At 35.1% G+C, this 72,089-nt stretch overlaps 3 protein-coding genes and 1 long non-coding RNA gene across 7 annotated transcripts; 2 read left to right on the forward strand and 2 right to left on the reverse strand.

Moving 5' to 3' along the window:
- The first annotated feature begins 20,719 nt into the window (after window positions 1-20,719).
- On the forward strand, window positions 20,720-23,583 carry LOC145557380 (receptor-like protein EIX2). The gene is made up of 2 exons (XM_081618560.1): window positions 20,720-22,190; window positions 22,349-23,583. The coding sequence occupies exons 1-2, from the start codon at window positions 20,720-20,722 to the stop codon at window positions 23,581-23,583; spliced, it is 2,706 nt and encodes a 901-aa protein (XP_081474686.1).
- Window positions 23,584-39,500: 15,917 nt separating this feature from the next.
- LOC145558329 (pheophorbide a oxygenase, chloroplastic-like) lies at window positions 39,501-46,451 on the forward strand. Its single transcript, XM_081619541.1, has 7 exons — window positions 39,501-40,214; window positions 40,406-40,641; window positions 40,898-41,024; window positions 41,891-42,027; window positions 42,527-42,686; window positions 43,627-43,905; window positions 46,097-46,451. Exons 1-7 carry the CDS (start codon window positions 39,783-39,785, stop codon window positions 46,349-46,351), a joined length of 1,626 nt encoding a protein of 541 aa, XP_081475667.1. The 5' UTR covers window positions 39,501-39,782; the 3' UTR covers window positions 46,352-46,451.
- A 173-nt stretch (window positions 46,452-46,624) lies between these two features.
- Window positions 46,625-48,589, reverse strand: LOC145557381 (uncharacterized). Its single transcript, XM_081618562.1, has one exon. The coding sequence runs from the start codon at window positions 48,587-48,589 to the stop codon at window positions 46,625-46,627; it is 1,965 nt and encodes a 654-aa protein (XP_081474688.1).
- A 14,640-nt stretch (window positions 48,590-63,229) lies between these two features.
- On the reverse strand, window positions 63,230-65,642 carry LOC145559485 (uncharacterized). Of its 4 annotated transcripts, XR_014092730.1 has the most exons (6): window positions 65,364-65,608; window positions 65,209-65,246; window positions 65,022-65,123; window positions 64,769-64,852; window positions 63,654-63,712; window positions 63,230-63,545 (listed from the first exon to the last, which is right to left on the reverse strand). It is a non-coding gene; the product is annotated as an uncharacterized LOC145559485 (long non-coding RNA). The 4 variants fall into 4 exon arrangements; XR_014092729.1 differs by having other exon boundaries at window positions 63,654-64,852; window positions 65,364-65,642; XR_014092728.1 differs by having other exon boundaries at window positions 63,230-63,712; window positions 65,364-65,595.
- Between the last annotated feature and the right edge of the window lie 6,447 nt (window positions 65,643-72,089).

Raw genomic sequence — 72,089 nt, forward strand, 5'->3', positions numbered from 1 at the left:
AACGACCCCTCAATTTACAAGGGAAATCCTTACCTTTGTAGAGACCCACTTCCCAAAAAATGCAAGGACTCCCCAAATAATGGTTCAGGAGGTAAAGGAAACCAAGATGAAGATAGTGAGGACAAGCGTGAGACGATGTGGTTCTAGCTGGTTGTGATGTCGGGATTTGCAACTGGATTTTGGGGAGTTGTAGGTACTTTATTTCTGAAACCAAGTTGGAGGCATGCATTCTTTAGGCGTGGTGAAGATGTGCATGACTGGATGTATGTCGCAATTGCAGTTAGGATGGCTAAGTTAAGGAATGATCAAGACAATTAGTGTCTTATGTTCACCATATATAAGTGGCTATAGCATAGTAGTAGTAAGTCCAAGTTCGTATGACAAATGCATCAGATGTAAATAAGATGGTAGTAAGATCTTTTTAACCAACTTGATTTTCCTTTGTGGCTATTTTACACCAAGTATGGTACCTTTGTACTTTTAACTTTCTCTATTAATATAATTTACGGGGATGCAACACTCCGACATAAATTAGCTGCCAACACTTTTCTTCACAACTATAAGTTACAACTTCTCTGTTAGTAACTTAGTATGAGTGTATGACACTAAACAGAACTACTATTATTTTTCCTACAGTTGTCAAATGTCATTGTGCATGCTTCAATAGCTTCACAAAGTTGTACCAAATTTAAGTTTGTACCAGTCCATTAGAAATGTAAGATGAAATACTAGGAAAAAAAATGAAAGGATAAAATTTTTTTTTGTCTTTGACCTAGGTGGAATTACTTAAAAATGTAATTTAAATGTTTTTTTCCTCTCCTCTGCAAAGAAAATCTGTTAATCCAATCTCAAAATATGCAGGGATCATTTTCAGACAATGGAATTTTATCTGATGAGTGCTTATTTAAACATTCGGCAGTTTAAATTGCCCGAATGTTCATGGCTCTAAGAGCAACTCTAATAGTTGTAGCTAGGGACTACCTTGTAATTTCAATAATTCCCTAACTAATATCTTGACCATTGGAGCTAGAAAACTCAATTAGCTTCGCTAAGCAAATTTGTTTAGAAATTAATCTTCTAAAATAAAATGCTCATTGCATTAATTAAGTTCTTTCCACGTATTTTCTATCCAACTACTACTAAGCTTAATAGCTAGCCATTAGAGTAAAAAGTAGCTAAAATTATAATTAACTTAAAAGCTTATGTGGCATGACAAACTAATTGTCAAGTTAGCTTATCATTGGAGTTGCTCTAAGCATAATTACATAATTTGACAATGGACTTCACTAGAAATTAATTGATTTCATTCATTAGCTTATTCAGTTCCTAAAATTAAGAATTCCTTAGGAAAATTCTTGAAATCTATATTTCTATGATAATCTACATTTAATGTTATACTTGAGATTGAATGAGACGATATAAAATACTACGAAATTGATGATGTTGAAAATACATATGAATTTGAATTGAAACTGTGGTGAATTTGAAATTTACATACCAAATCAAGTTTGAAAGCAACTAAGTCTTCGCCGCAGCCGCTGATGCTGCTTGCCGGTGGCAGTTCTATGTTTTTGAGGATCGAAAAAATAGAAAAAACAAAAACGGCCTCCAAATTCAGTTAAGTATACAGGAAATTAAACTGGGTTATTGGTTATTTGCGCCTAGGTTTTATGCTTTTAATAATGGGCCCGTGAGGTATTTTTTCTCATTTGAATGATTATTGTTTACCTTCAATAATTAAATCTAATATACTTGAATCAATACTTGTCTAGTTGTCTATATCACAATTCGATTTTGCCGTAAAATTACTGTTTAAACAACACACATTACACCCTTGACATTCGATATAGTACCACTCCCTCAAGATATCGTATCATTAAAGTCCACTTCTTTTGATTTGAATAGGATTAAGGATAATTTGTGTATCGAAGTTAGTTATAAGCTTGAGCTAAGGCAAATGCGAATACTTTGGGAGCTTAAAAGCTATGGAGTGTGGGGATCATGGAAGAAGATTGTTGAGCTATGTGTTGAACAAGATAGTTTTGAAATTAGAGATATACATGACTTGGATTGTTTTGCTTCCAGTGTTTACAAGTAGAGTTATGAATTTATGATGTATATGTTGCAGTCTGCTGGTTGGTTTATCTAGCAAAGAAATGATGGGAGATAACAATATATTCCACTGTATAAACTTCATTGTGCCCGCCTCATATGCTCACATGTTAAAACTCTTATTTCTCAGCTAGAGTAATTACTGATCCGCTAGAATAAGTACTTTCTTTTGAATTTGTTCATTAAGAAGAATTTTGTTGATAGAGTTGCATCGTTCAACTATATTTATGTTATCTATACCGTGTAGCATCCTCTTTGTTAATATATTATTCCTACTTAATTTATAATTCTCTTGTACTTGTATAATGCATTTTTAAACTAGTTATTGGCCCGGGCGATGCCCCGGGTCATTATAAATTTATTACTTTAATTGAACTATATATATTTTGACTTGTTTGTCATTGAGAGCTTAAGAGCTTTTTTTTTTTTTTTTTTTAATATGATAGCTTAAGCAATTAATTAGTTGTTTGTATGAGGTGGTTTAACCCTCCATATAAGGTAAATGATAAATCAATCCAATGTGAAAAAAATATATAATTGATAAATCAAATATGTATAAATGTCAATATATATACTACGGAGTACTCCATAATGCACCCTAAAAACTTACTCTATAATTACAATTGTAATATATATAAATCAAAACTTTTACTTTATAATTACAATCTTATGAATTAATGCATAAATATATAGAGTAATTTTTAGTTTCTTACAAATTTTATTATTATGCAATTATTAAGGAGTTACATTCCAAGCTAGGGAAATTTAAATAGAGTGTTATGTGTATGAAGAGTTTTTCAATGAAACAAAACATTAATATATAGAGGTTATGCATATATCAAGTTTTCAATTATTAATGAATTTGTATGATGTTGTGTCACAATATATGCCAAATGGCAAAATTGGTGACACATGGCAAAATAGCATGTCTTGCCATGGGTTTTAATAATATATATTGATTGATTGATATATTGATTTGCTTGTTAATATATTCTCAATTGTCAATATATAATTTGCAGCACACCAAGTACAGACTACGAGGTTGTGGATGCTATGGCTAAGCAATGGGTTAATGTACGATGTACTCAGTAATCCAGTATCATTGCAACTTCAAGGCTAACTAAAGAAAAAAAAAAGACTGGGATAGTTAGATTTAGGGCATGTTCTCTTCAGCTTGTTCAGATTTACTGAACAGAATATTTTATGAGAGAAAGAAATTAAGAACTAAATTGAATTGAAAATAAGCCGAAGAGAACAGACCCTTAGAGAAGTTGCATAGTGAAGTACCTGGTTAACATGAAGGTTGTTAGTAAGAGTGATGCTCTAAATGCGGTTTAGGCAACTAAGCATCAAGCGCTATATACTTTGTATGAAAAGACATACCAATAATGACACATGCCATCTTATGACGTGTTCTTAAAGATTGTATGATTTTTTTAATTATGTAATAGAAGTTGCTACAAGAATGAAATGCTAATATCAAATCAACAAATGATATTATTAATTGTTGGTTAAAAAAAAAATGATACTATTAATTGTTATTTCCTTGAATAATTTATGATTAGAATTTCAATCAATTAATACTCTATGGATATTTCAATAATACTTGCTAAGAAGTAATAACGACACATGTTGATTATTCTTATTGTGACTTTTTCCTGTCATGTTTGTTGCTTTTCAACATTCAATTGGTATTAATATAACATACGAAAGTAAAAAAAAATAATATAGCATTAAATTTAAAATTAGTTATTGAAAATTACCGTGCATGACACAGAACCTAACCTAATGTAAAATTAAAACAATGCTCGAATTAAATTATTTTCAACTAGGCAAAAGCTAATGAGCGCCCCCGGGACATTAGATAAGAGAATTAAAGTGCAAATATTAGAGTAAAATTAACATTAATTACACCGAACGACGCGTGATTTTGTTATGAATTCCTAACTTAATACCATTTCAACAAATATAATTTATCCTTATCTAACGCCCCGAGGCGCTCGTTAGCAAGATCGTTTCCAGTTGTGGGGATTTCATTGCAGGTGGTGGGACTGAAAAACAGGTGTTTTCGGACACTAGTTTGATTTGATATTTGAAAGTTGTGTACCTGTGCTCCGGGAAATGATTTTGCACCTGTCCAAAACAAATGAAAAATATGTGGTTGTAATCCTCCATTGTCGTCTTCTCGAATTCCCTGCTCCTTTGGAACTTCTTCACGACTGTTCTACCTTTCTCATACTTGCACGCAAACTCCTTTTTCTATCTCTTTCTCCATAATTCTCAACTCAATCTCCACTTTCACAAAATGTTACTCAAACTTCATCTTCCATAACAGCTAAAACAACCCCAACAATGGCATTTTCTCTCTCTACCACAACACCCACTCCAACTCCAACTTCTCTTACTAAATTCTCACCTCTTCCCTTTCTCTCTCCTCACCATCGTAAAACCCAGATCATTTCTTCTTCTAGAAGGTTCTCCAATTTTCCAGTAATTCATTATCTTCTACTCCCTCCGTTCGTTTTTTACGTTTGGAATTATGCGCGGTTATTAAGAAATTGTGTAAAGTTGAGGTATATTGGAATATTTCAATGATTGAAAGTACAACTTTATTGAACAATACAATGTTGAGCATGTGGGGTGAAGAAAATAGAGGAGAGAGGAGAGAGGAGAGAGGAGAGAGAAAGTAATAATAAGTGTTGAAAAACTATTAAAATAGTACAAAAAGTACAATAGCACATGAAAAAATAAAGACTTTTGAGTAAAGAAAAATTGTAAAACAAGGGTAATTTTGTCCAAAATTTATGACCAAAATAGGAAAGATACTAAATGTAAAGAATAAAAAGGAACACCCTAAATGGAAACGTAAAAAACATTTAGGAACGGAGGGAGTAACAGATATATCTTTTTTACAATATTTGTTTTCTAAGTTTTCTAAAAAAATATTCTATGTATATACGGAATTATACTTCATAATTTATGTATATACAATAGGAAAAATACACTTTAATAATCCCAACTATGGACGATTTACTTTTAATAATCCCAACTAAGGTTTATTATCTAATAATCCTAACTATGGGGGTAGTTTGCCTAGAGTAGTCCCAACCGGTCAACAACAAGTCAACGACTTGTTATAAGAGGTTACCCTGACACGTGATTGGTCCAAAATAAAAAAAAAAAAAAAACAAAAAACAAAAAAAAAATAAAAAAAAAAAACAAAAAAAAAAATATCCCAGCCACCGTCAAAACCCTAACCCCCAACCCTAGCCGCGCCGGAAACCAGCCTACCACCCCTCTTACCCACCAAAACCGGACGACCAACCACCTTTGACCCATCCCCGACCTCCAAAACCACCAACCTAGCAATTTTGACCCTCAAAAACCACCTAAAGTCACCGCGCGTGTAGAGGTGATTTTTGGGATCAAGGTGGCTGGGTAGGTGGTTACGGGGGTCGAGGCTAGGTTAGTTAGCCTTCTAGAAGGTCGACCGACGAGTTTCAGTGGTCAAGGAGTGCGACCGACCAATTTAAATTATGTGGGGGTGGTTTCGTTGGAGTTAGGGTTTTGCGGTGGGGGTGGCGGTGGTTTTGTTGGAATTCGTTTCTGTTTTGGGGATCAGGGTGGCGTTTTTAGGGGTCGGGGCTAAGTCAGGTGGTGGTTTCGGTGGTCGGGGGTTGGGCTTGGAGGTTGTTTGGTGGTCGGAGTTAAGTCGGGTGGGGGTTTCGGTGGTCGGGGGTTGGGCTGGGAGGTTGTTTGGTGGTCGGGGGGTAAATTAGGTGGGGATTTCAATGGTTGGGGTTGGGCTGGGAGGTTGTCCGGTGGTTGGGGATAAGTCAGGTTGGGGGTTGGGCTGGTGGTCGGGGCTGACGGTGGTGGAGGGGGGTGGCTGACAAATTTTATTTTTTTTGAATTATGTTTTTTTAGGAAATGAATTATGTTTTTTTTTTCTTATTTTAAATTTTTTAATATTATGCAATGACGTGCTGACACGTGTCTTTTCAAAAAAAAAAAAAACCTTTCACCAGGTTACCGGTCATCGGGACTACTCTAGGCAAACTACCCCCATAGTTAGGATTATTAAATAATAAACCTTAGTTGGGATTATTAAAAGTAAATCGTTCATAGTTGGGATTATTAAAGTGTATTTTTCCAATACAATATTATACTTTGTAATATTTTATTAGTAATCCTGACCTAAACTAGTAAACAATAACTATGAGTTTCATATATTTTAAAATTAACCTTGTCGTATTTCATACATAGAATTTAGAAACCAATTGCCCTTAGAGCATAATTAACAACCTTGTTTTTTAATTTATTTTCTTTTTGTGTTTTTTTTTATTGCAAAGTAATTAAAATAGAAAATCCACACTACAACATAAACGAGCAAATGCAACCCCTAAAAACCGTTGCAATAGGGCAAAAAACCGTTGCAGTAGACCTTTTGCTACGGTTACTGGATCGTAGCATTTGTGGCCGTTGCATTAGATCTAATGCAACGGTTCTTTTACCTAATGCAACAACCATATACTATCTCTCATAGACCGTTGCATTAGGACCTAATGCAACGACCTTATGTGGCTAATGCAACGACCATTATAAAAATCTCATAGACCGTTACAGTAGAGCTGATACAATGCATATATAGATCAAATGCAACGTTTATAGCCTTTGATGGGACCGTTACATCAGCTCATCATCATTAGCATTATTTATTTATTTATTTATTATCATTATCATTATCATTTTCATTTTAGACAAACAAAATTGAATAACAATCATTTCATTTTGGGAGGCAAATTGGCAGGAATGATATATCAAAACCAACAACAAACTAAAAAAGCAGACTAATATAGGAACAAAAGCAGAAGAACGCAATTTTTTTTTTCATGTGTGGAGATTAGACATGTTCGTTGGGTTTAATTTATAGGTTCTTTGTTTCCTTTGGAGTTCATGTTCCTTCGTTTTAACCCTCGTACTCTTTTAGGGGTTCATGTTCTTTTATTTTAGCTCTTATGTGTTGGAAGTTCTTGATATAAAATAAGAGGGATGGGGAAAACAAGAGAGAGAGAAAAACAAATGAAAGGGGAAAATCCCACATTGGTTGGGGGGAAAGGTTTTTCCTTGTTTTTATATTGTAGTGTCTTAACACTACTTAGTTGAGTGAGTGGGAGTTAAGTGTTACTCCACACACACACACGCGCGCGCGTGCGCCGAGCTGGGTCGGGTCGGGTCGGGCTCGGGCCTCGGGACTTGGGACTTGGGACTTGGGTCTTGGGATGCGCGGGCGTGGGTCCTTGTTATCTTTTTGGAGGAATTTTATTTCTTTTTCCTTGTTAAACAGAATATTCTTTTTATGTCTGATGGGAATATTCTTTTCTGTCTGTTGGGAATATTCTTTTCTGACTTTTGGGATTACGGAATTAAGTCAGTCATTAATCCCTTGATTATAGCTGATTAATTAATTCCTTGTTTCTTGCTTACGTTGTTGACTGGTTGAATGAATCTGGTCGTTTTCTTAGCCAGATTCGTACCTCGTTTTACGTTTCATGTCTCCCTTCTTCTGCCTATATATACTCGTTGCTTTTCCAGTCAAAAATACACAACACATTCAGTTATCTCTCCTCTCTAACATTATCTAAACACGAGTTTCTTCTGTTCTGTTTTCTGGGCAAGTATTCTGAGTTCCAGTCAGGTTTGTGAGTGCACATAAACTCCGGCGCCGTGCTTATCCTGGAGGGCGACCACTTCTAGTCTACTGCACCGGGAGGTAGCGCGGAATCGTCTTTTAGGTCAGTGGTTTTCCACGACGCGGCTATTGTCACTTTGGTTCACGCATCAAGAGATAAGTAATTTCTGTTTTATTGCTTAGTAGTATAACAATCTAAAAGACGATTATGGCTTCCAAGTTTCTGATTCCTGATATGTCTAAGTTAGAACCTCTAGATGGAAAGAATTATAAACGTTGGGCTGTTAGGATGCGTGTTTATTTGGAGCAAATTGATGTTGCATATGTTCTTGATGATATTGTTGAACCTGATGATAAGGATAATTTGTCTGAAAGTGATGTTAAGTTTGCTAAGGATGATAGAACCTGTAAGGGCATGTTGTTGCATTATATGTCGAATAGTCTGTTAGATATTTATATGGGTTTTTATCATGCTAAGGCTATTTGGGATGCTTTAGAGAAAAAATATGGAACTGATGATGCTGGTACTAAACGTTATTGTGTTAGTAAGTGGTTAAGTTTTCAAGTTGTTGATGATAAGCCTATTATTGATCAGATTCATGCTTATGAGAGTGTTTGTATTAATATGGCTGCTGAAGGTCTGTCTATTTGTGATACTACCCTTGCTATTGTTCTGATTGAGAAACTCCCTCCCTCTTGGAAGGATTTTCGTAACCAACTCATGCACAAAAAGAAAGACCTAACCTTAGAGGAACTTGCTGCCAACCTCAAAATCGAGGAGGAAAACCGTATCAAAGACAAAACCCCTTCTGTTTTTCCTTCCTCTTCTTCTGCCAAAGCCAAACTTGTTGAACCCAAATCAAACAACCAGTCCAAAGCCAAAAACAGTAACCTTAAGCCTAAAGGGAAGATTCAGAAGTACAAGTTTAAGGGTACTTGTTTTGAGTGTGGTCTGACTGGTCACAAGGCTAAAGATTGCAGGGTCAAGAAGAAGAATGGGCAAAGTCAAGCAAATCTTATTGAGGATTCTGATGTTATTGTTGCTGTTGTTTTAGAAGCTAACTTTACAGGTAATGTTGCTGAGTGGATTGTTGACACTGGAGCTACCAGACACATCTGCGCCAACAAGGACATGTTCACTACCTATGACAAGGTTGAAGGTGAAAATGTCTTCATGGGAAACTCAGCTTCTGCTTCTATCCAAGGCAAAGGGAAGATCGTTCTCACTCTCACTTCTGGAAAATTGCTTACTCTGACTAATGTCTTGCATGTTCCAGAAATGCGCAGGAATTTAATTTCTGGCAGTTTACTCATGAAAGCTGGACTGAAGCTCTCTTTCGATTCTGATAGATTAGTTCTTACTCGCAATGGGGAATTTGTGGGGAAGGGATTTTGTAATGGGGGGCTTTTTACTCTTGATGTTAAGATTGACACTATGAATAAGAATGCTAGTACTTCTTCTGCTTATATTGCTGAGTCTATTGATTTATGGCATGCTAGATTAGGTCACGTTAATATTGATTCTGTTAAAAGGCTTAAACACTTAAAGTTGATTCCAAGTTTTTCTAATACAAATTTTTCAAAATGTCAAGTTTGTGTTGAAGCCAAATTTACAAAGAAGCCATTTAAATCAGTAGATAGACAGACTGAAGTACTAGAGCTTGTTCATAGTGACTTAGGTGATTTTAATAATCACGAAAGTAGAGGGGGTAAAAAGTATTATATTACTTTTGTTGATGATTGTTCACGTTTTTGCATGGTTTATCTTCTCAGGTCTAAGGACGAAGCTGAGGAAATGTTCCTCAAATATAAAGCTGAGGTAGAAAACCAATTGGACAAAAAGATTAAAAGGGTTAGGAGTGACAGGGGTGGTGAGTACAGCCCTGACACTCTTAAGGCATTTTGTGAGCAACTTGGCATTGTTCATGAGACGACGGCTCCCTATTCACCCGAACAGAACGGTATAGCTGAAAGGAAAAATAGAACTTTAAAGAATATGATGAATTCTATGCTTATTAGTTCTGGGCTTCCTAATAACATGTGGGGGGAGGCTATTCTTTCTGCTTGTCATGTTTTGAACAGGGTTCCTCACAAGAAGCTTGACAAGACTCCATACGAAATATGGAAAGGTCGAGTGCCAAACCTGAAATACTTGAAAGTGTGGGGGTGCCTAGCAAAAGTAGGCATACCTAGTTTCAAGAGGGATAAAATTGGTCCCAAAACTGTTGATGCTATTTTTATTGGCTATGCTTATCAAAGTGCAGCTTATCGTTTCTTTGTTAAAGGTGCTAACAACTCTTATGCAGGTGGTCATATCATTGAAGCTAGAGATGCTGAGTTCTTTGAGAACATTTTTCCTTTGAAGATGTCTTCTTCTAATGATAGTGAATTGCATGCTAGTAGTTCTGTTAGTTTGCCTATTGCTAATGCTCCTATTACTAACGATGATTCTGTTTTAGAGCCAAGGAGAAGCAAAAGGGCAAGAAAGGAAAACAGTTTTGGTCCTGATTTTATTACTTCCTGTTTATCTGAATCTTCCTTAATTGATGATGATTTTGTGCATATTTTTGTTTTGGAAGATGATCCAAGAACCTATGATGAGGCAATGAGGTCAGTTGATGCTGTTTTTTGGAAAGAAGCAATTGATAGTGAGTTACAATCAATTCTCAATAATAACACTTGAGAATTGGTTGAACTTCCTAGAGGTTGTAAGCCCATTACTTGTAAATGGATCTTTCGGAAAAAGTTAAAGGCCGATGGATCCATAGACAAGTATAAGGCAAGGATAGTGGTAAGGGGTTTTACTCAAAAGTTTGGCATTGATTATTTTGATACCTACTCCCCTGTTACTAAAATTGCAACCATTAGGACTTTAATTGCTCTTGCTTGCATTTTTGATCTTGTTGTTCATCAAATGGATGTCAAAACTGCTTTTTTGAATGGTGATTTGGATGAGGAGATTTATATGGTCCAACCTGAAGGGTTTGTTGTTCCAGGCCAAGAGAACAAGGTTTGTAAGTTAGTCAAGTCATTGTATGGGCTCAAACAAGCTCCAAAGCAATGGCATGACAAATTTGATAAGACTATGACTGGTAATGGTTTTCATGCTAATGAAGGTGACTCTTGTGTTTATTTTAAGCATGATAGTCATGGTTGTGTAATTATTTGTCTTTATGTGGATGATATGTTGATTTTTGGGACTGACTTGGATCGAGTAAATGAGACAAAACAGTTTTTGAGTTCGAATTTTGAAATGAAAGACATGGGTGAGGCAGATGTGATTTTGGGAGTAAAAATCAAAAGGACTCAAAAAGGCATATGTCTTAATCAGTCACACTATGTTGAAAAGCTTCTTAAAAAGTTTGACTCATTTAATGTCGATCCAGTTAAGACTCCATTTGACCCAAGTTTCCACCTAAAGAAAAATAATGGTGATCCAGTTAATCAGTCTGAGTATGCTCGAATTATTGGTAGTGTTATGTTTCTAATGAACTACACTAGACCTGACATTGCTTATTCTGTTAGTAGGTTGAGCAGGTACACTCATAACCCAAGCAGTGATCATTGGATTGCTCTTAGGAGGTTGCTTAGGTACCTTAAGGGTACTGCGGATTGGGGTTTGCACTACTCCAAGTTTCCTGGAGTTTTGGAAGGTTTTTGTGATGCCAACTGGGTATCCGATAATGATGAAGTTAACTCTACTAGTGGCTATGTCTTCACCCTTGGTGGTGGAGCTGTATCTGGAAATCTTGTAAGCAATCTTGTACTGCTATGTCTACAATGGAATCTGAGTTTATTGCTCTTGAATTGGCAGGTCATGAGGCAGAATGGTTGAGGAACATGCTTGCAGATATTCCGCTGTGGGGGAAGCCAGCTCCTTCAGTTGCACTTCATTGTGATTCGCAAGCTGCTATTGTTGTTGCTCACAACCATGCCTATAATGGGAAAAAGAGACACATCCATCTGAGGCATAAAGCCGTCAGAAATCTGTTGTCTGAAGGGGTGATATCATTGGACTATGTTAAGTCCGAAAAGAACATTGCGGATCCGTTAACTAAAGGCCTATGTAAAAAACTAGTTTTGGAAACATCGGAAGAGATGGGGCTAAAGCCCGTTGTATGAATTGTGAAATAGTGAACTCCTACTCACCATGAGTTCAAAGGGGAACATTATATAATAATTCGGAAGCACATTTTGTTTTTATTGGACCATCTCTAGATGTTTGTTGTGCTTAGCTACAAATGAGAAGGAGGTTGAGCATATGGCTCTTAATGAACCCATATCCATATTTTTGGAGGTGTGTTGTAGCTCACACTTGATGGAGTTCACCTACTTAGGTGTGGAAGTGTGGCCGCTTCCTATGAGTATTTCGTGGGCTTATACTCTAGAGCACCTATGAGCATCCAGGCTGGACGTATGGCCAGTATAATGCGTCACCTTTATTCGCGGAATTTCAGAATATTATACATGTTCAATTGTGTGGCTCAAAGTGACGGGTTCCTAACTACCTATTAAGTTCAAGACGAAAGTCACTTGGTAGGTGAGGGATCATAGCTTGATGTCCACTATGTGTTAATTCAAGTCGCGAGACATTGACACTTATGCGATTGTTTTGTTTTGCCCAGAATTCATCTTTTCCTTCCTTTCTTTTTCATATCTTCGAACCTGTGGGGGATTGTTGGAAGTTCTTGATATAAAATAAGAGGGATGGGGAAAACAAGAGAGAGAGAAAAACAAATGAAAGGGGAAAATCCCACATTGGTTGGGGGGAAAGGTTTTTCCTTGTTTTTATATTGTAGTGTCTTAACACTACTTAGTTGAGTGAGTGGGAGTTAAGTGTTACTCCACACACACACACGCGCGCGCGCCGAGCCGAGCCGGGCCGGGTCGGGTCGGGCTCGGGCCTCGGGACTTGGGACTTGGGACTTGGGTCTTGGGATGCGCGGGCGTGGGTCCTTGTTATCTTTTTGGAGGAATTTTATTTCTTTTTCCTTGTTAAACAGAATATTCTTTTTATGTCTGATGGGAATATTCTTTTCTGTCTGTTGGGAATATTCTTTTCATGTCTCCCTTCTTCTGCCTATATATACTCGTTGCTTTTCCAGTCAAAAATACACAACACATTCAGTTATCTCTCCTCTCTAACATTATCTAAACACGAGTTTCTTCTGTTCTGTTTTCTGGGCAAGTATTCTGAGTTCTAGTCGGGTTTGTGAGTGCACATAAACTCCGGCGCCGTGCTTATCCTGGAGGGCGACCGCTTCTAGTCTACTGCACCGGGAGGTAGCGCGGAATCGTCTTTTAGGTCAGTGGTTTTCCACGACGCGGCTATTGTCACTTTGGTTCACGCATCAAGAGATAAGTAATTTCTGTTTTATTGCTTAGTAGTATAACATTATGTTCACAGGTTCATGCACTTGAATGCAAAGCGCTCATGGTACACAAATCGCTGACAAACATATCTCATATAAATGTAAACCAACTTTTTTCAACGATAAGTTTTGAAATCATTTATTAAACTTACATCAACGAACTTCAGGCACTATCTTCATGATTCCACTCACGAAGTCCTGCTGATCATTGGCATCTGAACAAATTGTGTGTGTTTCATGTCCTTGCATTTCAATCTTCATCACTTCTGCTTTCTTCCTTGGCTGCAGTTGTTGTACCTTGGTCACAACCTGAGGTACTTGGCAAACTTGGGGGAGGCTTAGTACCACTGATCTCCTCAAACTTCTCTTCAAATTGACTACATAAAGGTCATATAAAGCAGGTCGAAGTCTAAAAACCACTAGCTGGAAAGAAAGCAGAAGGCAAAGAAGCTAGGGAGAATGCCAAGATAAAATGTCAGGAATTTGGCTTACAAGTGAGCCTATTATGCATGCAAACTGATGAGAAAAGGCGAAATACCATTATTCGGTTTGATCCGGAAGCACTTTTTGTTGTAAATAAAGGAGTAGACTATTACAAATAGTATAAAAATATTAAGCAAGACCGAAAAATTGATCTCACAAAAGTAGGAAGAGTACGGTGTGTCGTGAAGCAAATTCACTGACTTGAAAACGAAATTCCGACGCAACCGGGGTGCTCAATTGTATTCGTCGGCACGTTCCCTAAGGTTAACACACCACTTTCACTCAAAGGCACTTTTGGGTGGAAGGTTGGAGCCAAGTAACTTATGCCCAATATAGAGTATGTGTTTAGCTTGTGTTTGATATGTATTTTTAAAGTATGTAACATAATAAAGACTTCTTCTATTTATAAAGAAACATAGAAGAAGGATCCCATCAAACGTCAAGGGAGATGAATAATCAAATTGATGGTGGTAATTAATCTCCTTTAACATTCTCATAAAAGGGAGGGGTTATAAGAGTTACACAAGAGTATAACGGAGGTGATTAATCTCCTTAAACTTCCACATAAAAGAGGTGTTATGAAAATTATTCAAGAAATTAAGAATGGGAAGTAATGCCTTGAATTCCCTTTCTTTATTCCAACAATTAAGAATGGGAAGTAACGCCTTGAATTCCCTTTCTTTATTCCAACACTTTTGTCTTAAACCTTCTAATATAAAAATTACTTTGACTAGACAATTCTCTTTATGCAGAGTACAAACATAAGGGTTGGAGGCATAGTAAATACATAAATCATACCAAAGACAATTAACATCTATTGACACAGAGTACAAATAAATCAGAGAGAAAGTATTTTAGTTAGACTTAAGGTGTGCAAAATGACAAAACTATGCAACCTAGGGATAAGCAACATTAGAAATCATACCTGACAAGATAAACATCAATAGGATCCATTGTGCTCCTAAGAACTATTCTGTATCTTCTTTGTTGATAATCAACAACCTATTCATAAAACATGTCAGCAAAAGGTACTTCAATAATGATAATATAGGGTAATGCACTTTGAAACCTATCACATTAACCAATCATATTGATAAGAACATTAAAGAAATTAAAAATTTCTCAATGATTCAATCACATTCCTTTTAAAACCCATCATACTGTTTTATACAAGATTTCACGAAAATTAAAAGTTAAGCAGAGTACTAACATGCAAATAAGAATCCAAATTCGAGTTTACATCACAATCATACAAAAAATTATAATCAAACAAAATAACATTAAAAATAAAAAATTAACAGATTTGCATAGCTATAAAAACCATTATTTTACCCCTCAAATTTGCAGAGCAATAACAAGTATTCCATCATTCTACTAAAATCTAATGCATGGCCTTATTTTACCCCTCATGTTGCAGAACTAAAACAAGATGAATTTCAAAATTGCTGACAAATTAAAGCGAAATTACCACAATATCACAGCACAAATCAAAATGCGTAAGTATAAAGTTACCCTAATATCTTGAAGCTAATGTCCAAATTCTGGGCTTTTTCAAGCTCCATATCTATAGGAAGAAAAATAGCACCATGGACATCCCCAAATATACCAACTGCATGTTAATCTGCTAATTCAATTCTACACCCATTATAATACCCAAAAAAAAAAAAAAAAAAAAAAACATCAAAAATTGAAATAACTATGAGTTTCATTTATTTTAAAATTAACCTCATATTTTATTAGTAATCCCAACCTAAACTAGTAAACAATAACTATGAGTTTCATTTATTTTAAAATTAACCTCATATTTCATACATAGAATTTAGAAACCAACTGCCCTTAGAGGCTTAGAGCATAATTAACAACCTTGTGTTTTAATTTATTTTCTTTTTGTGTTTTTTATTGCAAAGTAATTAAAATAGAAAATCCAGAACTTTACAAAGATGATCAAATTCAACAAATACATAATTTGAATCAAATAAAAATTTCCGTATCCCTCCGTTTTTCAACAATAACAATGGAGATAGATGTGTTATTGTTTTGATTGCTAGTTATTATAACAATGTTAAGTAGCTTAGTGTTGAAAAAAGTAAACTTGGTACAATTCTACAAACCATCTCAATGTAATCAGTGGTCACATTTCTAAGTACCATCTGACCATCTCTAGTCCAAAAAATCATTATCCTATTCCCTCCATCCACAAACTAACAAATAAAATTCAGCAATAATAATTAATATGGACGACTTTAGCTAAGCTTGGAGTCTTATACACATAACACATGAATGGACATGGTGCTTGATGTTTGCCATGGTCCCGTGATTTACGTTTGATATAAACATATTTTTCCTTTAAATCGACATGGCGAAAACCTTAGCTTGTTGAATCAGAGATACTTGCGTGGACCTGGTTCACAATAATATTATTGTGAACCAGAGTTTTATACACACACAACTGACATTATATTGAACATAATGATCCTTATTTTTAACATAATAACCTTATTTTTAACATAGTAACCTCTATTAAAAGTTGTATAACGTTAAATACTATTGTGAACTTGAAGTCCGACGTTATGACCCTAATTTTAACATAGTGACCTTTATTATTTATATTGACCTTATAAAATATTTCATTAAAAAAATTAACCTCTTATAGTCTATATATTACCAAAATGACTTTTATTTTCAACATAGTGACTTTCATTTAATCATAGTGACTTTTTTTTTTAGGAAAAATACACTTTAATAATCCCAACTATGGACGATTTACCTACAATAATCCCAACTAACGTTTATTCTACAATAATCCCAACTATTGGGTCAGTTTTCCTCCAGCAGTCCCAAAAACCGGTTACCTGCTGAGAGGGTAAACTTTTTTTTTTTGTTTTTTAAATGCCACATGTCATCACATGATTGGCTTATTTAAAAAAAATTTAAAAATAAAAAAAAAAAACAAAAAAAAAGAAAAAAAAAACAAAAATCGAATCATGTCAGCCCAACCCAGCCAACCACCGCCGTTCCCAGCCACCCACGGCCAATCGGAACTGGCCGACCACCTCCCTAACTTCCCGAAAGCGGTCGGTCGGCCCTCCCTACCCTCAAAACACACACCCCCGATCAACCCCAACCCCCTAAAACCACTCTCCTCCCTTACAACCCCTTCGCCGGAAAATCAATTCAAAAAAAAAAAAAAAATCAACCACTCCTCCTCCCTTCCTACACCCTTGAAACTTCCCATGGGGGCGAATTCGAGGGTTGGGGAAAGAAGGAGGGTCGTTTTTAAGGGTTAGGGGAGACGGATGGCCATTTTTCGAGGGGTTGGGGGTTGGCCCTAGTGTTTTGCGGTGCGATTTAGGGCCGCTGCTTTACTCGTGGGTGAGGCTGGGGGTTTCGGTGGTGCGGCTGGGGTCGTGGGAATCGTTTCCGGCAGGAGGTGGAGGTGGAGGTTAGGGGTGGAGGTGGTGGTTGGGCGGCAGGAGGTGGAGGTGGTGGTTAGTGTTGGCTGCCAAATTTATTTATTTTTGGTTTTCTTTTTTTTTTTTTTGTTTTTTTGTTTTTTTAGAACCACTCACACACTGACACGTGTCAAACAACCTACAATAATAGGTTGTTGACTTTTGTTGACCGGTTTGGGACTGCTGGAGGAAAACTGACCTAATAGTTGGGATTATTGTAGAATAAACGTTAGTTGAGATTATTGTAGGTAAATCGCCCATAGTTGGGATTATTAAAGTGTATTTTTCCTTTTTTTTTATTAATAAAACAACCCTAGTTTTGGTCCACAATAATATTATTGTGGACCCGAGGTCGATACACACGTAACTTACATTATATTGAACATAGTGACCCTTATTTTTAACATAGTAACCTTTATTAAAACTACTACAACGTTTAATAATATTGTGAACTTGAAATACGACGTTATTACCCTAATTTTAACATAGTGGCCTTTATTATTCATATTGATCAGTATATAAAATATTTCACTAAAAAAATAACCACTTAGACCTATATATTACCAAAATGATTTTTATTTCAACATAGTGACCTTTTTTTAAATTATAGCACTACGTGAAAAAATGAATTTGGCACCGGTTCAAACCCGGCCTAAGGCACCGGTTTGAACCGGTGCCAATGTGAGGGGTGCCAAAAAGGGGTTTAAAAAGGCACCGGTTCAAACCGGTGCCAAAACTTGAAATTGGCACCGGTTAACCGGTGCCAAAAATGGGTTTAAAAAAATGTGGAATTGTTTTTGGCATCGGTTAACCGGTGCCAAAAGTGCCAAATATTATAATTTTTTTTTTTTTATTTTAGAACATCAAACAATTAAAAGTCAAATCAAATTATTCAGAACATCAAAATATAGATCGAATTTCAATCAACATAATAAAAAATTTACAATATATAATCAAAATAATTTTACAATATACATAAATACAGTAGTAGTTCTATTACAACATATAAAAAAAATTTACAATATAAATAAAAAAAATAAACTCAATATTCTTGCATCTTAAATTCTTGATTCTTCCCTTTAAGATCTAACTCAAGATACCTGCACCAATTAAAGCAAAAAAAAACGATTAATATAATTAAGCTTCCAAAAAAATTATACCCAGAAAAAATTAAAGAATTTCGAATTTAAATCGAATAAAATAAAAAAAATCGAAAAATAAAAAATAAAATCAGTTGATAAGAAAAAAAAAACCCAGAACATCATTTAAAAACCAAAATTGAACCTAGAAATTAAAAACCAAAATCGAAAATCTGGAAAAAAAAAACTCAGAAAATAAAAAAATTTCGAATTTAAATCGAAAAATAAAAAAGAAAATCCCAAAACAAACCCAGAACAAACCCAGAACAACAAACCCAGAACAAATCTTGCATCTTTAACGGATCTAAATCAAATAAAAAAAATCAACAAACCTAGAACAAACCCAAAAACGCATGCATTAACCCAAAATCGATTATTGTAACCGAAAATTAACCCAGAAATCGAAAAACAAAATCAAAATCGAAAAAATAACAATCGAAAAAAATCAAAAGGAAAGCCAGAAAAAATAACAATCGAAATCGAAAAAAATCAAAAACCCAGAAAAAAAAATTAAAATCGAAATCGAAAAAATCAAAAACCCAGAAAAAAAAAATTAAAATCGTAAAAAAAAACCGAGAAATCGCTGAAAAAAAAATCAAAATCAATTGAAAGAAGAGTTTGAAATTAAAAAAATCAAAATCGAAAAAAAAAAACTATTAAATTCGAATGAAAAACCTCAAAATCGATTGAAAAACCTCAAAATCCGTGTTGCATGTTGTTGTCTTCGAATTTGTTGGTAGTTTTCGAGTGATAATAGCAAGGAGGAGGAGATCTAGAAAGATAAATGAAGGATTGAAGGAAAACGGCGACGCGAAAGAGGAGGAGAGGAGAGAGAAAGAGGAGGAGGAGGAGGAGAGAGAAAGAGGAGAGGAGAGGAGAGAGAACACGGGCGAAAATACTTGGGGTTGGGGGAGTTATAAGGGCGGTTTTTTTTTAATATTTAAAGGAACCGGTTCGATTTGGCACCGGTTCAAACCGGTGTCCTTTTAATTTTTGGCACCGGTTTAGGCTGAACCGATGCCTTTTCTATTTGTGTAAAATTGCGCCCAATTTTGGGCCGGTTTAGGGCACCGGTTTGGCCTGAACCGGTGCCTTTATGGGGGTGCCTTATTGTATTTTTCTACTAGTATTTTTTTTATTAATAAAACAACCATACTTTCTCCAATGTTTGTGGTCCACAATAAGTTAGTGTGAACCAGGTCCATTTAAGAATTTGTACTTGTTGAATTGTCATAACCTTGACTTTTAAAATTATAGCTCAATAAAGTCTTAATGTTCTTGTCTCATGTTAACTTGTTGAATTGTCATAACCTTAGCTTGTTGAATTGTCATAACCTTCATTACTTCTGGCCTATTGGATAATTAAAGCTTAATGTTCTTGTCTCATGTTAGCTTGACCTGGTTGACATACAATAGTAGTTCTTACAGTAACTACCACTATAGTTAATTTTTATTATCCTATTTTTTATATTTATATATTGTTATTGGTCAGTCAAACTTATTAAAAACAACGTGTTTGTATGTGGCTGATCACACCATATGATCACATGTAAAAAATAAAAAATAAAAACTCCTACTACCTCCGTTTTTTTGGTTTTTTTTAGTTAACACATTTTGACTTTAGCACTATTCACACAACTCTCTTTGACCGTGTTTTGTGTTTTATAAGTAATGAAAAATATAATCATGTGGTGTCTTGTTAGATTTGTCGTGGAATACATTTTCAAAATATTAACTTTTTATAATTTTTGCCTTTTGGTAATTAAAAATATTAACGATTGAAGTTGTGTATTGAAGTATAACATTGATCGAGTAACTCGTAAAACACTGATCAAGTAACCCCTATAACATTGACGAAATAAGCCCTGTAACATCGATTGAGTAATTCCAATAACACTAACAAAGTAATCTCCATGATGGTTGGTCACACGGTGTGCATGATATGACAAGCCACATAGTAAAAGAGTTTGAGAGTAGCTCAAGTGGTTAGAGCTTCCCTCCCGATTTCAGAAGATCCTGGGATCGATTCTCACCCCGCCCTTGTGGCTCTCTAAACACCAAAAACATAATAAAAGAATTTGTGTATTAAAATTTTTTTTTTTTTTTTTTTTTTAAATAAAAACATTTGTTTTTTTCAGAATTTAATTTCTAAAATCTTAAAGTAAACCGTGACTCTTCCACTACTTGCACAGTTTCACCACATTAATTGCACAATCCATCAAATTCTTGTTGGCTTTTTTGACATGGAAATTATATTAGTTCGTGTCTTTGTAAGTATGACCGAGTAACGGAATAAGAGTTGGTTTTGTCTATAAAAGTATGATGAGAAGAGTTTTCATTTTGCATCTATCACTTAAAGCACTTCTCCACTTTACTTTAATAATACAGCTTTGCCGCCAAATAAATCACCAAAAACAAAATATGATAAAAATGAATTGTTTTCTTACAATTCTGTTTTTTATTTCGTTTATGAAAACTTTAATATTGTGTAATTGTAGTGGATACTACTCCAACAACAGCCAGTTGGTGAAGTTGGGGTGTATACCTTCTGAAAGGGAGGCACTGCTCCAATTCAAGGACAGTGTTACCTTCCTTAACAAACATGTTTCGTCTTCGTGGGAAGGCGAGGATTGCTGCAGCTGGCGTAGGGTAAAGTGTGATCCTACTACCGGTCATGTCGTCAAACTTCATCTCTATGGCACTATCTCAGAGGATGATTATGGATTTACCTCCATTGAGTATTTGTTTGCAGCAAGAAAGATGGAGTCATCTTTGATTTATTTGGTAAAATTGAATTATCTTAATCATTTGGATGTAAGCATCAACGATTTCAGCTATAGCAAGATCCCGAAATTCCTTGGTTACATGAACCAACTCAGGTACCTTAATCTCTCATACGATAACATTCATGGAAAAGTCCCCCCTGAGCTTGGTAATCTCACTAACTTGCAAGTCCTCGATCTATCAATTTACAATCCTTATTTGCAAGTTGTGAACAGATTTAAAGACCCTGATTTATTTGTGCAAAATTTGAAATGGGCTTCTAGTCTTGAGCAATTGCGTCTACTAGGTTTAAGTGGTGTGAATCTAAGTCAGGCACATGATTGGATAGATTCACTTATTGGGCCACTTCCTTTTTTAATTGCTTTGGGTTTGTCTGGGTGTAGCTTAACAAACAATCATCAGATTTATATTCCACCTTTTATTCAAAACCTAACTTCTCTTGAATACCTTGACCTTTCATATAATCACTTTGATTCTAAAATCCCGCTTTGGCTAGGTGAACTTATAAGTCTCGTATACTTGGAATTAGGATCCAACGCTTTCACTGGTATTGAAGGAGGGGATATTTGGAACCTTGTACGCAATTTATGCAACTTGAAATATCTAGATGTGAATTATAATAAACTACAAGTGAAGTTGTTGGAGTTTCGTGAAAATATATCCTCCATTTGCACCCATTTTAAGTTAGAGTGGCTGGATTTGTCCGACAATTCATTCATTAGTGGTAGTATACCGACTTGGTTTGGAGAGGAGTTCCAAAGCCTAAAGTACCTTTCTCTTAGGAATAACAGCATATCAGGTAAAATTCCAACTTCTCTAGGCATGTTATCAGCCTTGGAAGTTTTAAGCATTTCCTATAATTCATTAGAAGCAGCAGTTTTGTCTGAAACTCACTTTGCTAATCTTTCAAGCTTGACTTATTTGAGTATGCTTGAAAGCTACTTAACGCTAAAGTTGCCTTCTAATTGGGTGCCTCCCTTCCAAATTCAATATTTCCTAGCCAGCATCTGCAGGATCAATAGTCAACTACCTCAATGGCTCAAAACACAAAAGTATCTCTACAAATTGGATTTGTCTAATGCTGGAATCCAAGGGGTATTGCCAAAATGGTTTCATAATTTGCAATCTCTTTCTGATGTGAATATCTCTTATAACAGTATCACGGGTTGTCCTAACTTTCCCATTAACTTTAATATTTTAATTCTCTCCCATAACTCATTATCTTGCCTATTTATATTATGCCAAGTGAAAGCCATAGAAATAAGGTGTATTATCAGGCTAATAGAATTGATCTGTCTTATAATTCCATCTCAGGGCAACTTCCAGAACATTTGTATCATATAATGCCTAGTTTGACTTCACTTGTCCTATCCAACAACTTGATGAATGGTTCAATCCCAAAGTCTATATGCCATTTTACATCCTGCACGACATTAGATCTTCAAAAGAATAGGCTTTCTGGGAAAATTCCTGGTTGTTCGGGTAATTTATCGAGCCTTGTATTTATAAGCCTCTCATCCAATAAGCTCTTAGGAAATATTCCTTGCCTTAACAGCTTCGATCTGCTTTATCTAAATTTAAACGACAACATGTTAAGTGGAGAAATTCCTTCTTGCTTAAATAACCTCTCAGGTTTGGCAGCTTTGGATGTTGGTGAGAATAATCTATCAGGCGAGATTCCAACATTAATGTTTCCATTGTTGCAAATATTGCGGTTGAGAAATAATAAACTTAGAGGCAGTATCCCTAATCAGTTATGCTCTTTGTCTTACCTCCAAATCTTAGACCTTGGCCATAATTATTTAACCGGAACCATCCCTTACTGTTTGAGCAGCCTTACGAGAATGATTATGCCTCTTGAGTTTGGTATGCTTGGACGTGGCGAAAAAGCAAATGAGTTCATAGAAGGATATGAGCGTGAATATACAACTAACTTAGGTTTGTTAGTGAACATCGACCTTTCTTACAATAAATTGGTTGGTAGCATTCCAAACGAGATCACAAATCTCTCGGGCTTGTTGAGTCTTAATCTATCTTACAACCACTTATCAGGACAAATCCCCAAGGACATAGGTGGTTTGAATGGGTTGGAATCTCTTGATTTATCAAGAAACCAACTCTATGGATCAATCCCAACAAGCTTAGGTTCTATATTTCGCTTGGCATCCTTGGACTTATCTTACAACAATCTTTCGGGTCAAATTCCATCTGGATACCAGTTGCAAACCCTCAACGACCCCTCGATTTACAAGGGAAATCCTTACCTTTGTGGAGACCCACTTCCCAAGAAATGCAAGGACTCCCCAAATAATGGTTCAGGAGGTAAAGGAAGCCAAGATGAAGATAGCGAGGACAAGCGTGAGACGATGTGGTTCTACCTGGTGGTGATGTCAGGATTTGCAACTGGATTTTGGGGAGTTGTAGGTACTTTATTTCTGAAACCGAGTTTGAGGCATGCATTCTTTAGGTGTGTTGAAGATGTGCATGACTGGATGTATGTCGCAATTGCAGTTAGGATGGCTAAGTTCAGGAATGATCAAGACAGTTAGTGTCTTATGTTCGTTCACCGTATATAAGTGGCTATAGCATAGTAGTAAGTCCAAGTTCGTATGACAAATGCATCAAATGTGTTGTTGTATCAACTAGTAAATAAGATGGTAGTAAGATCTTTTTAACCAACTCGGTTTTCCTTTACGACTATTGTACACCAAGTATGGTATCTTTGTATTTTTAAATTTCTCTATTAATATAATTTACGGGGATGCAGCACTCCGACATAAATTAGCTGCCAACTCTTTTCTTCACAGCTATAAGTTACAACTTCTCTGTTAGTCACTTAGTATGAGTGTATGACACTAAACAGAACTACGTAGTTGTAGGGAATAATTTCAAGCTTTAATCCCACTAGCTTGAACCCCACTGTGATCATACACTAAAGTACGGTGGCGTCCAAAGGGAAAGAAAATAGAGCAAAAGAGTCGCCAACAAGTTTTAGGAACTTGTAAACCGTTCACGAGGTGAAGGTTACACCCCTTAACGATCCAAGAGATCGTCAACTCCATAAGGTCTAGAACCAAATAAGGGTTCGGGGATGATGGTACAAATCCAACCTAAAAGAGATTGAACCTGCCCTAATAATAGGCCTCTACTTTATTCTGATCGTATTCATGTGCGCTTTCTAATTAACATGCAATCATTAGAATTAACCCTAAACCTGTTTAATCTATGTTGGTTGAATTTAATGCACAAATAAACTATTATTGGCGATCACTTGAATTATAATCACAATTAACCCTAAACAAGATTATTAATTATCGTGATTACAAGTACAAATTCCCTTTAAACATGCATAAAAGGCGTGATCAAGCAATGAATATAAATAATCAAGCAACATAATAATAACAATAATAATAATTATAATAATCACAATAATAATAATATCATCATAAATAAAATGATCATCATCAAAATAATAATAATAATTTTCATAATCATAATCATCATAAATTACAACAATTATAATCACAATCATATTCATATTCATGTTAATATTAAAGCATAATAATAGCAAGATCCTAGGCATGATACTAACAAGATTAATAACAAACCCTAGCATGTCACTAAGCAATAAAAATCAAATCTTTAGCCCTAACATGATACTAACATGAATAAATATTAGGAAGAACATAGGAAACATCGTAACAATCATATTTAATATTAAAATTAACCTAGACATGATACTAGGAATATCATAATAACAATGTAAACATGATTTCTACATCATAACATCAATTAAAACCATAAAGTACTTACTTTGATGCCTCGTACCTCTTTATAATAACAAAATACACACGTTAGTAACTTCAAGAAAAATAATAAAACAAAATAATTAAATTAAATAATTGAAATAGAGATTTGGGACCAAACCCTCAGAAATTAAAACCTTTCACGTCTAGGGCAAAGGCAACTTCGAATATGGCTAGGTGTTTCTAGATCTTGCGAATGCGGAATTTTTTATGAGAAAACAAAGTTTAGAAAAAGAGAGAGATGAATGAATTAAAGAATGCTACAGAATTAATGATTGTAGATGAGATTATCGTGAATGATGAGAACTGGTGAATGAAAACGGAGTTTTTAATACGATATTTATAGAGAAAATCAGCCAAAAAGATAAAATAAACAAAATAGAATCTGACGCACAGAAAACAGAGCTGGCGCCACCCTTGGCTAAGTGGCGCCAGACACCAACACTAGCGCCAGGCGCCAGACCTGGTTCCAGGCGCCAAGGCCTGGGGTTAGGCGCCAAGCTTATTTCCAACGCGTTTTCGAAAATCAGATAAGTTTACCGTACTGGAGGATAAAATCATATAATTTCCTCGAAAATGCTATTTGATTCTAATTAAAACTCTGAAAAGTCAAAAGTCAATTTATCAATGCTAATTGAATTAGGAATGAAAAGAACCTTCTAGAAGATTCTAGAAGACTAAAACCATTCCTAATTACATTAGGAATGATAAATGATATTAGGCCCTCCCCTAGATCATTGGGCCGCATATAAGGCTCAAACCGGGCCCAGTTTAGTAAATTTGCCATAATTCCCTCAATATTCATCGGAATTGGGCTTATAATATATCGTTGGAAAGCTCTTTGCAAGCCCCATCCAACTACACTACTATTGGACCCATATCATGGACCAACCAAACTGGATTGGCTGTGTTTCTTAAAATAAGTTTTCAAAAACAGAGAGAAGAGAAAAGAAATTTAAAACTATCTGCAACACTAGACTTTCCACACTTTCACTTCATTCGATTACGATTCGACGTGAAAGATACTCATCACTGGGTTTGGTTTTGGGGAGACACAAATGGGTGTCTACAGAAGCCCCCACTTTGACTGAGTTTGGAGAAACGCAAGTTTTGAAAACAAAAGTCAAAGTATCGATAGGGACGGAGAATGATTCAGAACGTTCTGCGATCCTAAATCACTCTTGTAACGCCGATACCTGCAAAACTAGCGTTAGTTAAACAGATAAAAGAGTTAAGAAACGCGTATCTTGCACCGTCGAACACACTTCTCTGAAAATAACTGATTCGTTTTGATGACCTCCTGCAAGCTAGAGAATGCCATCCCGCTTGAAAATCGCTATGCCCGTAACTGCTTCCAAATTAGAAGATTGCTTCGCCTGAAACGATCCTCCTCCGCTATGATAATATTCCACGTCCAAGGGAATATCATCAAAGATTATTTCTCTCGAAACAATCCCCATCCGCATTGATAATATTCCACGTCCAAGGGAATACTATCAAAGATTAATTCTCTTGAAACAATCCTCATCCGAATTGATAATATTCCACGTCCAAGGGAATACTATCGAAGATTATTTCCCTTGAAACAATCTCCATCCGCATTATGACCATCTTCCATGCCTAAGGGAATATGATCGAAGACAACTTCGCCCGAAATTACCTCCAGTTGTTTGTGACAACTCTCCGCAAGCTAGGGAACGCCACCTTGCTGTTTCGATGTTCACTCGTCTCTGAACAAAGAGCTTCCTTTTGATATGTTCAATTTTCGCTGTGATAGTCTTCGAAAAGATCACTTCTTATTAATCCTTAATGCTGCCATGCCAATACGTCGGCGCTTTGCTGCTTGTGAACCAGTATGTCGACAATCCTCTTTTATTTGGGAATAGTTGCCAACACAACTCTTGTATGATGTATGACAATCCGATTTAGGGAAAGTTGTCAATGCCACGTAACAATCCATCCTTGGAAATGTTGTCACGATGAAGCGACAATCCGTACCTCGGAAAATTTGCCAAAATCCAATTTTTGAAAAAGTTGCCAATGCTTCGTAACAATCTTTCATAAGAACTTTGCTACGATCGACAATCCACATCTTGGAATATAACTCTTGAAAGAAATCCACCTTGGAAACTTGCCAACGCTATGCGACAATCCTTTTGGGAAAATATTGCCACTATTGACAATCCGCGTCTTGGAACATTTGCAAGAAAGAGTCGACCGACAATCCACTTCGGGAAAATTTGCCACTTGCTGAAATGAATGACAATCCACGTTGAGGAACTTTTGCCGAAATTTATGATGAGTAGAGACCTACGACAATCCTTTGGGAAATTTTGCCATAGAGAACTGGGTGTATGACAATCCAATCTCGGAAAACTTGCCAGCGATCTATGAATGAATGATAATCCGAACTTGGAAAAACTTGCCAATAAAGAAGGAGCACGACAATCCACGCTTGGAAACTTTGCCAGAGATGACAATCCAATCTTGGAAAAATTGTCGTTTAAGAAGAATGCTCGACAATCCATATTTGGAAATATTGTCGTTTAAGTGCTTGCTTTTAAACCGATTGTAATGAGCCAGTGTTTTAGGCGCTTAAGCTAAGTGAGACGATCTTTTGTCAGGTCAATCACTTACTACGATTGTAATCGAGCCGACTACTAATCATGTCAAATTGCTTATAGGGGCTAACTGGCGTACCAAGGAACCCGAAATTGCTGCATGAGGTCGAAATCACCTTTCTGAGAGGCTTCGAGCTCTGTCGTTGCTGAGATATTTCTGGCGCCAGGAATTGGAGTAGGGTCCTCCCTATTCTGCTGCACCTGTATTTATTTTGACTATAGAACTTTGCCAATTTCTTTAACCATCTTAGGGGTGACCTAAGGCTTAAATATCTTAGGGTTGACCTAAGGTTTAATGTTGCTTTACTCAATAACTTGACACGACTCAAGGTATAAACTTGACTCGATGTGATTGACTCGAGGTTGACTCGACTCGAATTGAAATGACACGTGTGACTCATGACTCGTGTGTGCATTGTAATGTGATCGTGCGACTCGAAAATGCAAAAAAAAACAAAAATTTTCCGTCATTTTTGTGGAGGGTACCGACTTTCTCCCGAAAAAGAAAGACGCAAAAAATAAAGAAGCGAAGTTTTGAAGATGCATGTTGAATGAGCTTAGTCAAATGTCATTTGATACTATCTCTCAAGGTGCAAGGATTAATCCATCCTAGGCTATCTCAATTGTTGACTCAATGATGAAAGCATTTGGGTAACTTAGGCACGGAGGCTAAGTACTTCATGCTTCGTGATGCAATGATGAGTGATGTTGATATGACAAGGCATGCTTCAGCGTTGTATTAAGATTTCATGACAAAGGGTTCCTAAGGGAAGTATATTTGGTCATGTATCTGTGCAATGTGTGATAGTGACACTAAAGCTAGGCCACAAGATCTAAGTGTGTGGAAAAATATATTATTGAAAAGAGTCAAATGATGGTGACTCTTAGGCTAGGTAAGCTAATGATATAAGGATCAAGCCCCCAAGTCTAGCTCTAAGTAAATAGGGATGAGCGTAGGATATCCTTTGATATGATCATGGTGCAAGTGTGTGAATGTGAATATGAATGCATGTTTATTACGGCCGCACCTCGATGTGAGGTTGCCTACGTATCCGTTAGGAATCAGGCCGAACGTAGCTCTAGCCGAACCTCGCACAAGTATGTATACCTCAAAAAGGTCTTTTTAAGGGTTGGAACGTGGTTAGGCTAAAGGTTTGAAGAAGAAGGGGATAAAGGCTCAAGACCCTAGACAAGCCCCCAAGGTGTGCAACCTTGCTTCTGAATCTTTGTATTTTCATGCTTTAGTTTCTACTGTTTTTTAGCTCTCTTTTGTTTTAGCATTTATTTCATTTTTACAAGTGTGGGCAATCTCGACCATGCGGTCTATCACTCACTTGGCATTCATGTTTCTCAGGCACGGTACCGAGCACTCGATAAGAGACGCAATATGAGACGTGCTCATATCAAAGATATTTTCATATCAAAGACATTGGAACACTTTCCCTTTTGTACACTTTTATTTATTTTTTACTTATTTTCTTGCTATTTTAATCTTTTGAATTCACTCAAGCCTTTGAGATTGCATAAATTCACACCATCCCATCCCAAGGTTAGGTAGATGTAGGTTGAAAAAGAGAGGTCTATCGTTAGACGAGGCTCAAAGTGGCTTATGAGAAAAGGATGTATATTTGAAAGGTGAAAGGAGATATAATGTGGCTACAAAGGGGTGCCTTAAATCATTGGTATACCTTGTGCTTAATTCGACATGGTTTTTTTTTTTAAATGGTGCACTATAATGCGATGATCATATGCAAGGAAATAAATGCTCATTTTATTAAAAAAGGAAAAGGAAAAAAAACTACAAAATTAATCTAAAGGAAAAGACAAGGTGCCTATGCTAGACTTATTGGGGAAAGGAAAAAAATGAAAAAGAAATAGAAAAAAAGAGGTCATGAAATCTTGTCGTTGCAACTCGCCTCTGTCTTGTGTTGTTCGCTTCATCATCACCCAGTCTTCTCGCTAGCTAGAGGCAATGGGATCTTGTTTGCTTCTATGAGATCTTGAATGAGGTTTTGAAACCTGTAGCATTCATCAGTAGTATGACCGCGCCCTCGATGGTACTTGCAATAGGAGTTTGGATTCCATCTCGAATATCGATTTTCTGGTGTTGGATCCTCGGTAGGGCCAATAGGTTTGATTAATCCTCGATCATAGAGACGATCGAAAGCAGCATCGTAGGTCATTCCAATGGGTGTGAACTCTCGCCTGGGTTTCCTTTTAGATCCTTGATTGTCCATGGCTAAGACACCATTATGGTCAAAGGTACTAACATTATTACTAGAGTGGGCGTTTTCGGAAGAAGAAGGATTGTCGCTCTTCTTTCCTTTCCAGCCACCGTGGTTACTACTGTTAGTAGCTTTTTGCTTTGCGAGGTCGTCTTCGATTTCAATTCCGATGTCATAAACGGCCTTGAAAGTATTCAAGTTGTGTTGATATTTTAAGTGGTTTGAATACTTTTCTTGGAGATTCTTGATAAACATCCTCACAGACTCCTTTTCGGTGGGGACCTCAATCATCTTGGCGGAAGTTTCCCTCCATTTATTAAAGAAAGAAGTAAAACCTTCATTCTCTTTTTGTCTTAGCATCTCAAGTTGTCTATGGTCGGTTTCAACTTGGATATTGCACTTGTACCTATCAACGAAAGCGTTTACTATCGATTCCCAGGTAGAGGTTTTCTCTTTGTCAAGGGAGAAGAACCATTGTTGGCAAACGGTTTCAAGAGATAGTGGGAACAGAGAGGGGGAAACCTTCTTAACGATACCCTTAATGTTCATTATAGTTTTGAAAGCTCTTAGATAAAAATAAGGGTTATCTATTGCTCTGAATTTTGGGATGTCGTTGGCATTGAACTTCTGCGGAAGAAGATCTTTGTCCACCGAGACCCCTTGTGATGTAAGCTCTTGAAACTTGTAGTCGCTAGACAACTTGCTTAAACTCTCTTGCATGAGGTCCATTTGTTGTTGCTTCACGGGATCATCGATCTTGAGTGTGAGTATCTTCAGTGTCTCAGTCACGTTAGTCAATTGACTCCTAAGTTCATTAACTTCCTCTTGAGTTTCCATTATCTTCTTAGCCTTCCTCTTTTGACGAATCAGTTTATCAAAACATGAGACTTGAACAAAGAGGTTGTCCTTGATTAATCGCCCTTCTCTCCTCGACCAAGTACTGTGGAAAAGGAATTTGGGGATACTTATTGTTAATTATTTGAATCAAACTTTATTCAACATGCAATGGATGGAGGAAGTGAAGAAAAAAAAATGGAATAGAATATGGAGGAAAAATGATGTAGATGGAGGGATATGAAGAACTAGGAATAAAATGTACCCCCAACTTAAACGACGGAAAAGACCGACTCATGCATGAACCTAAGACATGGACATGGTGATGTGTACTCAAAGTGTGTGCTAAGACTAGTGAGTGTAGGTAACATGTTGAGACTCTTGTCATGACCATGTGGCTAGACTATGTGACTAGACTCAAGCAAAGACTAAGTTAAGACTTCACGTATATGCATTAAACTAGATAGACTGTGGTATTTTAGTCATAACTTTTGATCTGTGACTCTGATTAGGATGAAACCAACGCCAAATTAAAGCTAAAACTTGGGGCTACAGATCCATAGGCTTTACGACTCGTAGTTCTTTCTAGAACTCCAGATATGACCAAAACAAGTTGACGCTTGTGCAGTATACGGGAATAAAAATTCGGGTTGACTTAAAGGAACTATGACTCGATTTTAGGTATATTTATTAGCTCTAATTAATTAAACAAAGTCCTTTAGTCATTAATCGGTTTATTTAGTCTTAACACAAGTCAAACAAACGGTTAGGAGAAACATAGAATATATATGCACAACAAATAATGCACAATTAGTCAAGTAGGCACAATATGATGCAATGCGTTTGCAACCTAACCATGGCTCTAATTCTCTAAAGTTCGGGATATGGTTTAGTCAATAGAGGGTCCATGGTTAATTGTCCGGATGCACCGCGCGGAAGCCTAACCGTGAAGGGTTGGCGCGAGTGGATGGGACACCACGAGTTTAGGAAAACTCGCTTCCATGGTTTGGTGAATTCAACATCTCGGATGTACCCTTTGACCCTTTGTTGCACAGAGCGCTCAATCGGGTAGATGGAGCATGAATTCCCAGAGGGTTATGTCCATATGTAGAACACATATGGGTTTCAGAAAAGTGAGAAAAAATTCAATCAGGAAGTAGGATCGAGCAAACAATACGAAAAACCGGTCAAAATTAGAACGCATCACTACAAAAAAAAATGAGAATAGGCAACACTTAAGATTGCAACACTTACAGAAATGTTACTCTTAATAATCTAACGCAACAATATTTATTTGTTACCTTGAACTAAAGTAACGGAAAAAAAAGTGTTACTCTAGACTATATAAGGCAACATTTGCTTAAAGTGTTACCTTTTTCTTGTCTAAGACAACAAATATAATAATTGTTGCATGAAAAGATAACAATAACAAAACTATTGTTTGAAAATGTAACATTAATATCTATGTTTCCATCTATAACAACATTTATATATGTGTGTGTGTGTATATATATATATATATGTATATATGTATGTATACATATGTATATGTATATGTGTGTGTGTGTGTGTGTGTATTAAGCAAGTTAGGTAGAGTTGGTAGGAAACTCAACTTGTGACTTTGAGGTCACAAGTTCGAACCCTACCAACTACTAAATGTTTGGGAGTGACAACATTTAGAAACATTTTTTAATTATCTCCTTAGATGGAAACATTTTTCATTTGTTGTCTTTGTAAAAGTGTTGCCTTATGTATCATTTTACCTTGGCTTTCAAAATTGTTGTCTTTGAATAAAAATGTGTTGCCTTATGAATAGACAACGGGGGCATAAATTACGCCTCATATGTGTTGCCTTGCTACAAGGCAACACTTTTTTTATATTAGGCAATGGTTTCCATTGTTACCTTTGCTTTATTTTGTTGTAGTGCATATTTCTGGCTCGGTATTGGGGAAATTGGTGCCAGCAATCAGAGATTGGAACCAGCTTTTAACTGTAGCGCCTGGCGCCAATACTGGCGTCTGGCGCTACGACTAAAATGCTGGCGCCAATGCTCTGGCCCCTGACGCTACTTCCCACATGCCTCAGCAGCTTTCTGTGCTCGATAAAATTTTCCAGTTTCGCGCGGTGTTATTTCGGTCCTAGTTGTGAAAGATATTTCTCAAATTTCCTACGTGTAAAATCCTATGTTTGTAACTCATTACGGATGGTCTTTCCAATGAGATCTTTTTTATGCATATGACAATAATGTTAATCAAAATTACGCACATAAAATACTTAGAACTTTTCGAGTCTCATCCACTCATTCTAAATCATTGCCGAAACAAATTCAGGAATTAAAATAGAAATCCTCCCAAGTGGAGTCGCCAAAAACTGTAGGGAATAATTTCAAGCTTTAATCCCACTAGCTTGAACCCCACTGTGATCATACACTAAAATACGGTGGCGTCCAAAGGGAAAGAAGATAGAGCAAAAAAGTCGCCAACAAGTTTTAGGAACTTGTAAACCGTTCACGAGGTGAAGGTTACACCCCTTAACGATCCAAGAGATCGTCAACTCCATAAGGTCTAGAACCAAATAAGGGTTCGGGGATGATGGTACAAATCCAACCTAAAAGAGATTGAACCTGCCCTAATAATAGGCCTCTACTTTATTCTGATCGTATTCATGTGCGCTTTCTAATTAACATGCAATCATTAGAATTAACCCTAAACCTGTTTAATCTATGTTGGTTGAATTTAATGCACAAATAAACTATTATTGGCGATCACTTGAATTATAATCACAATTAACCCTAAAGAAGATTATTAATTATCGTGATTACAAGTACAAATTCCCTTTAAACATGCATAAAAGGCGTGATCAAGCAATAAATATAAATAATCAAGCAACATAATAATAACGATAATAATAATTATAATAATCACAATAATAATAATATCATCATAGATAAAATGATCATCATCAAAATAATAATAATAATGTTCATAATCATAATCATCATAAATTACAACAATTATAATCACAATCATATTCATATTCATGTTAATATTAAAGCATAATAATAGCAAGATCCTAGGCATGATACTAACAAGATTAATAACAAACCCTAGCATGTCACTAAGCAATAAAAATCAAATCTTTAGCCCTAACATGATACTAACATGAATAAATATTAGGAAGAACATAGGAAGCATCGTAACAATCATATTTAATATTAAAATTAACCTAGACATGATACTAGGAATATCATAATAACAATGTAAACATGATTTCTACATCATAACATCAATTAAAACCATAAAGTACTTACTTTGATGCCTCGTACCTCTTTCTAATAACAAAATACACACGCTAGTAACTTCAAGGAAAATAATAAAACAAAACAATTAAATTAAATAATTGAAATAGAGATTTGGGACCAAACCCTCAGAAATTAAAACCTTTCACGTCTAGGGCGAAGGCAACTTCGAATATGGCTAGGCGTTTTTAGATCTTGCGAATGCGGAATTTTGTATGAGAAAACAAAGTTTAGAAAAAGAGAGAGATGAATGAATTAAAGAATGCTAAAGAATTAATGATTGTAGATGAGGTGATCGTGAATGATGAGAACTGGTGAATGAAAACGGAGTTTTTAATACGATATTTATAGAGAAAATCAGCCAAAAAGATAAAATAAACAAAACAGAGTCTGACGCACAGAAAACAGAGTTGGCGCCACCCTTGGTTAACTGGCGTCAGGCACCAACACTAGCGCAAGGCGCCAATGGCTAGCGCCAGGCCTGGTTCCAGGCGCCAAGGCCTGGGGTTAGGCGCCAAGCTTATTTCCAACGCGTTTTCGAAAATCAGATAAGTTTACCGTAATGGAGGATAAAATCATATAATTTCCTCGAAAATGCTATTTGATTCTAATTAAAACTATGAAAAGTCAAAAGTCAATTTATCAATGCTAATTGAATTAGGAATGAAAAGAACCTTCTAGAAGATTCTAGAAGACTAAAACCATTCCTAATTACATTAGGAATGATAAATCATATTAGGCTCTCCCCTAGATCATTGGGCCGCATATAAGGCTCAAACCGGGCCCAGTTTAGTAAATTTGCCATAATTCCCTTAATATTCATCGGAATTAGGCTTATAATATATCGTTGGAAAGCTCTTTGCAAGCCCCATCCAACTACACTACTATTGGACCCATATCATGGACCAACCAAACTGGATTGGCTGTTTTCTTAAAATAAGTTTTCAAAAACAGAGAGAAGAGAAAAGAAATTTAACTATCCGCAACACTAGACTTTCCACACTTTCACTTCATTCGATTACGATTCGACGTGAAAGGTACTCATCACTGGGTTTGGTTTTGGGAAGACACAAATAGGTGTCTACAGTAGTACTATTATTTTTCCTACAGTTGTCGAATGTCATTGTGCATGCTTCAATAGCTTCACAAAGTTGCACCAAATTTAAGTTTGTACCAGTCCATTAGAAATGTAAGATGAAATACTAGGAAAAAAAATAAAAGGATAAAATTTTTCTTTTGCCTTTGACCTAGGTGGAATTACTTTAAAATGTAATTTAAATGCACTAGTAGAAAAATACAAAAAGGCAACCCCCAAAAGGCACCGGTTCAGGCCAAACCGGTGCCAAATACCTGCCTAAAAATGGGCGGAATTTCAGACCAAGAGAAATGGCACCGGTTCAACTCAAACCGGTGCCAAAAATACAAAGGGCACCGGTTTGAACCGGTGCCACTAAACCGGTTCACCTACATAATAATAAAAAAAAAACCCGCCCCATATATAACCCTAATCCCTCACTCCCTCAGCCGCTCCTCCTTCTCTTTCTCTCTCCTCCTCCTTCTCCTTCTCTCTCCTCCTTCTATCTCTCTTCTCTGTTAGAGATTTCATGCATAATAATTCTAGGTACATGCATGTGGTTTTTTGAGGTTTTTTTTTTTCTTTATTTTGAGATTTCTGGGTTTAGCTATTTGAGTTTTGGGTTTAATTGGATTTTTATGGGTTTAATTAATCGATTTAAATCGATTTTTGGATTTTAATTCTATTGATCTGGGTTTCATTAATCGATTTAAATATTTTTTCAGATTTTATTTCGATTTTTCTTGGGTTAATTTTCGATTAAAATAATCGTTTTTTGGGCTAATTAATCGAGTTCTGGGTTAATTTTCATGCATGCGTTTTGGGGTTGTTTTCTAGGTTTTGTTTTTAGATTTTGATTTTTTTTTTCGACTTCAATTTTTTTTTTTCTGTGTTTTTTCGATTTCAAGTTTTTCTGGGTTTGAATTTTTTTTCAATTTTTGGGATTATTATTTGGTTTTCGATTTCAATTTTTTCTGGGTATTTTTTCGTTTATTTTTTTTTTCAGGGTAATTTTCGATTTTAATTTTTTTTGATTTTTATTTCTTAATTTTCTGGGTTTTAATTTTCTTCGATTTTCTGGGTTTTAATTTAATGTTTTCTTCATTTTCTTGATTTTCTCGATTTTCTGGGTTTTAATTTTTTTTTCAATTTTCTGGATTTTATGGGTAATCTTCGATTTCAATTTTTTTTTGTTTTTGTTTTTATTTTAATTGATTTATGGGTTTTTTAATTGTTCGATTTTGTTTTTATTTTATGATTTCTGGGTTTTTTTCATTTTTTTCTGGGATTTTGTTTTGATTTTTTCGATTTTGTTTTGATTTTTTGATTTCTGGCTTTTTTTTCGATTTTGTTTTTAATTTAATCGATTTTAATTCGATTTTTTTTTCTGGGTTTTTTTTATTTTTTTTGCAGCTTGTTCATTTTAATCAATTTATTTTTGATGTTTTAATTGGCGCAGGTATACATAATCCAAGAATCAAGAATCAAGAATAAAGAATATGGGGATTTTTAGATTGTGATGTTGTAATATTTTTTTTTATTTATATTGTAGTTTTTTTTTTATTTATATGTTGTAAATTTTTTTGATTTATAAGTAATTTTTTTTTATTGATCTATGTTGTAAAATTTTATTGATTATATATTAAACAGAATCGTTTATATTGATTGTGATGTTTGATTTATATTTTGTGTTTTTATTTAATTTAGTTTATTTAATTTTTAAGCAAAAAAAAACAAAAAAAAATGATTTTTGGGGGTTTTTTGGCACCGGTTCTTTTAAAAAAATTTTAGTGGGCCTTTTTAGCACCGGTTAACCGGTGCCTATTCCACCATATGGCACCGGTTTTGAACCGGTGCCAAAAACTTGGTTTTTGGCACCCCTCACATAGGCAGCGGTTCAAACCGGTGCCTTAGACCGGGTTTGAACCGCTGCCAAATGCCTTTTTTCACCTAGTGATGTTCTTTTCCTCTCCTCTGCAAAGAAAATCTGTTTATCCAATCTCAAAATATGCAGGGATCATTTTCAGACAATGAAATTTTATCCGATGAGTGCTTATTTAAACATTTGACAGATTAAAGTGCCCGGATTTTCGTGGCTCTAAGAGCAACTTTAATAGTTGTAGCTAGGACTAGCTTGTAATTTCAATAATTCCCTAACTACTAGCTCGACCATTGGAGCTAGAAAACTCAATTAGTTTGGCTAAGCAAATTTGTTTGGAAATTGAACTTTCCAAAATAAAATGCTCATTGCATTAATTAAGTTCTTTCCACGTATTTTCTATCCAACTACAACTAAGCTTAATAGCTAGCCATTAGAGTAAAAAGTAGCTAAAATTATAATTAGCTTACAAGCTTATGTGGCATGACAAACTAATTGTCAAATTAGCTTGTCATTGGAGTTGCTCTAAGTGTAATTACAGAATTTGACAAAGGACTTCACTAGAAATTAATTGATTTCATTTAGTAGTTTATTCAGTTCCTAAAATTAAGAATTCCTTAGGAAAATTCTTGAAATCTATATTTCTATGATAATCTACATTTAATGTTATACTTGAGATTGAATGAGACGATATAAAATACTACGAAATTGATGATGTTGAAAATACATATGAATTTGAATTGAAACTATGGTGAATTTGAAATTTACATACCAAATCAAGTTTGAGAGCAACTAAGTCTTCGCCGCCGACGCTGATGCTGCTTGCTGGTGGCAGTTCTAAGTTTTTGAGGATCGGAAAAATAGAAAAAACAAAAACGACCTCCAAATTGAAAATAGGAAATTAAACTGGGTTATTGGTTATTTGCGCCTGGGTTTTATGCTTTTAATAATGGGCTTGTGAGGTATTTTTTCTCATTTGAATGATTATTGTTTACCTTTAATAATTAAATCTAATATACTTGAATCAATACTTGTCTAGTTGTCTATATCACAATTCGATTTTTCCGTAAAATTACTGTTTAAACACACATTACACCCTTGGCATTTGATATAGTACCACTCCCTCAAGATATCGTAGCATTAAAGTCCACTTCTTTTGATTTGAGTAGGATAAAGGATAATTTGTGTATCGAAGTTAGTTATAAGCCTGAGCTAAGCCAAATGCGAATTCTTTGGGAGCTTAAAAGCTATGGAGTGTGGGGATCATGGAAGAAGATTGTTGAGTTATGTGTTAAACAAGATAGTTTTGAAATTAGAGATATACATGACTTGGATTGTTTTGCTTCCAGTGTTTACAAGTAGAGTTATGAATTTATGATGTATATGTTGCAGTCTGCTGGTTGGTTTATCTAGCAAAGCAATGATGGGAGACAACAATATATTCCACTGTATAAACTTCATTGTGCCCGCCTCGTATGCTCACATGTTAAAACTCTTATTTCTTAGCTAGAGTAATTACTGATCCGCTAGAATAAGTACTTTCTTTTGAATTTGTTCATTAAGAAGAATTTTGTTGATAGAGTTGCATCGTTCAACTATATTTATGTTATCTATATTGTGTAGCATCCCCTTTGTTAATCTATTATTCCTACTTAATTTATAATTCTCTTGTACTTGTATAATGCATTTTTAAATTTGCTTGTTAATATATTCTCAATTGTCCACGAGGTTGTGGATGCTATGGCTAACACTGGGTTAATCTACGATGTACTCAGTAATCCAGTATCATTGCAACTTTAAGGCTAACTTAAGAAAAAAAAAAGACTGGGATAGTTAGATGTAGGGCATGTTCTCTTCAGCTTGTTCTGATTGACTGAACTGAACTGAATATTTTATGAGAGAAGGAAATTAAGAACTGAATTGAATTGAAAATAAGCTGAAGAGAACAGACCCTTAAAGAAGTTGCATAGTGAAGTGGTACCTGGTTAACATGAAGGTTGTTAGTAAGAGTGATGCTCTAAATGCGGTTTAGGCAACTAAGCATCAAGAGCTATATACTTTGTATGAAAACACATGCCAATAATGACACATGTCATCTTTTGACGTGTTCTTAAAGATTGTATGTTTTTTTTTTTTTTTTTTTAATTATGTAATAGAAGCTGCTACAAGAATGAAATGCGAATATCAAATCAACAAATGATATTATTAGTTGTTGGTTTTAAAAAAAATGATACTATTAATTGTTATTTCCTTGAATAATTTATGATTAGAATTTCAATCAATTAATACTCTATGGATATTTCAATAATACTTGCTAAGAAGTAAGAACGACACATGTTGATTATTCTTATTGTGACTTTTTCATGTCATTTTTGTTGCTTTTCAACATTCAATTGGTATTAATATAACATACGAAAGTAAAAAAAAAAAATATAGCATTAAATTTAAAATTAGTTATTGAAAATTACCATGCATGACACAGAACTTAACCTAATGTAAAATTAAAACAATGCTCGAATCAAATTATTTTCAACTATTCCTCTTAATACTTCTCGTATGGAGAAATTAAACAAATAATAAAAGACGAAGGAGTTAGGGAAATTGATTTTGCCACACCATTTATTGATTTTGGCACGCCCCTTTATTAAAAACTGTGTTTTACAATCAATTAAGGGTGCAAAATCATTTCCCGGAGCACAGTTACACAACTTTCAAATACCAAATCAAACTAGTGTCCGAAAACACCAGTTTTTCAGTCCCACCACCTGCAATCAAATGCCCACAACTGGAAATTTGACAAAACAAATGAAAAACATGTGGTTGTAATCCTCCATTGTCGTCTTCTCGAATTCCCTGCTCCTTTGGAACTTCTTCACGACTGTTCTTTCTTTCTCATACTTGCACGCAAACTCCTCTCTCTCTCTTTCTCCATAATTCTCAACTCAATCTCCATTTTCATTAAATCTTACACAAACTTCATCTTCCATTACAGCTAAAACAACCCCAACAATGGCGTTTTCTCTCTCTACCACAACACCCACTCCAACTCCAACTTCTCTCACTAAATTCTCACCTCTTCCCTTTCTCTCTCCTCACCATCGTAAAACCCAGATCATTTCTTCTTCTAGAAGGTTCTCGAATTTTCCAGTATTACGTGTTACTGCTCCTTCAATCAGCTCTCCTGAAGAAAAGCAAGGAGAAGAAGAAGTGCCCATTGATTCAAACGACATCGTTTCACCTGGAACTGAAGAAACAGAGCAATCCTCGAAATTTACATGGCGAGATCATTGGTACCCTGTCTCTCTTATTGAAGATCTCGATTCTCGTGTTCCTACCCCTTTTCAGCTACTTGGACGCGACATCGTTTTGTGGTTTGATAAGTTGAACAATCAATGGGTTGCTTTCGATGACAAATGCCCACATCGTCTTGCTCCTCTATCTGTAAGAATTTCGACAATTTTTGATGAAATTCATGTTTTTTTGTTTGATTTAATGAAGTGGGTGTCTTGTTGTTTTGATTGATTTGTTGATTTGATGAATTGGGTCCTTTTGAATTCCTCAATTTGGTTGATTTTGGTGGAATGGATTTGATATTTATATATTATGTTGTGATGATTTGGATGATTTGTTAGGAAGGGAGGATAGATGAAAATGGAGATTTGCAATGCTCGTATCATGGTTGGTCTTTTAATGGGTGTGGGTCGTGTACTCGGATCCCCCAAGCCCGATCGGAGGGACCGGAAGCTCGGGCCGTGAAGTCACCTAGAGCCTGTGCCACAAGGTTTCCAACTATGGTGTCTCAAGGCTTGCTCTTTGTTTGGCCTGATGAGAATGGATGGGAGAGAGCTAGTGTAACTCAACCTCCTAGGTAACTTATCCTTAATTCTTAGAAATGTGAATTAGTTTGTAATTAAATAATGATTATGCTTTGGCAGTTTGGCTTTCATGTATTTTATATTGAATATATAGTTAATTAGCACTTGGTAGTTAGGTGTAAGATAATTGTTTATTACGGAGTAGCTAGTTATTATATTCATTTTTATTTAATGTTTGTGGTGTGTTATAAGTAGGACATTGTTTGGAATATTAATTGCTGATTGGGGGTTGTGTTGTTTATTGGCTAGGTTGCCAGATGACTTTGATAAGCCTGAATTTGCCACAGTATCGATCCAACGTGATTTGTTTTACGGCTATGATACTTTGATGGAGAATGTCTCGGATCCCTCTCACATAGACTTTGCTCATCACAAGGTCTACTTCAATCTTGGACCATTGCATTTGTAGTTTACCTTAATATGTATGTCAGTATGTGTGATTTGGTTTAGACTAAGGTTCCTGCTTCAGGGTGCACCTAGTTTAGAAGTTTTGGTTGCCATTTGATCAAAGCAATTTGCCACTAAGCTTCTTCTCTTCAGGCTAATTTGATTTCGAACTAAATTGAGATTCCAAAGATAAAATGTCAAAAGTACATTTTGAAATCTTTAAAATTCATTAGTTTAAAAATTATCTCAATAAAACTCGAGCTTCTAAATTTTATGAAGTGACAATAAGTATTCTTCTTTTACATTAGCCCTGCCAAGTGTTAAATTACCAATATCACTCACTAGGACTTAAAGACATGCCCTAACAGTTTCCGATTCAAGTCATTTATTAAAGCCTCAAAGCCTAAAAAAAGGCATATGGATTTTTTTTTTTTTTTTTTGGTAGCTGGCCATTTGAATGCTGACATGCTAATTGGGTGACTAGTGTAAACACTAAACACTCATCTTATGCAAGTACTGCAACACCTATCATAACCCAGTGAATCCCTTCTTTGAAATGAAACTCTATGGCAGCTTTTATCAGTTGGATTCAATATAACTTTAAAAGTGCTTCCACTTACTGCATACCTTCCATAACTTATTCACTCAATCCTCATATAATAGCATGGCGTGCTGGAAGTTGATTTATCTTTTGCTTTGATTATTGGAGACTATGTAAGATGTGTTATATTCATAGGCAACATAGGCAATGGAGTTTCTGTGCATAAGGAACCTCATTTTAAAGATTTTTCTTAAGAGCTGAATACTCTTTGCTGTAGCTGACTCCATCCCTAAATGCTTTTTTCACAAATCCAGGTTACAGGAAGGAGGGACAGGGCCAAGCCTTTGCCATTCAAGGTTGAATCCAGTGGTCCTTGGGGCTTTGCTGGAGCCAATGATGACAACCCAAAAATAAGTGCTGAATTTATTGCACCTTGTTACTATATGAATAAGTAAGTCGGAGATTGTCTGTTGTGTTTTAAGCTATTATGCATAATAGTTGGGGTTTGTTGTATTAGAATTGGTTTGACCAATTTTGTTATTGCACTTCAATCTTGGATGCATTACAGTCATAATGAAGGAATTGTCAGTTTGCCTTGTCTAGAGTCTGGCAGAAAACCCTTTTCTAATGTTTGAGTGGGTAGTTTCTGTTATTTTGGTTCTGTTTTCATTACAAATTTATGGGATGTTTTAGTGTCTTGTATCATGCTTCAAAAAGGGCTTTATTCAATTACCTCCTCCTAAAGAATGATAATTTTTGTTGGACTATAAGATGATGGAGAAGGAAGATTTATGTCGATGACTACACGGAATAATCAAATTTGGTTCATGTAGCCTACCCCACTTATGGGAGTAAGGCTTTGATTGATAAATTGATTGATATAAGAATTAAGATGATTGAATGAACTAGTTGTTTCCACAAATGTGATGATTTTCTTTTTCTTGGCTCAGGATAGAGATAGATGCAAAGCTTCCTATTGTAGGTGACCAGAAGTGGACAATATGGATATGTTCCTTTAACATACCAATGGCACCTGGCAAGACACGTTCAATTGTTTGCAGTGCTCGTAACTTTTTCCAGTTGACAGTGCCGGGTCCTTCTTGGTGGCAGGTGAGAGCTTGAAATTCGCACTGTTGAAAAGATGATGCCATCCTCTGTCATATACCTGAAAACATGCAAATTTTGTGTGTTTCTTTTCTTATTCTACGAGATAAATTAATTGTCTGAACTTCTTTCCCTCTGTTGCTGCGATATTTAGACACATGCTATAACGGTTTGTTTGGATAACAAAGTAGAAGAAAAATGGAGGGGAGGGGAGGGAAAAAGAAGGAAGGGGAAGGAATGGAAGGGGAGGGAGAAGGTAAGGTCAAAATTTCCCTCCAAATCTTCCCAACATTGGAAGGATTTGTTTTATTAAGATGGAGGGGAAATGGATCCTTCCATTTCCCTCCATTTTCCCTTCCTTTCCCTCGTACCCCAAAGAAGGGAGGATGAATCCCTTCTTTTCCCTTCTCTTCCTTCCCTCCAATTCTATCAATCCAAAAAATTTGTAAATGATTCAGGGTAGAGAAGGAAGGGTGAAGACATAATATATGCTAATTTGGAAGTACATATTGTCTCAGGATATTCTTTTAATAATAATTAGCATATCTTTTCACCTTTCCCTTCTGTACAAAATAATCATTAAGGTTTCTGTTTCTTTTTCTCTTTTTTCTTAATCTACTAACTGCTATAACAAGCTTTTTAATACGTATGAGTCCTTTCAAAAAAAAAAAAAGCATATGAGTGATAAACTATCTGCAAGAATCTTAAGCACCATCTTCGTGAAGGACTGAGCTCAAGGAACATCATTTGCGCTTTATAATACTTCTGTTATTTGCTGTTGCTTCTGATTGTTTCAGGTGTATGAGTCCTTCAAAAAAAAAGCATGAGTGATAAACTATCTGCAAGAATCTTAAGCACTATCTTCGTGAAGGACTGAGCTCAAGGAACATCATTTGCGCTTTATAATACTTCTGTTCTTATTTGTTGCTGCTTCTGATTTTTTCAGGTGGTTCCAAGATGGCATGAACATTGGACTTCAAACAAAGTGTATGATGGAGATATGATTGTGCTTCAGGGTCAAGAAAAATATTTTCATTCTAAAACAACAGATGATTCTGAAGATATTAATGCACAATACACAAAAATTACTTTCACACCAACACAATCAGATCGGTTTGTTTTGGCGTTTCGTAACTGGCTGAGACGGCATGGTGATGGGCAACCTGAATGGTTTGGTGATGTAAAGCAACAGCCTTTACCGTCAACAGTTTTGTCCAAACGTCAGGTAAGCATTGTGCTCTGTGATACTAAGCAAGGGGATGCTTTTGACTCTTGTGAGATGCTCACTTTCTTGTTTCTTCTCTCCACTCCAGACATGCATGCAAATAGCCAAATAGTAAAAATGACGAATCAATTATAAAATAGAAACTTGTAAAACTTATGATTATTGTCCGTGCAATTATTATCCTGGGTATTTGCACTTGGGGGGATTTGTGCTCTCTGACTAGTGTTGGGCTAACTGTCAGATAATATAAAACTCCTTGATTAGAGTGATTTCCATTGATCAATATTTATAGGGTTACAATGAGAAACCTAATCATATTAGGTAACACAAGATATGTATAGATATCAATGATAAATCTTATACAAAATATATCTTAAACCTAAGGTGAGAATATTCTATGGATATTCTCTATCACACCCCCGCAGTCGGAGCGGGAGAAAATCGGATGCTCAGACTGGATCTGAATCACGCATCGAGCGGTAAGGATAGTATGGTAACCCATGATCAAAAGGGAAGTAGTAGACATGTGCCGGTGATGACGATGAGAAGCAACAACAACGACCTACATAGAGTAGAGATAAGCACTGCGAGGCCGGAGGAGAAGGAGAAGAGCTGCACATAGACTTGGGCTAAGTTGCAGATCCAGAGAAGAAGAAGCTAAGGGATCAAACCATCATCGGGAAGAAGACACAACACTACTACGTGAAATCACATTTGAAGAAAAACAAATAAAATTGCGCAAGAAAAAGATTAAATTCCACCGTTTGAAATTAATCAATTCTCAAAAGAGAAACCTAGGTAGCAAGAATCAATACTCCACAAAGATTCCAAGTGCTGCAACAATAAGAAGAGCCAACTTGATAGCAAAAGAGATGTGCAAAAGTTGACCTTATTCTGGTATACCACCACCAAAACAAAATCTATGTGATTATGTGTAGAAAAACCAATGGGGCAATGTAAGAATCATTGTTGGTCATGAGGAGGTGGAAATAGAGTGCGGCACATGGAGTAGGTTGGCAGATATGGTTCCTGCCAGTAGTGGGAGGCGGTAGTGTATGCAATTGCCACCAATGATGGAGGCGGCTTTCGCGGTTGCTACTATTGGTGGGAGGCGCAAGGCTACATAAAGATTTTTTTTTTTTTTTTTAAAAAAAAAACTTTGAGAAAAGAAAAAAAAAATCTATATGTGTGTGGTTGCGGAAGCATAAAAAATTTGTGTATATCCCGCCGGTGGGTTTAATTTTCTAACCCACCGGCAAGGTGAGAATTTTTGTATATGATCCCAAGATCTCACCTAAGTTGTGATACCATGTCAGATAATATAAAACTCCTTGATTAGAGTGATTTCCATTGATCAATATTTATAGGGTTACAATGAGAAACCTAATCATATTAGGTAACACAAGATATGTATAGATATCAAAGATAATCTTATACAAAATATATCCTAAACCTAAGGTGAGAATATTCTATGGATATTCTCTATCGCTAACAATTAGTAATCGCACTGCCTGTGTGCAACTCTTGCTAATATCCTGGGGGAGGGCGGTTCCCGTGTCTCAGATGTTCAGAACCTTTCACTGGTTTCCCCTGCACTTGCAAAATGTCAATTTCTGTATATTCTAATTAATAGTTATATGGAACTCATTTCCTACAGATGTAATAGCCACATCCATATACTATTAAAAAATGTTTGGACTAAGTTGTCACTTCCTAAAAATGTAATGGTTAATGAATACTTAATAAGTAAATGATTGGGAGAGGAATATAGGGTATATCTGTTACATCATGTCTAAACTTTGATTGTGAAATCTTCAAACAATGTGCTAACTAGTTCTGGATTGATGGAATTATGTGGTGGTCTTATTGAATGAACCCACTTACCATTTGGCCCATTGATCAAGTTTGTGTGTTACATGTGCCTTCAGTAAGCACTGAGATAAGTTTGCTGACAACTTATATGCCTTCTTTGTTGTTTATAGATTTTTGGTCCAGACTATATCTAGGTTACTAGTGTTCACCGTACGCATATTCTATATATTTGCGCACTGCAGTACCTCCCTAATCACAGGACAATTCCATAATCTAGCCTTTTATAATTCATAATGTTTCTTGTAGTAGTTGGTGTGCCTAAAAGAATCGATTATGCCAAATAAAACATCTTATACTGTGTAATATCTATTGTATGCAGATGCTGGATAGATTTGAGCAGCACACCCTGAAGTGTTCGTCATGTAAAGGAGCCTACGAGGGTTTTCAGATGTGGCAGAAATTACTGATAGGTGCAACAGTCATTTTTGCTGCTACAGCCGGCATTCCATCAGCATTGCATTTACGGTTAATTTTAAGCGGGCTTTCGATTGTTAGTGCTGCAGTTGCTTATGTATTGTATGACCTTCAGAAGAACTTTGTGTTTGTTGATTATGTACACGCTGACATTGAATAGTACTGTGAAACCAGGAGAGAGTCACATATGTGTATAGCCAAAAAGTCACAGTTAGGTTTATCAAACTATTCTTTGACATAGTTTACAGTATGTCAGATAATTTTGCCATTGTCAGACTGTTAAATTTGCTTGAGAGGTAGGAGTCTCAAAATTTTGTGCTGAATTTCATTGGAACTAAACAATATTACGAAACAAACAAATATCATAAAAATAAACATAACAAAACAATAAATAAACATTGGATTTCATTAATCAAAAGTTCACACGCAAAGTTCATACAGCTAATTTGTGCCACAAGTTAATTCTATGCTCATATAGGTGCTCCCATCCAACAACACTTGACTCACGAAAACGAAACCAGAAGTCCGCAATAGGGGGAATAGGATGGTCACTTTCAAGCTTCAAATGAATAAAATGTGAGCCACCTACGATAGCAATCACGAACTCTGATTTGGGTGCAGTTGCTGTGCCAGGGGCCTGTAATGGCAACACTGTGCAGCATGGGTAGACGTCGTTTCGAGTAAACCCGATCCCATAAAAAATCACTGCTGTGTTGAAAAACGTAGCAATAGGAAACAAATCCTGAATGACTTCCATCCAGTGAATTTCCTCACACGACTCGCTGTTCCATCTAATGCGCCAGAGTTCATAATCCAACCCACACGGCTTACAGTAAATCTTGCTATACAACCCGGAATAAGCTGCAATCTCATTGGCAATTGTTTGTCGAATTAGTCTCCAGTTATCTTGATCACCCATAAAGAAGTCGGCCACGCAACGAAAACCACAATTTCCATCACTAGTAACATCTTTCCACCCAACTAAGTAAGGCAAAATGATTCCCGGAAGCAAGTGGACATATCTACAATCATTGATGCTGATATAATTAGTATGTACCTTACCAAGAATGGATTGTGCTACGTATTCGACTGTAGACTCAGGCATGTCAACACATGTATTGATGTTAAGACTCTTCCAAAACGGATGAATTTGGTCTAAGTAGTACTTTGTCTTTGTAACAATCAAAGTATGTATCCGACAAGCACATGGTATCCCATGGGTAACCCGGAGTGAACAACCACAACGTTGATGCACCTCTCCGTTCAACTCCCTCATCCTCACCGTCTCAGCATCCAAAATGGATAAACAATGGCTGGAAACCTTTCCATTAAGGTGTTGTAACGGCACATGGTGTTTGTATTTTGAAATCATTCCCAATTCTGATTTGCAAACATACAACCTAAAACGAATTCCTGAGATTTGAGCAGTAATCTGCTTATGTACATGAGCCCATATCGTATCCAAATCTCCAGTAGCCGAGTCAAGAAAGTACTTTAACGGCGAATGTTGGCTCTCAACCCTACAATTATTGACGTAACCAAAGTGCAGTACTCGGTCTGTCCAACACTTGACGAATTTCTCTTTATGCACTAGCCAAGTGCCCTCAATGTAATCAATCACCTCCGGCCATCCTCCCCATATAGCCTTCAATCTCTGGAGGGCTTGCTCATACTCCGCTTCGGATGCAGCATCCATGACATGTTTCCATCTCTCATTTGTAAAAAGTAAACCCATTGACATGTTTTTGAATAATGCAGTCACGTAAGCCTCCACTTCCTTGTTAATATGCCATCGACAAAACAAATGTGTTGTGTTGGGAAACACACTCCTTAGCGCCGCACATAAGCCAACCTCACCGTCGCTTAGAAATACTGATGGCTCTCTTTCGTTACCAATCAACACCCTCAATTTCTCCAACACCCATCGATAGCTCTCTTCGGTCTCTGATAGCATAAACACATAACCAACAAGAAAGTTTCGATTTGTTGGTGTAACCCCAACAATCTCAAAAAATAGCATGTCATATTCATTGGTCTTGTACTTAGAATCCATACCAATCACGTAAGGATATGTGCGTAACAACTTCATTACGTCCGGGTGTGCCATGAATGCTTGCATTATAACATTATCAGCATCAGACATAACCCAGGTAACGTATTTGCTCTCTCTAGCCAAATGAAGGACCTGCTGAACAAACTCTCTCCCCTCATATCGCTCCATTCTGATGTCACTACTATGGTTGTATACGTGTTTGATGTTCGGATGATCATTGGGATATTTTTCCATTCTGATGTTACTCCTGTAGTTGTACACGTGCCTGATGTTTGGATGATCATTGGGATGTTTTTCCTTAAGAGTTGCCATGATCCTACGAGGCGGCACATGTGCATTCGTCATATCACGCACCACCTGTTTCGCACCTGAACTGAGACCACTGTTTTGACGATAACCCTCCGGATACACAACGAAAGGATGATTGTGTGTGCCAGTAATATCATTTTTACAAAAGATCTTCCAACCATTTGTGATTTTCTCATACTCAACCTTTATGTAAAAGGGGCAACTATTTGCCTTGCTTTTCGTATTCTTACGTATCGCGCTCTCCAAATTTCTTTCCTTCCTCTTCTTCCCACGATCACAAGCCAAATATCAAATTGGACGACCATCATGGGAGATTTTGTAAGATGATTTCGTGAATAGAAATCCAATTGATCGTGCAATTCCATTCGCCCATTCAACAGCATCATAAAAACTCGTAAATATCGTGTTTGTTTGAAAATGTCCACTATAATTCACACCATCGCCACCGTCCTCTGGCTCTAATGCCTTTATATCAAAACAAAATATACTATATAAGAACCCACATAACAACATAAACAATTCTACTACTACTGAACAATTAAGCTAAAGCATATTCCACACTAATTAAATTCAACTTTCAGCTATACTCTGATCTTAAAATGAATGAAGTATCAATTATTTGAGATATATATTTTACTTACATATTCCACATTAAGGGTCTGTTCACATTTACTGAACTGAGCTGAACTGATTGGAGCTGAAATGAATATTTTATGAGAGAGGGAAATTAGGAGCTGAACTAAATTGAACTGATTGGAGCTGAACTGAACTGAGGTGAAATGAATATTTTATGAGAGAGGGAAATTAGAAGCTGAACTGAACTGAACCGATTGGAGCTGAATTGAACTGGTTGAAGCTGAACTGAATTAAACTGAAATTAAGTAAATGTGAACAGGCCCTAATTTTTAAAGGAAAATGTTATACATAGCCCTTAGGGCTACATATCAACATTAAATTTACACTTGAAAATCGTAAAAAGTTAAGAAATCATCAAAATATAAACACTAATAACACTTATTTACTCGTGTTTTTGTCATGAATTCCTAATTTTATACAATTTCCAAGAGTATATTTAATGCTTATATATAGCCCTTAGGGCTACATATAACATTACCCATTTTTAAAACATCAATTAAATCTCTATTAGTATTAGAAACTATTAAATCTATAGTAACAATTTCTAAACATATTATCAATTGTAACCCTGTATTAACAATTTCTAAACAATATTAACAATCAGCAATTAAATCCATAAATGTTATAAACAATTGTAAACATAATAAAATTTATGATCATATTAACAAACCATATTAACAATCAAATGCACATTTGCACCCCCCAAAAAAAAAAGAAAATAATAAAAAAAAAAAGTTGGAACCGCCTGAAAATCAAATTAGGTGAATTATACTTTCAAATTGTGATTCTTTTTAATCCGTACCTCACAAATTGTTAGTATAACTAGTAATAATAATAGTAGTAATGAACTAATGATTAACTTATTAACAATTGTAAGCGAATTTAAATGATTTCAATAAATAACTAGTTTGGCCCTTTTTTTTTAATAGAATTTCCATGCAACTCAGATATTATGAGTTAAAATAAGAGCATATTCACTTCACTTTAATTTCATTTCAATTTAGTTCAACTCCTAATTTCTTTTTTTTTTAATATTCATTTTATTTCTATTGAGTTCAGTTCAATTCCAATTAATTCAATTCAATAAATGTGAACTAAATAGAGATGAAAGGAATATTTAACGACTTTTATACCTATATAATTACTTGTACGTGCACTAATTAGTTTGCTTTTTCATGCTTAAAAAAAATAAAATAAAAAAAGGGTTTGTTTTTCAATGGAGATACGAAATTTTTAGGCGTACCATGCAACCCATGTAGTAATGAATTAAATAGGTTTTGAAAAAAGTAATGAAGTAAATTAATTGCTGCACTTACTTGTACTGGGGCGGTGGCATTAATCCCTGACATTACTCCGGTGACGGAGGCGGCGGAAAGTCGTCGGTGGTGGTTGTGGTGGAGTAATGGTGGTGAAATATCTTCGCAGTTACCGTGCCGGGAAGCGAAGTGAATAATTGATGGAGAGAGACGGTGGTGGATTTTTGGCAGAGGTGGGGGAATTACGGCGGAGGTTGGGCAGCGTCAGGGGACTACGGTGGTGGATGGTGGCTGATTTTGAGAAGAGAGAGAAAGTAAGAAGGAAAGAGTGGATTAGTGGAATGGGTTGGGGGTTTTGTATAAGGGTATGAAGGTCAAATGTGGGCAAAGAGCGTTAATTAGCAAACTGGCTTCAAAATGGGTAAACTCGTTTTCAAATCGATTTTGTTCAATGACTTCAATGTAGACTGGTTATGATCCGAACTGATTACAACCTGACCAATCAAAAACCACCCCTAGTAGAAACGTCAAATACAATAAAAACATATACTCCCTCCGTTTTTAAATACTAGCTCCATTTCTTCATGCGCAGAGTTTTAGGAGAAATTAAAGAAAATAATAAAATATGGAGGAAGTGGGGTTGGTGGAAGAATAAAAAATTATAGAAAGCAAAAATAGTGGAGATAATTGGAGGAGAGAGAATATATGTTGGGACCACTAGGTGAGAGAAATTGATTAAATATTGTAAACCGTGTCGGATCCAGGATTCTAAGTCAAGGGTAGCACACTAAACACGAGAGAGAAAAAAAACCCAATATAGTACCTAATAACTTGAAACTCAAATTAAATTTACGATAATTTTAACATATTTAGTTAAATGAAAAATCAGGTTAATTTTTAAATTATTTTTTGTGTTATTGTAAAAAGTAACCATTCAATTTATGTATCTACTTCGCCTAAATTTTGCAATGAATTTATTTCACGGATAAATTATATATTGCATAGTGCATATTAGATATTCCCTCCGTTTTTAAATACTTGTTGTCATGGGCGGAGTTGAGAAATTGGAAAAAGTAATAAAACAAGGAAGTAATGGGGTAACAGGAAGAATAAAAGATTGTAAAAAAACAAAAGTAGTCGAGAGAATTGAAGAAAAGAGAATATAAAATTAGTAAAATATGATTTAGGTTGGGTCCACTAGGTCAGATAAATGAATAAAATATTGTATAAGCTTTCCAAATAAGAAAATGGAGCAAGTATTTAAAAACGGCCGAAAAAAGAAAGTGAAGCAAGTATTTTAAAATGGAGAAAGTATCAAAATACCATGTACTCAATCAAATAAAAATTAGTTCAAAGTTCAAAGTGAGCTAGTACTAATTTTCTTCACGAATTTTGTATTATTATTGTTAATCAATTTTTAATGGAACTTATGTTTATCTAATTTAGAGAAGTGGAATCTTTGAAAGAAAAATCATTACAAAACTTAGGAATAAAAGCCAAAAAAAAAAAAAAAAAAAAAAAATGAACCACTAACCCCCCGCTGGACTAAGGAACATATATTTAACACCTTTGTTACCACTGAAGCAAGATAACACTATCTTATACAAAAGGTAATGTTTAATATATGTACAAAATACCAAACTGGAGGCTTTTTACACAACAGAATAATTTTTTTTAAAAAAAAATTGGGGTAGCACGTGTCCCCCCAGGTTACAACGTAGGTCCGCCAGTGATTGTAAAAGCTTTCTAAATAAAGAAATGAAGCAAGTATTTAAAAACGGCCGCAAATGGAAAGTGGATCAAGTATTTAAAAACGGAGGGAATAACATCTACTCAATAATCTTTTAAAACCGACGACCTTTTAGTCATTTGAACTCGTTATAAAACGAAAGTACGAAACGGATAAACCCAACCCGAAATAACACACTTGAGTAGTTGGTAGCACTGTCAAAACGGTTTGACAGTTCGGGTTCGGTTCGGATTGAAATCGGTTCGGTATTAAATCGGGTCGGTTTGAAATCGGTTTAAATGTATCACGGGTCGGTTTCAGTTTGGTTTAAATAGTTATCGGTTCGATTCGGTTTCGGTTTATTCTTGAGCGGTTTTAATTTGGTTCGGGTTGTAAACGGTTCGGGAAGTAAACGGTTCGGTACGACCGGGTTGCGGTTTGTTAACGGTTCGGTGTTAACGGTTTTTATACCGGTTCAAACAGTTTCGGGTTGGAAACGGTTTCGAGTTAGAAACGGTTCGGTTCTTTTTCGGTTCAGTTTTATTTTGGTTCGGTTTGTTAACGGGTTTGCTTTTTATACGATTTAACGTTATTCGGATCAGTTCCATTTCACGTTTACTAAATTATGGTTCAGAATGGTTTTTTATTTCAAAAAGTCGGTTTTTAATCGGGTCGTTTGGATTCGGGTAGTTAAACAATTTTGGTTTGAAATTTCATAGTACTTGCTAACTAACCTTTTGTTGGTTAACAAGTTTTATATCAAGCCGAGACTTCATCACTTCATATTTAGGCATTAGGCATTATATTATATACAAATTCTCATCGATTTTAAAAATACATATCATGTTATTTTCAAGTTTAGTCATATTGATGTTACTAGTTTATTACGAAGTAACTTAGATTATAAAAGTTTAGTGTATTAATGAATTATTATTGTTTTACTATCACATTATTAGCTGCTTCTTATTCATTCATCTAATTGATGTGTCATAATCATGATTTGATGAGTTATTATGAGATCGAAATTATAGTTTGATTTATAGACAGTTCGGTTTATAAACGGTTCGGTGCAAACGGGTTGCAGTTTGTTAACGGTTCGGTGTAAACGGTTTTTACCTCGGTTCAAACGGTTTTGGGTTGGGAACGATTTTGGATTAGAAACGGTTCGGTTCTTTTTCGGTTCGGTTTGATTTCAGTTCGGTTTAAAACTGGTTCGGTTTGTTAACGGGTTCGGTTCTTATACGGTTTGACATTATTCGGATCAGTTCGGTTTTGGTTTTACTTAAATACGGTTCGGGTCGGTTTTTGGTTTTACAAAATCGGTTTTTAATCGGTTCGGTTCTCATTTGGGTCAGTTGGTTTCGGGCAGTTAAACGGTTTCGGTTTGAAATTTGACAGCACTAGTAGTTGGGGTGTATATAATGTGTTGACCATTTTTGAATTGACCTCCTAGTAGACTTTGACTAGAAAAAATTGATTTAGGTGTCTTATACAAAATTGTATTTATTGAAAACTTTCAAAATAAGTGTATTTATTTTCCTGTAAAAAAAATTGTATTTATTTTTATGCTAAAAATTGTACTCCCTCCGTGTCCCTAAATTATATTCCTGTTTGAAATTTACACGGGAATTAAGGAGGAAAGAATAAGACAAATATCAATAATTAGATAATGCAATAAGAAGTACAAAACATTAAATAATGTTTATGAGTAAAACAAATAGGGTTGTACAGAGTGTGGTTTAGACCGCACCAAACCGCAAACAAAACCGCAATTTTGCGATTTGGTGCGGTTTGCGGTTTGAAAATTGCGGTGCGGTTTTTCAAAATGACCAAACCGCGGTTTGTGGTTTGGTGCGGTTTCCAAAATTATTGAGACCAAACCGCACCGCAAACCGCACTTTAATGCGGTTTGCGATTTTTGTATTTTCGTTAAAATTATATAAAAGAACTAAAATATATGAGCTAATTTTTTACTATTAGTTAATTAAAGGTTAATACAAAGAGTTTAATATTTAAATTATCAACTAATAATTATAAAATAAAATAAAAGTTTTTTTTTTAAAAAGAATAATTAATTTTAATAAAATACGGTTAAACCGCAAACTGCACCGCACCAAACCGCATCTTGCGGTGCGGTTTGGTGCGGTTTTTTTAAAAGTGCGGTTTGGTGCGGTTTGGTGCGGTTTATGATCCAAACCGCACAGCGAACACCCCTAAAAACAAAGATTGATTAGTAATTACTCATGACATGTCATCAATCATTTGCAAAAAAAAAAAGGACCAATCACATGCTCCTAATAAAAATTTTTTAACCAATCATATTCATTGTAATTTGACACAAGGATTCTGAAAAATTAAAGGCTAAAAAAGTACATTAGCCAACCAAACATTAAAAGTGGAATGTAAATACATTAATTATACATTAACAGTACAACTGAAAAAGAGAGTGTATTTGGGATATTTAGAAGAAAAAAAAATAAATAAAACTTACTAAAAATAAAAAGGTGGAATGTAATTTTGGAATACCCAAAATATAAAGGAGAAATGTAATTTAGGAACGGAGGGAGTATTTATTTTCTTTCAAAAAAAAAAAAAATTGTACTTATTTTTATACTTATACGGGCGTTTAAGCTTGTTACACCATTATTGTGATTTAATTATCCTTGTTGTATTAAGATATATTTAGGAAATATCCTAAGATTTGGTGAATATATTTAGATTTACTAGGATAATAATTGTTTCCTTGATTGTGTCGATTTCCCTAAGCTAGCAGGACATGTTTTTAGGTAGGCTTAGGAATCTTCTGCATTGTATTATATATAGGCTGCTTATGATATTAATCAAACCAAGCTAAATTTCACGACTTTACATGGTATCAGGCCAAAGTCTTTGATTTTTTTTTTCTTTCATTAATCATGGCTGGAGGTGATGAAACACCACCACCACCACCACCACCTACAAAAATCGAGCCAAATTCCCCATATTACCTCGGGTCGCAAGATCGACCAGGGGATTTTATTACTCCTACCACCTCACAGCAGACAACTATGACTCTTGGGCTGCCGACATTCAAACGGCGTTGGAAGCTCGGAGGAAGTTCGACTTTCTTGATGGAACAATCAACGAACCATCACCTCCTTGCACGAAATCTGATTGGACGGCAATTAATGCTATGCTAATTTCTTGGATTACAAATACGATTGATCCACAATTAAAATCCTCTTTGTCAAAATTTCGAGAAGCTAAACCCTTTTGGGATCACCTCAAACAACGCTTCTCTCAAACTAATGGCCCCCGAATTCAGCAACTTCGTTCGTCAATTGCTAAGTGCGAACAGAGCAAATTAATGACTGTTTTTGAGTACTTTGGAAAATTACATATTCTGTGGCAGGAGCTGGATCGTCATGAGCCTCTGATTTCTTGCTCTTGCTGTGCTTCGTGTTCAGCTGGCAGATTACATGAAGAACGCCGAGCACAAGCACGTTTACATGATTTTTTAATGGGTTTGTACCCTGATTATTACTCTTCACTCCGCACAAATATATTGTCTCAGGATCCTCTTCCGAGCCTTGACAGAGCTTATCAATTGGTGACTCAAGAAGAACGAGTTCACACTTCACGATTGGAGGCCGAAATCAAGGCTGACTCGAAGCCGACAGAAGCTGTGGGCTTTGCGGTTCGAGCAGGTCCTGATCGTGGCAGAGGACGGGATAAACCCGTGTGTTCGAAGTGTCGCAAAACAGGACATGAGGATTCATCTTGTGGGCTGACAAGATTTGTAACCACTGCAAGAAGCATGATCACCCTGAAACTCACTGTTATGAGCTTGTGGGTAGGCCCGATGCTAAGAGATCTTCTTCCACAGGCCAAGGACAAGGACAAGTTCGTGCTAATGCTGCTACAAGTGGTAGTGTGTCTTCTTCATCATCAAATTCTTCTGTTTCGGCCTTAGGGAAGCTATTCACACCGGAGCAATGGAAAGCCATTGCGGGGGTTGTCGGTAATGCTAATATTCCCGATAATAGATTGACCGGTAAGTTTGATGTTTCATCTTGGATCATTGATACCGGTGCCACACATCATGTTACAGGGGATTCCTCTTGGTTGTTTGACACTAAAAAACTTGACTGCCCTGTTGGTTTGCCGAACGGGTCACAAGTGGTGGCTACCTTGGTCGGATCCGTTTACTTATCGGATAAAATTACACTTACTGGAGTTCTTTATGTTCCCACTTTAAGTTGTAATTTACTTTCTGTTTCTCAACTTAATGATGATTTACGAACTATTGTTCAATTTGATTCACATGTTTGTGCTATATAGGACCAAGCGAAGGAGCTGATTGGAACGGGGATTAGGAGAGACGGACTGTACTACTTTAGAAACCGAAATTTGTGTCCTCTGTGGAAGCAACATCGTCTTTGGAGCTATGGCATCGTCGGCTCGGTCATCCTTCGGAAAAAGTAGTTAAGTTAATTCCTTGTGTTAGTAGTAGTAAAGAGCATTTAAATAATGGTTGTGAAGTATGTATGCATGCTAAACATCCAAGAGACAAATTTCCTTTAAGTGATAATAAAGCTTCTCGAATATTTGAAAAAGTACATTGTGATTTGTGGGGTCCTTATAGACATGTTTCATCTTGTGGAGCTCGTTATTTTTTAACAATTGTTGACGATTATTCAAGAGCTGTTTGGATTTATTTGTTGGTTGATAAATTAGAAGTATTTCAAATGTTTATGTCTTTTGTTGCTATGGTTGATCGTCAATTCTCTCAAACAATAAAAGTGGTCCAAAGTGACAATGGGACTGAGTTTAATTGTTTACGTGATTATTTCAATGCCACTGGAATTTTATTTCAAACATCTTGTGTTGGGACTCCGCAACAGAATGGACGAGTTGAGAGAAAACATAAACATATTTTGAATGTTGGGAGGGCATTACGATTCCAAGCAAAATTGCCTATTTATTTTTGGGGAGAGTGTTTCCTTACGGCTGCTCACTTAATCAATCGCACCCCCACTCCTCTTTTGCAGAATAAAACTCCTTTTTAGGTACTTTTTGGCAAATCACCTTTGTATGATGCTCTTCGTACTTTTGGTTGTTTGTGCTTTGCTCATAATCAGAAAACTAAGGGAGATAAGTTCGCTAGTCGTAGCCGAAAGTGTATCTTTGTTGGATACCCGTTCGGAAAGAAGGGTTGGAGATTGTTTGATTTGGAAAATAAAGAATTTTTTTACTCCCGAGACGTCAAATTTGTTGAGGAAGTATTTCCTTTGAAAGTCCCGAAGTGGTGAATATCACAAATAATGAATATGATGCTTATGAAATTCATGAAGATTTTTCTGAAAATCATTTAAGGGAAGAACTTGGAGTTGGAGAACCATTCCAAGCTGACCAGTCCACTTCTCCAACGTGTCCAGCAAGCCCAGTAGCTTCTCAACCCACACAAGTGCATGGTGGGCCTTCAGCGAATCAGCCCACCAATTCTTCTGGTGAGTCCGCTGGAAAATCTGTGGCAGCTGGGTTGGACTCACAGCCCACGAATAATAGCTCTGGTGGGCCTGCACCGAATGAGGCCTCTTCCTTGGATCCAGGATCTGCAACAGATGGTTCAAATGTTCAAGAATTGGGCCGTGGATGTCGTGAGAAATTTCCTAATGTTAAGCATCGGGATTATGTGACACATACGGTTTTTGCTAATAGTCCGCACTCATCTCCTACTCCTTCCGGTCGCTCCTCAAGTACTCCTTATCCTTTAGCACATTACATTAATTGTGACAATTTTTCAAACAATTATCGTAGATTTCTTGCAGCTATTATTAAGGGTAAAGACCCAAAATCATTCAAAGAGGCGATGAAACATGATGGGTGGCGACAATCTATGAAGGAAGAAATTCGTGCTTTAGAGGATAATGGGACATGGACTCTAGAACATCTTCCTCCCGGGAAACGTGCTCTTGGCAGTCAATGGGTGTATAAGACCAAATATTTATCCAATGGTGATATTGAACGTCTTAAATCGAGATTGGTAGTGTTTGGTAATCATCAACAAGCGGGAATTGATTATGATGAGACTTTTGCTCCGGTGGCCAAGATGACCACCGTTCGTGCCTTTCTTGCAATAGCAGCTTCTAAAAATTGGGAGGTACATCAAATGGATGTTTATAATGCTTTTCTACATGGCGACCTACATGAAGAGGTTTACATGAAGCTTCCCCCCGGGTTTGAAAGCCCAGATCCTTCTTTGGTATGCAGGTTGCGCAAGTTATTGTATGGCTTGAAACAAGCTCCTAGGTGTTGGTATGCAAAATTGACATCGGCCTTGAAACGGTATGGTTTTAGGCAATCTTATTCTGATTATTCTCTCTTCACATACACTAATGGCAATACTCAAATAAATGTCTTAGTTTATGTTGATGATCTTGTTATTTCTGGGAATGATTCCGCTGCACTTAAGGTTTTCAAGGCATATCTTGGCGATTGCTTCAAAATGAAGGATCTCGGTCCTTTAAAATATTTTTTGGGCATTGAGGTGGCTCGGAGTTCGTCCGGATTTTTTTTGTGTCAACGGAAGTATACTTTGGATATTATCTCTGAGACAGGTTTACTGGGAGCAAAGCCTAGTGTGATTCCCATGGAACAAAATCATAGACTCGCCCATGCTAGTGGAGATTTTTTGCAGAATCCTGAGGCTTATCGTCGTCTAGTGGGACGACTCATATATCTCGCGGTCACTCGACCGGATCTTGCCTACTCAGTTCATATCCTATCACAGTTCATGCATGAACCACGCATAGAGCATTGGGAGGCGGCCTTGAGGGTTGTTCGTTATCTCAAAGGATCTCCTGGCCAAGGCATATTATTGCGCTCAGATAGTGAGCTCACTTTAGAGGGGTGGTGTGACTCAGATTGGGCAGCGTGTCCTCTAACACGACGCTCGTTGACAGGATGGCTAGTGTTTCTAGGAAAATCACCGATTTCTTGGAAAACTAAAAAGCAACCTACAGTATCTACATCTTCTGCAGAGGCGGAATACAGGCGCATGACTGGAGCCACTTGTGAATTAAAGTGGCTCAAGGGTTTATTGTTGAGCTTGGGTGTGCAACATCCTAAAGTTATTGAATTGTTCTGTGATAGTGAGTCAGCATTACATATTGCACGGAACCCTGTGTTTCATGAGCGTACGAAACACATAGAGGTGGATTGTCATTTTGTTCGCGATGCGATCAATGAAGGTTTGATTTCCCCGTCACATGTGTCTACTAAAGATCAATTGGCGGATATATTCACTAAAGCTCACGGCAAGGCTCAGTTTGATCATCTTCTTTCCAAGTTGGGCATTTACGACCCTAATGCTCCAACTTGAGGGGGGGGGTATTAAGATATATTTAGGAAATATCCTAATATTTGGTGAATATATTTAGATTTACTAGGATAATAATTGTTTCCTTGATTGTGTCGATTTCCCTAAGCTAGCAGGACATGTTTTTAGGTAGGCTTAGGAATCTTCTGCATTGTATTATATATATGCTGCTTATGATATTAATCAAACCAAGCTAAATTTCACGACTTTACAGGTTGGGTTTTAGCATTTCATGTTCATATGACCTTTCAGTGTTCTAGATCAGATAATCACAGTAGTCAATAATCAGTCATGTTCCTGAAATGCCCAAGTTATTAAAATCTATGACACCCTTGTTACACCATTTAGTTCTAGCTTGTTACACCATTGTTGTGATTTAAACACCCTTGTTGGGCTTTTATTATATGTTGTTATCTTTTTAATTAGATCAAATTCCATATATTGATTCTAATTATGTAGCTAATAACCTTATTTATCTCAAAAACCAAATTGAGGCAATAGGCTTAAAAGAACAATACTAGATGAAAAAAATCACAAAAAGAAAGTGAGGCAATAGGCAATAAGCAAATAAACTGTATTATTATTATTATTATTATTATTATTATTATTATTATTATTATTATTATTATTATTCACTAGTAGAAAAATACAAAAAGGCAACCCCCAAAAGGCACCGGTTCAGGCCAAACCGGTGCCAAATACCTGCCTAAAAATGGACGGAATTTCAGACCAAGAGCAATGGCACCGGTTTAGCTCAAACCGGTGCCAAAAATACAAAGGGCACCGGTTTGAACCGGTGCCACTAAACCGGTTCATCAAAATAATTAAAAAAAAAACCCGCCCCATATAAACCCAAGAAAACCCTAAATCTACCTCATTTCCTCAGCCGCTCCTCCTTCTCTTTCTCTCTCCTCCTTCTCTTTCTTTCTCCTCCTTCTATCTCTCTTCTCGTTTCGATCTCATCTCCTTCTCTCTCTCTTTCTCCTCTTTCGTTCTTCCCAGATTATCCTCCCCTTCTCACTCGTTTCCACCACCAAAGGCTACCACCGAAGAGGCGAAGACCACCACCAAGACCAACACCCAAGACCACCGTTTCGTTCTTCCCAAATTAATCGAGTTCTGGGTTAATTTTCGATTTTATTTTCAATTTTTGTTGGTTAATTAATCGAGTTCTGGGTATGGCTAGCATTTCAATTTGTCTTAGTTAATTTTCGATTCAAATAATCGTTATTTTGGGTTCATGCATGCATTTTTGGGGTCGTTTTCTGGGTTTTGTTTTTAGATTTTGATTTTTTTTTCGATTTCAAGTTTTTTTTTTTCTGTGTTTTTTCGATTTAAATTTTTTCTGGGTTTGAGTATTTTTTCAATTTTTGGGATTATTATTTTTTTCGATTTTGATTCATTTTTCGATTATTATTTGTTTTTCGATTTCTGGGTTCGTTTTTTTTTTAATTTTCTGGGTTTTTAAACTAATTTTCGATTTAATTTTTTTTGATTTTTTTTTTTAATTTTCTGGGTTTTAATTTTTTTCAATTTTCTGGGTTTTAATTTAATTTTTTCTTCATTTTCTGGATTTTCTGGGTTTTAACTAATTTTCGATTTTAATTTTTTCGATTTTCTGGGTTTTAATTTTTTTTCGATTTTAATTTTTTCGATTTTTTTTTAATTTTCTGGTTTTGTAACTAATTTTCGCAGCTATTACATTAATTGATTTTGTTGGATGAACTAATTGGCGCAGGTATACTATTTGCTTTACAAGCCCAAAATATTGCACATAATCGAAGAATCAAGAATCAAGAATATTGATTTAGTGTTTGGGTTTTTTTTATTGTGATGTTGTAATATTTTTTTTATTTATATTGTAGTTCTTTTTTATTTATTTATATGTTGTAATTGTTTAATTTTATAATTCGTATATTGTAATTTTTTCTTGATTATATACTGTAAATTTCGGTTATATTCAATGATATTGTTGTTGTTCTTATTTATTTTAGTCAATTTTATTTTTAAGTGAAAAATGACGACGACAATAAAAAAATAAAAAAATAAAAAAAATTTTGATTTTTGGGGTGTTTTTGGCACCGGTTAACCGGTGCCAAAAACTTTGAAATAATTTCATGTTGGCCTTTTTGGCACCGGTTAACCGGTGCCTATTTTGATTTTTGGCACCGGTTTGAACCGGTGCCTTTTTAAACCCCTTTTTGGCACCCCTCAAATTGGCACCGGTTCAAACCGGTGCCTTAGGCCGGGTTTGAACCGGTGCCAAATTCATTTTTTCACGTAGTGATTATTATTATTATTATTATTATTATTATTAGGAAAATTTGTCAAAAAAAATCTTTTAAAAGCACCATTTTGTTAAAAAAAACCACAACCTTCATTTTTTTTGCAAAGAGAAACCTGTTTTCCTAATTGTTCTCTAATTCACTTAATTAGTCTCTAATTTTTTTTTTCTTTAAATCACTCTCTAACCAACTTTTTTATTTAACAATTAAATTTAATTTATAAAAACACCACCACCTCCCAACCATTAGCCAACCACCACCTCCCAATTCTCAACCACTAGCCAACCGCCACCTCCCAACCACCCCCTCCCCCATCGGACCCCCCCACCCAGATCCCCCACCCCCGGCGACCTCCCTTTACCGTCGGCCAACCATCCCTTACCTCATCAATATTTGGCTCTGATTTTCAATCTTTGGCTCTAATTTGGCTCAAATTTATTGCAATTTGCTTCTAAATTATCCTAGAAACATATACATATTAATCAAAACCAAAACAAGCATCAATTGCAAACAAGATGCACAAAATTAGAAACCCCCAAATTGATTTTTCTAGGGTTTACGAACAAATTAAAAATTACAAAATTCAAGCATATTATAAGATAAAATCGAAGCTAAAATACATTGAATGTGTGGGAGAACTTTATTTGAAGCTTCTATAGCAAATTTTGGTAGTGCGTTTGAGAGTGTTTGTGGGAGAAATGAGAGGTAGATGTTCGAAAGGAGGGGGAGGTGAAGGGTTGCAGCAGGCCGGAGGTAAAGGGGGAAGGGGAGTCGACCAACGGTGGAGGTGGGGCCGAGGATGAGGGGTTGTAGGTGGCGTGGGGGAGGAGAGTTGTTGCAAGGGGAGGGGGAAAGGAGAGGGCTGCTGCAAGGGGAGGGGTAAAGGGAGGAAGGTGGTGGGTGGTGGTAGTTTTTATTTTTATAAATTAATTTAATTATAAAATGGTTAAGTGAGTGTTAAAAGGATAATTAGAATAAATTAGAAGTTAATTAAGTGGATTAGAGGCACTTGGTTGTCTTCAACAAAAAAACTTCACATTCGGGTTTTCTTTTGCCAAAATGTTAAAAATCGGGTTTCATTTAGCCAAAAAGCTTTTAAAAGGTTTTTTTTTTTTCGCAAAATGGTGCATTTAAAAGGTTTTTTTTTTTTTTTTTACAAATTTTCCTTATTACTAGAGTTGCACAAGTGCGCGTTGCGCGCAAAGCAATGTAGTGATGCTAGTGAGTGACGCCGAAAGTGTGACTTTTTTTGGCTAGTATGTTTTGCGATTTTATTTAGACTATGTTATTGGGTGTTTATTGTTTAAATCTCATATTAGTTTGTTTATAACGATTTTTATACACAATAACACAAGTTAATAGCACTACAGACAATAGCTAATTAACATATACGAAGTAAGTGATTACCCAACAAAAAAACTAAGCTCAAAATAAGGAATGTTCCTTGTCAATATCGCACGTATTCTAAAACATTAAAGCTACTTGATAAAGAACATTTATCTAAATTTCAAATATTTAGACAAAATTGTAAAATAAATTAAAATAAGGATATTTAAATAAGGCAATACAGATTTGCTAAAATTGTAAAAATTGATAAACAAGAAGTCAATCAAGAAGTCAATCAAGAAGTATTCTGCTACACGTTTGCCAGCACTTGCGTCCACTGCATCAATTTTTTCAAATAATTCAGCAAAAGGTGCTCTACTGCTCTTCATCAATAAGTTGACTAAAGATCAATAACCAAAAAGATTAAATTAAATTAAAAAAAAAGCCCAAACAATCAATTTCAATAACAGGAAAATTAAAAGTAAAAAAATTAGAAAATTTAAGATACTTAGCATAGCTGCCTCTCCTAGTATTATCCCTTGCTTTTCTTCTCCTCATATATACAACCTCAAAAATAAACAACACAGATCAGTAAAAAGGAGTTTTAAAAAAATACTATAGAAAGGAGCAAACATAGTTAAGCAAATACAATAATTTGATAACCCAACATGCATGCTAATCCCCAAACTGAAAACATGAGTTTCTAATTAACAAGCAAATCAATTTTAGCTGAAACAATCAAAATGATGTGTTAAGAGACTTAAGACCATGAATCAATCAAATTTGGGATTTTTCATGTTTGCTTTTATCCGTTATCAAGGGTAATCCTTAGATAGTATAAAGAATGTTTTCTCCCAAATAAATAAAAATGAATACAAACCAGTAGAAGAGTGAGGAACTTGAAGAGCAACAACAAGATCTCCAAGGATAACAACACCAGAACACCAGGAAATACTTACATATTTACATGGAAGTTCTGGCAACTCAAAAGTGACGCATGAGTTTAAACGCGAATGAGGATTTTATCAAAAGGCAAGCTTAATCTAAATTTGGTGCACATCAATCCCCACATACAATAAAAATAGATAATAATGACTTCAAGAAATACACAAATATACATCTAAATTAAAAATGGCATGTTAGGATCTAAAACAGGAATATGATGAGGGTTAGTCTCTTATATTGTTTCCCATGACTACACAATAACAATTCCTTGGCAGTGTGTTCTTATTTCTTTGGCTGGCACTTCATTACTTAATAAATGCAATCAGGCCCAACTCCAAGATTGTAACTTTGTAAATGATGGGAAAAGAAAAACAAACACACTAACCACCAAACCAAAATACCATATCACAATAATACAAAATTGATTTATTTATCAGAAGAAAATATGGTACTCTATTCACAAAATGATTAATTTAGTAATGTATAATAGCATTTGGTTATAAATCCTTGTTTAGATGACAAACAATTAAGAGTTATACATAAATAAATGATTTTAGTGGTTTATTATGAAATGTAATAGAATTATGAAGTCATAGGAAAGAATAAAGGTTGAGTTCAGACTAATTAAATCTGCAAAATTGATATTCGATAATTTAAAGAATATAAAGAAAAATTTACCTCAGATACTGCTTCAATGGAGGAGAGAACAAGGTACTCAAGAACAGCAGCTAAGTAAACAAGGGGCACTTACTCCTATTGCAACTAATTTCAGAAGAGTAATTCAACAAACCCACAATTAAAATTTTAGAAAACAATTAAAATGAATACAAACAAGTAGAAGAGTGAAGAACATGAATAGCAACAACAAGATCTCGAGGTTAAGCAAGGTCATCAATACTTTAACCCAACCTAAAAAAGGAAAAGAATTAACCTTCAATAGCTTCTTTGGGAGTCTTGAAACCCAAACTAATGCTCTTCCAGAACCTGTTTCCTCCTTCCCCGTGGTCGCTTTCTCTTTCCAGCTTTCTTCAAGCTGCAATTTCCATAATGTTATTAAAATAGAATAATTTAACTTAAATATCTAACAATTTTAACATTTTACAGAGTTGGATGATTACCTCAGAAATACTTTAGGCTGCTTCAAGGCCTTCTCGGTCTGTTTTACAAATAATGAAATGTAAATTAATTAAATGATAACATAAATACTATTTGTATAAGATTATATAATAAGAACGAAATACAGTTAATCGAAGTAAAAAGATTAAAATAGTACCTGTTCCGCCATGATTGAGTGGTTGTAAGATGAGGCTCAGAGGAATCAATGGAGGCGCCGCAGAGGAGAGAGAGTGAGAGAAAAGAAGAGAAGAAACTTAGGGTTTTTTGAATTCTAGAACATTATAATTGAAAGAAAAAAACTTTGAGGATGACAAAGTTCTCGCTGGCAATGCATGCATTAGCTCTTACAAGATAGAGAAAGCTGAGAGAGAGGCAAAGAGGAAAGCAGGAAGCTGAGAAAGGAGGGAGGGATGCAGGAAGCTCATAGAAGGGTCACAATCAACTCACGAAAAAAAAAAAAAAAAAAAAAACAAAGCCACATAGCTTTCTCACACATGCACCCCACACATGTGAGCACTATTAAGGGGAACAAGTGAAACATTTTAAGGGTTGTAGATGTAGATTATTTATTATTTATAAAACTCTCCTTTACAATTGATGAAACCATGTACGAATAGCTAGTTTCTTTAAAAGCCAAACCTTGAATTACAATCATTATCTATGTCATAGAAGGTTTTACAATCAACAAATTGACTTGCATCACGATTTAGGCAAAAGTAGAGCTCCAATATAAACCTTCCTCTCCAATCACAATGAACAAATGGTTCTTTTATGTGATCCATTCCACTAAATGCTGCTCTTACGCTCCTCGCAGTTAAACGCCTATCTCCCGGATAAACTCCTGAAGTTAATCACCAATGTATACATTAAAGTATAATGTTATTAGATAAATTATTTGACGATTAACTTTTGAGTATTGTTTGTAAGATATAAAAAATTCAAAAGTTACACCTATTATGCTACAGAGGTAGTAATTTAATTAGTATATATTGTAACATGTACTCATATACTCCCTCCGTTTTATAATGTTAGTTCCATATAGAATCAATCACATAAAATAAGAAAGCAAATATATTTGGAATCTAACATTAAAGTACAACATATATGTATAATTTATAATTGGTTTACCTTATTTAACTTTTTTGGTTTTTTTTATTAGGAAAGCACAAGTCATAATTGTATAATTTAAGGTAAAAATTTCCTTACTTAGAGTCATGTCATTAATCCACAATCAATTAATTCCAAAAACAATCTAGTTATAAATGAAATATATTCAATATGGGTACATCTTTTTGAAACGCCTCAAATAGTATATGGGACTAACATTATGAAACGGAGAGAGTAGTATATATGATGCATATCATGAACTCGAGTTTTGTTATCTAACCTGCATTCCTTAGCATTCCTACGATATCAAGACCATTAATAATATCCGCAGTGATAGTGAAGTATTGTGTTTGGTTGAACATGGGCTCGGTACAAGTTCCATGCTTATCCCATTCATGTTTCCAAAAAGAGATGTAGTTGGATCCATAGTGGTAAGATCAGGCCAAAAATGCTTTAGAATGTTGTAACGTGGTGCGATGGCATTTGGGTCGAATTGTGGCGTAGGACTACATTCTATTAGAGACGAGTGCCCTGGAAGTCTATGTGCACCCGGTGGGAACGCCTTTTGCGGCCATAAGCCATGATCCGTGAAATAGTTCGGGAGAACCACACCCGGTGGCCTAGTGCATCTGGTTGTACGGCAAAAGTTGGTAGGCCATGGCAATGCTAAGATGAAGTGGTCGATACTCTCCCCTGGGCTAATTGGCGGCTCCAAATCCCCAGATGATACAACTATTGAGTAGGTACCCATAACAAAGATATATAACCAAATTACTATCTTGATAACTTTTAATTGAAACAAATGGGTATTATTTGTGAGACATAAAATATTTCTTTGTATAAAAATTAATGGAGGTAATTATATTATTTTGTGTTATTGTACGCATACATATTGAGTATTAAAGATTTAGTGGGTTTTTGTAAAAAGTTTGAAAATTAACATTCTTATTTATACATTGTTGTGTTCATGAGTAAAATATTTTGACCTAATTAGAAATATCTCAAAATTTATTTTACATATCATAAAAAAAAAAATAAAAAAATAAAAAAAAAAAAAAAAAAAAAAAAAAAAAAACCCAACAACAACAACAACCAAATTCTAGAGATTGAGCTATCGTTGCTATGGAATTTGCTTCTTAGATGAATGATGATTTATTAGGCATGTTTAAATGTTTAGTTGTTCTTTCAAAAAAAAAATAAATAAATAAATAAATTTAGTAGTTGACTAATTTAGTAGGATGGTTTAATCATGCAACTATATAAAAATTCTATGGTAATCATCCTTAAAATAATTACCATTATTAAAAAAATTTATTTGCTGATTTGTTTTTTATTTATTTCTTATATCAAAATTAATTATAAATGTTTTTTTTCATATTTTAAATTTTATTTTTATTATTTTTATTTTTTAAATATTTTTAATTAATTTATTTTTATTCCAGTTAAAAAAAATTGAATTGATTTCAAAATTAAGAACTGAATTATAAAATTTAGATAAATTTTTTATAATTAACTTTGACTGTAAAAAATAAATCAAAATCATCCAGTAAAAAATTAGTATAATAGTAGTCATTTTAACGATGGTTACTCTAGAGTCATCTAGTGTTTCATTACACTGGTTGTTTGATTTAGCTGATTGTTTGATTTAGCTAGTGGAGTAGTTATACTTGTTTATATAAATATTTGGTAAATTAGTAAAACTTGGTCATAGCATATAAAAAATTTACCTGGTGAAACGATTATTAAGATGTTCACCAAACTTGCTATAAGATAATTGATCTTCTCCATGTTAATGTTGTGAAATCTAAGAAAAAAACACCAAGTCAATAATACTAATTAATAGGTGGAGAGTCACAACAAAATATATTTCTGTAATTTTTTTTTATTCTACTTGGAATATCTCTACTATCAACTAGAATAAATGACATCTATGTGGAAAATAATAATGTGACATGACAATGATGACAAGAAAATATAGCCAATCTTTGTTTGTATTTAATTACACCATTTTTGTTTTTATGTTAAATTATCGTGTCTTTTGACAATAAATTTCTACTACATTATTATTTATGTCACTTTATTATATTTATCACGTATAATAGTAAATAAGTTTTTTAAAAAAAATTATTTCTTAAAAAAAAAAAAAACAAAAAAACCATAAAGTATAGTTTAGAGATTTTGTAATTTAAAACAATTGCAAAAACTTTTCCATTTTATAAAACACACAGTGAACCAACAAATTGCCAAGCTACTTATGTACTCTATAGACCAATAATGTGATTATTAATCTTAAATGAAAATATTAACATGTAAACATAGTAGAAGTGAACTGCATTAAAAATATTTAAAAAAAAAAAAAAGACATCTAATGGTAAAAAAGGGTGAATGGAGACTGGAGAGTACCTCTAGCTTCAATACTAGCTGTAGTATCCAATAATAATCTATCATTTATTAAAGCTTAAACAATTTATAATGAGATTAGTCAAATAATCTGTCAATGATATCTCTTTTTTAAGAAATTATCTTGGGGATACATAATCTGTGTACATATCTAATATTGATTTTCAACAGAATCAAACTAAATTCTTTCCCATTTGAACTTACATTTGTGGGAATATAATATTTCAAGGATTTAAGGGTCATAAAATCCATACAGATATTGGATGTAAGACAATATCTTGTGTACAACGGGTGTACGTTATTTTATTATAAAACAGGTTAAATTTATGTTAAAAGTACTTAAAGTTAGCCTTTATACTGTAAAAGTTATTATTTTCTATTAATAAATTTTATCTTACAAAAAAACTTATAATGTATTAGCTAGATTAATCATATTAGTCTTTATACTATGTAATCACGTATTTATAAGGAATTACACATTAAAATAAAATTTAAACCAATGACGACAAATTAAAAATTATCCTTTAAGTGGTTAAAGTTGCAATAAGAATAGTTAAAATTACGTTCAAACGAACCGTTTTACGTAAAATTAATGTGCATCCTTTGTACACAAAACCATTTCTAGATGCAATTACTATGATCAATGTGATCTTCCATTCAAAAAAAAAAATGATCAATGTGATATTAAATTTTTTTTTTTTAGATCTTAAAAACTTTGGACTTATCCTAAACTTGGCTTCTTAATTAAAAAAAACAATTCTAGTAAGGCCCTGTCCACTTCACCTTAAAAAAATAATATTCAGTAAAAATAATTTCACTTCAGTAAAAATAATTTCAGTTCAGCAAAAGTAATTTCAGTTCAGTAAAATAAGTAAACTTAAAGAAGAAATATAATAAGAAATCAGCAAAAATAACTTTAGTTCAACAAAAATAATTTCATTTCAGTAAAATTAATTTCAGTTCAGTAAAAATAATTTAAAATCAGCAAAAATAATTTCAATTTAGTAAAAATAATTTCAGTTCAGCAAAAATAAGGTTAAGTGAACGGGGCCTAAGTAGTAACACCAATATAAGGTCAATATATATAATGTTAAAACTGTGAAAAAAGGAGAGTATTTTATTTTATTGCAACTTTGGAGAGAACGCTGCAAGAAGAACTAGATACTTAAAGCGATTGCATGTCTAAGTTATTATTCTCTAAGGTCAAAAGTCGACAGAAGAAGAATGAGATTAGTTCCCTACTTGATGGCCACAGAGAGCATGGGCAGTCGAATGTTCAGTGTGATGTTATGCAATCTCTTAAGAAAACCTTCAATTGTGATTGCATGTCTCCTTATGATCTGGAAATTGACATTGTCCTTCGTAAATTAGATCTTCTTCGATTCAATTCCTCTCAACTTGTTAATTTGGATGTCCCTTCTCGGCCTCCGAGATTTGAATTGCTTGATTTAGGGAACCATAAGTCTTCAGGCCCTAACGGAATTACAGTTAAATTTTTCAAGTCCCACTGGGACATTGTGAGAGAGTCAATTGTTTCAGGTATTCAAAGTTTCTTTCAAACGAGGTTACTCCTGATAGAATGGAATCAATCTTTCCTTGTTTAATAAAGAATCTTATCATGTATTTTTATTGTGTCCTCTCATTAGATCACACTATATCATATTAACAATATCATATAATACTGTTTTACCTCACAAATAACAATGAGCTATATATATGAAGGTGTCCATGTTATTTAACTATTACCTTATTCATCTTACTTACTTAAAATTTCTTATTAAAAAAAGTTTAAAAAAAAAATAAAATAAGGTGGCTTGTCACAAAGCACAACAGACCATATTAGATAATTAGAGTAGGACACTGTCCGATACATATCGTCTTGTATCCAACGAGTGTCGATGTTTGACATGGTGACCGACATGGACACGACAATTGGGTGAAGTGTCCATGCATCCTAATATATAATCGCCATTGTTAGAGTTTTTTTTTATTTTTTATTTTTTATTTTTTCATCACTATTGTGTTTTTTGGTACAATGCATTTTAAATTTCCTCTTGACAGGATTAACACTAAGGTGTGTTCTATTAACCTAATTTTCACTTATCTAAACTAATCTGAACTGAATTGAACTTATCTTAACTTATCAGAACTTAAACGAACTTATTACAATTATAATTTGAACATGAGTAACCACAATGTAAAAGTAGTGAAGTGGAAGAGATAGGTGGTGGTGGGCCTGAAGACCACGACGGTGGGTAGTGGCTGATTTGGGGAAGAAGGGTAGTTGAGTAATGGAGAAGAGAGAAAGTAATCGAGGAAGAGTGATGACCGATGAGAAAGTGAAGGGGATGACGGTTTGTAAAAGTTTGTTTGTTTTTTTTTTTTTTTTTTTTTGAATAAAGAAAGGGGTCAAGTTAAACTACTACTTCCTCCATCTCATCCTCCGTCTCATAATATTTGTGATATTAGACTTTTTTCACTATTCAGGCATTAGCTTTGATCATAATTTTTACAAACATAATAAAAACCTATATTATCATAGAATATGTTGTTAGATAAGCAGGGGCGAAGCCAGGATTTTCAAGTCCCGGGGGCCGGACTTATTAGACAAAAGATTGATGGAAAAAATTAAAGTGTACTAATATTTTATTGTCACCAAAAAAATCAGTTAAATCGTACTCGATGATTTTTCATAGCAGCAAAATTATCAATCAAAGATTAAACACTAAAATATACGACAATCACTTTTTCTTTGTATACAACCAAAACATCTCTAAGAAAATCATCTTCCTTTTTACTCCTTAGTTGAATTTTGACGGTATTCATTGCAGAAAAGACCCTCTTCTTGTTGAATATTAACTTTTTGTAAAAAAAAAATTTGCCTTTGAAGTGGAACCCTCCTCTTATTGATTATTAACTTTTTTTTGTAAAAAAAGAATCTAGTGTTTTTTATTTCATGATTTAATGTATATCAATACAATAACTACAATTGTCAAATTAAGTAGAATATAACCCTAAAATTTGGTCTTAAATGTCCATTCAATAAATTAAAAATTACCCAAAAATTATTAAGTAAATAAACATATTAAGCAAGTAAACAATTAAGAAGTTTTAATTAGAAAAATAGGTAGGAGATGGGATTCGAACCCAGCCCACTTGAAAAAAATAAAACATTACCAAACCAACATGACAAGGTATATTTATTGTTATAATTGTATCTTGAATATTATATATACTAATTTAAAGGGGGGCCATAAACTATAGTATATGGGCATCAAATCTGGGCCGGGGTGGCCGGGCCTCCACCAGCCCCCCTCCCTTCCCTTCGCCCTTGTAGATAAGGTATTAATATAAAGTTTTATAAAAATAATTTTTT

The sequence above is a fragment of the Chenopodium album genome, chromosome 9 (genome assembly GCF_948465745.1).
Source record: "Chenopodium album chromosome 9, dcCheAlbu1.1, whole genome shotgun sequence".
Taxonomy (NCBI): domain Eukaryota; kingdom Viridiplantae; phylum Streptophyta; class Magnoliopsida; order Caryophyllales; family Amaranthaceae; genus Chenopodium; species Chenopodium album.

Excerpts from the sequence above, each read along its gene's own strand:
- LOC145557380 (XM_081618560.1), top strand. The coding sequence starts at position 20,720 with ATGAAAACTTTAATATTGTGTAATTGTAGTGGATACTACTCCAACAAC. Across the intron at positions 22,191-22,348 it reads TGTGAATATCTCTTATAACA|GGCAACTTCCAGAACATTTG; the intron begins GTATCACGGGTT and ends ATTCCATCTCAG.
- LOC145558329 (XM_081619541.1), top strand. The coding sequence starts at position 39,783 with ATGGCGTTTTCTCTCTCTACCACAACACCCACTCCAACTCCAACTTCT. Across the intron at positions 40,215-40,405 it reads ATCGTCTTGCTCCTCTATCT|GAAGGGAGGATAGATGAAAA; the intron begins GTAAGAATTTCG and ends ATGATTTGTTAG. Across the intron at positions 40,642-40,897 it reads AGTGTAACTCAACCTCCTAG|GTTGCCAGATGACTTTGATA; the intron begins GTAACTTATCCT and ends TTTATTGGCTAG.
- LOC145557381 (XM_081618562.1), bottom strand. The coding sequence starts at position 48,589 with ATGACGAATGCACATGTGCCGCCTCGTAGGATCATGGCAACTCTTAAG.